Here is a 72089-nt window from a genome sequence, read left to right as displayed (position 1 = left end):
TGCCCTTTCCCAAGGGCATGTTGGTATGCCTCCAGGTGGAGCTTCCAACTTGATCGAGTGCGTCATCTGAGTCCTCAAACTTGGATAAAGATGTGGCTTTCACCCCCAAAAAATTGGGGCTTCTTCCTTGATGTGTGGAGTACCTTCTGTGTCGATATCACCTGGCTTATATGGAAAGAAAGATGCAAAGCAGCTTTTGAAAAAAAGATTCCAAACATTGCCCGCATAATGCAAATAACTAAATCATGTCAAACTTCAAAAAATCTAACTACCCATCATACCACTTACCTTCCTGTTCAATCACAACCACTTAAACAACAAACTACTAGCCCATTATGGCAACCATCGAAACCACCCTTCCTTAAAATAAATATAGATGCTTCTTTCATTCTCCAAACACTCGCATTCGGTATTGGCTTTATTCTGCGCAACTCTAACAGAAACGTCTTAGCAGCAGGTACTTGGATAAGACATGCCACCACCGCAGAGGAGGCTGAATGCCGAGGGGTTCTTCTGGCCACCCAATGGGCCTTAGAACGACAACTCACTCACCTTGAGTTAGAGATCGATGCTCAAGCAATTACAGTGGAATGGGCTACCCGATCATCTAATCTGTCTTGGCGATCAAAAGACATCATCAGGGATATCAGATCCCTTGCATATAATTTTGTATATTTTGATATTATCTTTTGTAGCCGTAACATAAATGGCATAGCAGACTTAATTTCCAAGAAAGCAGTAGCTCTAGGAGAATCATTCCTTTGGGAAGATCCCCTCCCTCAATGGCTAATGGATGCCGTGGAAAAAGATAGGACATCCATACCCATTCATTTGACTTTTATATATATATATATATATATATATATATATATATATATATATATATATATATAAAAAATGACTACCAAAAAAAAAAAAAAAAAAAAAAACTCCTCCAAACTTTCGGACTATTGGCTCGTCACTAGCTCCATATAATTACTTCATAATTCAAAACATCTGCATCAGTTGCAATTGGCAAGCTGCCTGTGATTAAAACTTGGACTTGATCCTGTCATAAGTTCATAACAACTAGTTTTTGAGCCCGTTCAACGAACGAGGACCGTTTTCATATATTTAATTTAATTTAATTTTTGAATTATTATGTACTAAAAAGTTTTAACTATAGAATATTGTAATGACCGTTTTCATATAATTAATTTAATTTATTTTTTATATTTTATAAATTTAATTTTTGAATTATTATGTACTAATTTTTTTTTAACAATAGAATATTATAATAATTCAAATTTTGATAAAAACACAAATTTCTAGAAATATTCAATCTACTACCTTGATAGTTAACCATTTGATAGTCTAAACTCCACTTGAATAATAGACTACTGACAGTCAATTTTAATTTAATTTAAGTAAATAAATTTTGAAAAGATAAAAAAAGAAAAAGAAAGCGAAGTTGAACAGGTTATGTTTTTTGAATTAAAATGCAAATTTGGGAAAAATAGAGAGTGGCATATAATCTTTTCGTAAAGTGATTGATTTCCACGTGTTGAAAAATTCACAACATTGTGTTGGATAAATTCATCGAGAACGTTTCTCAGACTCTATAGTTATCTTTTTGAATCTGATAAATTCAAAACAGTCTAATGAGTTCTCCATGGTATAACTGTTTACTCTACATGCCAATTGAGAACCAAAAAAATTGAATTTTCAGAAAGTAAAATAACAAAATTTCAAATAAATTTTACATCTTTGTCTAAATAGGGCTTTATATCCGCATATTAGTGGAAAAGAAAACATGAGGTGATGGTGAGAAATGGCGGTAGAGACGTTGACATAAATAGAGTTGATGGTGGACAACTTTCTTGGAGTTGAGGGGTAATTGGCAAGGGATATGTTTCTCAACCTGACTTCGTGAAGTACTCAAGTACCAATGCTATATCAGTTACAACAACATAATATCCAAAACTCTTTTTAACTAACTTAAAAGAAATGAACCACATCTTCCAAAATACGATAGTGATTTTCAATGGCATATGATCGAAGGTGTCACTTCCTGCTCAATTGCATTCTTTGCATTAACTTCCTTCTTCAAATCATCTTAAAAGCAATAAGTATTAATTTCTATATCCAAAAAAGAAAATCCAACTTACACAAACACGTGAAGCAATGTAGCAATTCAACGATATTAAATTGGTGATTAAGGGAACACATTGAACGGGAGTGTGATCTTACCATATCATTCAAGAACTTCGTATGACGATCATAAGCGTTGATTCCTCAAATATGAGCTTGGTATTGTCTACAAACATCAAAACTTAAATTAATTGTGACCTTGCAAGCCCTACCACAAAATTTCCACATTTATTATCAAATAATTAGTAATATATCCTAAGATCACCACTACTTGAAAAAGCAACCTGTGAGATCCTGTAGCAAACAAAGAACCCTATTCTGTGAACAAACACCACTCTGATGTTCTCCTTAAATTCTAGGCCACTGCCATCCGTATTGACTAAATGTTAAGCCATGATCAGCATCACTAATTCTAATGATGCATTAATGCACCCCTGCCACCACCATCCCCTCCTAATTCATTTTTCTCAATTCTCACTTAAGTTTATGGGCCTATGGCTACAATTTAATCTTTTTTTTTTTTTTTTTGCCTTTTACAACCAAATTTCCGTCATTTAGAGAAGAATCGAGTCTCAAAGATCTGAAGCCATCACTTGTCTCCCCTTAATTTTACTGGATTTTTTTTAATGAACTTTGATAACAAAACTGAGTTTATGCAGCAGGAAACCATCACTTGTTTCCCTTTAAATATTAGTAAACCATTCACCTGATTACAAAAGAGAAGATACTTACATGAAAGTGCATAACAAATATTTGTAGAAAGCAACTTAAACATACATTTGAACATACATTATATAATAAGACTATCAAGTATTTACCAAAAGAGAAATGATATGGAAATTATGCTAGTTCTAAGCACTAATCACACTGTTCATACATTTTAAGATGCCAATGTAGATCTTTAGTACAAAATACACTCATTAAAATGTTATTGATTGTCCCCAAATTAATAAGACACAGGCATTGAAGCTAATGCAGACAAAAATAAACCCAAAACTCGGATAACTAACGAAGAATTTTGGTTATGCCCTTTTACATTTTGTAAAAACAAATTGACGTCAACTTTAGAGTTCCTATGGAACTCCCACATGTAGCAATTTTATTGGTGGTGCGCACAAAACATGACAGTAAAATATAAAGTGAATCCACCAAGATAAACATCGAAAAAGAAAAGTTTATATCATATGCAGTTCATATGCATGTTGCATTGATAGGTTAAATCACAACATTAGGAACTACATGAAGCTCTGCAGGCTCACTAACAATTACATCTAATAAACCTATGACATTAATAACTTCTCTATGAACTCTATTGTAAGTCGTCATAGTTATTCAATTCCAAGAACTTGACAGTAAATACACCATCATATAAGTTAGTGTGGCTAAGTTAGTGCATGAAACTTCTCTAAATATTTCATCCGAACACTCGTATGTTATTTTGAGAAAAACAAACAATCAAATACAAACAAATTAGAAAGACAATAGAACGGTTTACTTGAAATAGTACTCGTAAAAGGAGTGTTTATGAACCAAGATTTGTAACACTACGGTTGTTAGGTGTCCTTTCGGATCTTTTAGACATTCTTCTATCTTTTAGCCTTTATCCAACATATTACCAAAATGCCTTTCATGAATGCTAAAGACCTGGTGAACAATTGAGTAGTTTTACTCTTCGATGTCACATCAAATTCGATAAAAGTAGCATCAAAACTCATTGGTCTAACAGAAGTATCAAAACCCTGTGACCTACATGTAATTCAGACTCGTTTGATCATTTTCTACTATTCATGTTGGTAAGAGTTTACAACGTATACACCTAGACAATCCTTACTCGAAAAGGACAGCCAAATCTATTAGTGTTTCAACTTATAATGGTGAGCTTTGTATGCTTTGTTTTTTACCCTTAAATTGGACCATACTGGTGAAGCTAATCAAATCCTAATTATCAAAATCTTTATATCTCTTTGTGTAAAATAGCATAAGCCTCTTATTTTAACCCTTGCCAACTTATCACTGTTGAAAACGCTATGTCAGATGTTGCATTCAATACGACAATGTAACTTTAGGCTACCAATTGAGAGTGATGTTCTACTGAGATAAAATGCAAAAATAGCAACTTAGTTACGTAAAGTAGGGAATACCAAAGTATGTATTCTCAATCGTCAGTGCTCAAGACACCGTACCATAAATTAATTGGTCATTACACCAATACTTGGGAAAAAAAGTAAATGAACAGACTCATCTCATGCATACAATATATATGCAGAAAAGTATGCCACCAAAACAAAAAGTTAAAGCAAAAAAACTTTAAAATTATTAGTGGTATGAATAACGAAATAACTTACTTCCAACACGAATGCCACTGTCTTCTAATTGGAAACTCTTTGGTTCTACCCACACACGCTAGTATTATGGTGGTTTTGACGTGTGGAAGTCAATGCCAAGGGCTGTACCAAATAATACATATTTTATAATTAGGCAAACATAACTATCACAATAACAACCACATAAACTTTATGTGTCAGTCAAAAGAAAACTTGAAAAATCGAAGGTCACAATTCCGCAAACTTGAATAGTGTAGTGAGTGAAATTTGGTGTGTAAGGGTAAAAAGTATGATCAATGAATTTTTATTTATAGTTAAAATATTACAAACAGGTCTGCAACTTTGCCTAATGTTATTTGAATATGGTTTAACATTGTTTGAACAAAGTGTTAGTGTATTTTGTATGTATGAATAGTGTATCCAGCCAATAAAAATCCCAAAGTCTTCTAATTAGGTATGCATTTTACAAAAGCCCAGACTTTGGCCCATAGTCGTGTTTGGTCAGAGTATTATTTATTAATAACCTTTTGTTCATGTATAAATTTGCACTGGAGTTTTTAGTGATAACGAACAGCGTATCCAGTCAAAAAAATGTGCAAAGAACGTCAAAAGCCTAAAGTCTTTTAATTATGTATGTATTTTATTAAAACCCAAACTTTGGCCCATAGTCGTGTCCTTGGTCAGAGTATTATGTATTAAAAATTTTGTGTTCATGTACAAATTTGCACAGTAGTTTATAGTAAAAACGAATAGTGTATCCAACCTAAAAAATGTATGAACAATTTGAAAATACCAAAGTCTTCAAATTATGGGGCCTATAGTCCATTAATCTGTTGTTCTTTTTAAATTGTTTGGGCCTCATTGTTTATTTTTCAAAAAAACCCAAGTAAAGCCCATTAGATAACCCATTAGTCGTCTGATGCAAATTTTGTTAGGAGTCTATCTTCCGGTTTCGTTTATCTTATATTATTCTCTTAACCAAAGAAGGTTTTGTTAGTCACCATCTCGATCTCTTTCAGGTACTGTTCTTGAATGGAGCTAGTGTTTTCTTTAAATTTTTTTTGGTAAAGGTTGTTTTTTTATTGTATTGTTTTATTTCTCAAAAAACTATTTGTAAGTTGTTACTACATGCCAATATTTGTATATTTGGAGGTATGCTGTGTGTGTGTGTAAGAATATTTATGTATGAACATCATAAAACATTTTCACGAATCCTAAACTAAATGTATGTGTTTATGTTGATACATGATATATTGAATGTACTATTTTTTTTTTCAGGTTTTCTTGCAATTTTAGTAAAATGGAAGTGTAAGTTGAGTTATTTTTGTTTTATGTTTAAATGTTTATTTTTGCTATGATTACTAATTTCTATATATATATTTTTTTTAATGTTTTGTAGAGATTGTTCTTGTAAATTTCGTAATTTTTTTTGTTCTCCAAAAGACAAATGGAACGCAAAATCGTATGCTCGCTATAATTATGAGTGCATTACTGTTTTTGGTTTTTTTGAATATCTCATTAAAAAAATCAAGCAGAAGAGGTGTTGTATACACCGTGGTGAATCTAATGTTTACGCGAATAGTGAAACTCATCAGTCGGTTCTAAGGATGAGGAACATATTAGATGAGTAAGTTTTATTTATTTATTTTACTTGTAATTTATTTACTTATAATGTTATTAATTTGATGTTTTTTATTCTTATTCTTATTATTTTTTCTATTTTGTGAAGTGTTGGTGTTCGTTCGTATGCTATAAAGATGTTTTGGGTAAATAATGAAGCGGATAATTTATGCGCGTATTATAGGGAAAACTTTGAAGGATTAAGTTTCTTGTCCCATTGTTCTTGCAGCTCACTGCTGTGAACAACACTTTTATTCATCCTCCAATGCAGGTGCTAAGCGTTCAAATACAGAAGGCAACAGGTCACCATATTCCACTCCAACATTATATTATACAATAAAAATGAATAAAGAATGATAGTCATGGTGCAAAGTGTATCACGATATGGAGATCCTTGACGGGACATCATCATCGTCATCACCAAACTGATACTGATCATAAACTTGGAGCAATAGTTCCCTACATGGTACAATAGCCCCAAGTTTGATACATGCCAAGAATGCTCCTGAAAGCTTTCGGTGAAGACTGTAAACCTCATCTGGTGGAGGGGTCAATCTGTGCTTTAGCATTGTTGCTCTAAGGTTAGAAATACTTTTAGTGATATTGGTGGAGCGGAAGTCAAATCCACCTGTGTTTGCAAATGGCAAACCCACAACAAAACCAGCTTGAACATGAGTATCTAACATTAGTTCCGACTCCATCCCTGTGAAAAATCCAAGCCTCTGAGACATCTCAACGACTGCATCTCTGTCACAATTTGCACATGCAAGAACACGCTCCACACGGTTGAAAATCTTCAGGCAATTATGATGAAGATAAACAAAATTTCATATGGGAAAAAAACATAATATAATCTGATTCTGCCGATAGAATATGTTGCTGTCACCATAATCCTACTAGTGATCATTTAATATGTTTACATCCAATTATAATGTGTTTAAGGGATGGAAAAACATGCCGTGAAATCTTTTTATGAAAATAACATTCTCTTCTGCTATATTTAGTGTCTGGAACATAGTTTACCAGAAGGCAAACAAAACCTCGAGTTAAATCATGCAGACAGTTTAAGTGGTTCTATGTGTTCTACAATAATATAAAGGAACTTTTGCAGAACGAACATTAAAAATAGACATCCTAGGCTAAATGATGTTTTCATGTAAAGGCACTGAAGTATATTATTAGCATATCATGTCACCCCTAAATTGGTCAAACCTAAAGGTGAATCAACAGATTCAGGAAGATCCTCACATGTCTTCTGCCATAAGTCTTATTTCCGAGGCAATCAATTGCCATTACCCGCAGTGTCCATGCCTTAATTGACTTATCACCACTCCCTGTATAGAGATGTTCAGTTCCAGAGACAGCCAATGCATGAATCCTATTATTGCGCCAATATTTTTGCTCATACCACTTTTTTAGTGGCTCCTGTCCAAGAACTACGCCAATACTCCATACACGAATGCGACTTCCATTATCACCGCTTATGCACAAAGGTTCGTTGGCATTCACAAAGACCACACTCATGACTCTATGCTCATGGCCTATGAAGGATTGTAAATGAGAAAAGTTGAAGTAGTAAAATTCATCCTGTATGGAACTTAAGTGTAAAAGTCACTTATTTATCCCATTGTCGTGAGTTATAAGCTACAATATTTATTTTTTTACATTAGAGATTAACTCCATATTTAGCAATAAGATCATGTCTAAAGAAGAAGCTAATACTAAAATGAAAAATGCCCCCGCTTATAAGCTCCCTGCAAAAATGATGGGTAGCTGGCACAAAAAGTCTTAAGGGCAGCACACGACTATCCTTGCACTCGTCATAAGGGGAGGGCCAACAGTAGCTGTTTGACGGAGTGAAGCAATGAGCCAAGGCTTGCTCTTAAAGGTAACCGGTGGCTAAGGATCCTCAAGTTGTGAAAAATCCTTGATCATTAGATTCAGTAGAGCTAACAATATTGCTAGATTGATTAACAATGGTGATTTCTTATCTCACCAAAAATTTGACTTTCTTTATTGCCGATCAAGAATATCAATGAGTTACCTAATGTTAATATTTCCTTCCCGCTATCTAAGGAATGTATAATAGACTTTCTGATCCATATGGATTCAGCAATGTGGAAATCATAGGAATATAACCTACCATCATCGCCGCCATCGCCATTGCCGCCTAACCCATCAACATCACCACCAATCATAACCAGTCATCATGGCAAGGGAGAATCAAGTACACCGCTTTTTGATTCTAAATTATGTATTTTTACCGTGAATCAAACTGCACTTTATTGAGCCAATATATTCCATATGGATTTAGCAATGTGGAAATCATAGGAATATAACCTACCATCATCGCCGCCATCGCCATTGCCGCCTAACCCATAAACATCACCACCAATCACAACCAGTCATCATGGCAAGGGAGAATCAAGTACACCGCTTTTAGATTCTGAATTATGTATTTTTACCGTGAATCAAACTGCACTTTATTGAGCCAATATATTCTCATTTAGATACCGCGCTACTACCACACTATAGCTGTACAAAATTTATTCCAGAAACTGAAGCAGTGTGGGTTGCGTATCCCTCAGAATCTTTTGGAGGTTTAGAAAGAGATTTTTACCTATTGAAGCTATAGTTATCAGCAGCCTTGCAAGTCCCATTTGAATTTGCAGGAGGAGAACTTGAATCCTTTGTCGTCCAAACTATTCACCTCGAGCCAGATTTCTACTAAAGCTTTGCTAGTGTAAGGGTGAAATTCAAGACCTTTTAAAAATTGCGATCCTTGCACTTGTAAGTCCACCTTTTACTTCACCTACATTAAGTCTATAATACCTAGCACCTCTTACAAAATTTACTCTAGGAACTGAAGCAGTCTTGGTTGCGTATCCCTCAAAATCTCTTGGAGGTTTGGAGTCAGAGCTCCAATGATTTTTTGTCAATTTGAACTTTTATCTGTTTCTAGTAGCTATAGAAAAAGATATTTACCTATTGAAGCTAGAGTTTTCAGCAGCCTGGTAAGTCCCATTTCAATTTGCAGGAGGAGAAGTTGAATCCTTTGTTGTCAAAACTTTTCAGCTCGAGCCAGATTCCTACAGAAGCTTTGCTAGCGTAAGGGTGAAATTCGAGACATTTTAAAAATTGCAAAGTTTATAACTTTGTATGTTCACCTGAGTCTACCATTCTTTTATTGCGGCAGAAGATCTTGGTGGTCTTGTGAGTGGTTGATAAACTGCGATTGCTGTTTTCTTTAGGAAGTCCCATAGCTGTGAGGCTTAAGAGACAAAGAAAATGGTGGATACTTTTCTAGGTGGAAGTTGACGACCCTAATGAATCGACTATCAAGGGGGATGTTAGCTACATCAGCCCTCAAATTGTTTCCCCTGAAGCAAGCAGGTAATGTCACATCAGGAAGAGCCTCTCTCTAGGTTTCTCTTGAGATTTCACATTACCATTATTTACACAAAGAGGTTTAATATTTATTGGAGATCTTACCTTTATAAGGAAAATGTAATCGAGAATGCACGAACCTCTAACATGATCACTTACCTGGTTTAAGAGGCATTAAAAAAAAAGAGCAAATTATAGATAAATGCCTTAAGCCCGCACAGTTAGTTCAGTCAGAAACCATGATTTGAGTAAAATAGCCCAAACACATCTAATATGTATAACGTGTTAGGATGACGAACCTTTATGCCGTTATAATTTCTATGCTCAGAAACATAAATAACTTCTAACCCTCCGTGCAATCTTGCAGCTAGCATGTCTGAAGGCCTGTAGGATTTCACCCATTGTCGGTCGATTCTTTCCCTCATAAGCAAGACATTTCTCTGCTATTTCTCCAAATTTTTTCAACGAATCAAGTGAGTACCCTTCAAGATGTTGATCCACAATAGTTTCTAGTTCTCCTTGTCGTTGCCATCGGACTACCCATTATGCAAGGTTTATCTGATGTTTCGGTAGGCTTGGATTGATAGCAGGTCGAGCACACATAACTTCAAACAACACCACACCAAATGAATATACATCAAACTTCTTGGTCAATTGTTGCCTAGGTAAGTATTCTGGATCAAGATATCCGAAGGTTCCCTTTATTGCAGCACTCACATGAGTATGATCAAGTGCAGGACCATCCTTTGACAACCCGAGATCTGCCATCTTTGCAACACAACTCTCATCTAATAGAATATTTGTCATCTTAACATCATATCCCTGTGAATTATACCCTGCCTCTCTACCCCTGTATGAAGGTAATAGAGACCCCGAGCAACAGTTATACATGCATCTAATCTTTGCCTCCACGACAAAGGAGGAAGATCACTACCAAACAGGAAAATATTTTAGTTACTCATTATTTTATAATAATAAGGACATCATTCTTATACCTTCACAGATAAAATCTAGGATGCTATGCAAATAAACACAATTACACAAATAGTTAGTGAAGATGATGACATTTAAAAAACAAAATCAACAGTATCTTTTGTAGGGAACTCCGAGGATTTAATTTCAGTTAAATCTCAAGTAATTAAACTCTTGTGTGCGAATTTGTTTTATCAAACTCTAACCAAACAATCAGCCACTCTACCTCAATAACCCAACCATGTGTAGGAAAATTTGATGCAACTTTCAAGTCCAGTGCACTCTAGACTTAGATATTTCATTGGGGGGCAGTGTTTTGTGAGTAGTCCATCAACACCTAAACCTGTTGGGCTCCCACGATGACCCAAGCTTATTATGAGAACTTCATTTCAGGGTCTAAGACCAGGGTTGGGTCAGGTTATAGATTTCAACTCAACCTCACTGCTGTAAAATTAGGTACACGTTAAAGGTTTTAGTCTCATATAAAGCAACTAAAACTATGAAAAGTTTGAGCCAAGAACCACTTATGTAAAGTTGCAGCCAAGAAAGGTCTAAACACTGGTAGTTACCCGATTAGCATAGAGCGAACTATTCTTTCACCTTTTACTAAAGAATACCATGTACTCGTCGTATAAAGCAGAATACTCCTATTTTTTAAGGGATTTCCTTTCGGAATCCCACCAACTCAACCTAAAATGTTGCTAATGGAGAAGTGTTTATATGCAACTTTCAGTGCTTTGATGCTGCTAGTGTGTGAGATCAATGGAATTATTTTTGCAATTGTTTTATGAAAACTCATAAACTGCAGATAATGTGATAAACATGTGTGGGTACACAAACATTGTTTTAAAACTATTTTTTAAGAAAATTTGAGTTTGTGGTTTATCGTTTAAGAGAAATAGAATATATGGTATAACTTGTTACAGATTACCAAAATCTCAAATTTTTTGGTCTATTAGTTCATTAAGCTATAACCAACATAACTAACTATTTAGTAGGTTTAGTAGCATTTCTCAAAAGAATTAAACAGTTGATGATACCAAATTTGAAATGGAGACTATCTATAACTATGTATTTTTTTTTTTTACAAATGTAGGATCTTCAGAAACTTACATTGAGTATTTGATTGCTTTTTAACAAAGATCTTGAGGGCGGAAGTCATTGACTGCAACTTCTTTGTTCTCATTCTTCTTATCTTTGTTAAAGCAATGAGTTAAGGAAATAAAGATTATATGTGCTTACAAATAAATACTTCACTGCAATATATATTAGCTGTGTGAAATCAACTTACAGGACTGATACCTCAAAGTTAAGAGTTACGAAATTCCCTTAATTTGAACAACCAAGAGAACTGTAAAGAAAAAAAAGAATGAAAGTGGATACAGTCCTCAATGAAGCGACGGATCTTGGCAAGGCAATGAGGAGCAAGCTCCTTGATATCCTAATAATGACGAAACTCATTAATTTCATACTGCGTCAAACTGCTGTATCAGTAAAAATAACATTTTCCAGATGGTCTTCCCAGCTGATTTGATTAATTTCACTTTCTTGGGATACTTCCAGCTAAGAGATAAAGAAGAAACTTTGTTAAGAAGACCAAACTCAACAACCATTCTCAGGTATAAAATGGTTTAAAATGCAAAATATAGAGCTGTATTAAGAAAAACACCTCAATAGCCCAAACTTTTTTAATGGTCAGTCATAACTATCTCTGGTTCTTCTAATGGCCTTCTTTTGCGAAAGCGGCTTCTTGCTTTGCAACCTTTTTTGCTCACCAATTGCATAAAACTCATAAGCTACAAAACATAGGAACCTCCAAACGTCTTTTGGGGAGCTTGGTCCAGTTTTAAGCCATATCAAGGTAGTCTCAAGTATTCATCTCAGTAATGATATCATTTCTTTGTGTGTAGAAGACCTTGTGACCATCAATATAAGCTTGTGTGCTAACAAATAGGAGATAACTATATAAGTATGCAACTGTCAAGAGAACTTTTTATCTAACAAAAGAAAGTGAAACTACACTTCTAATTCTAGTATATAATTAACAACCGCCATGAGAAATAACCGTTTCTTTAATCTGGATAAAAGATATTAATCATGCTTACAACGCATAATGCATAACTCAAATACATCTTCCATTTGACCTCTACTTATATATGAATCATTCTACGATTTGTTATTGTAATCGGGATTCACACAAATGAATAAGTATATACTTTCAAGAAAGCTAAAAAGGAAATACTATATTTAACTTAGAATGAGATTTAGTAAGAATAAAGTCTAAGGGGAATCACAACATAATTCATCTGGAATAAAGAGTTGAGGAATGGTGCAAAATGATAGTTCAATTTTTCATTAGAAAATTACCGTAAGAAAGATTATATATTGCAATGACCAAAATAATTAAAGCAATTAATGGAAAAGAGTCATGTAACAACCAAAGAAACTATAACCTCTAAACTTAGTCAAGTTTAAGTTTTCATAGAAAGAGAACAAATGTCTCTTTGACAGAGTATTATTATCCTAAAAGCATAGTAAAACGGGTTCAAACATTCATTGTGTAATTGAAGGGACTGTTAATATAAGGGCTGAAAAAGAAAGGTATCAGTTGGTCATATAGACAGTGACCACATGAGTCAACCACTTTAACATCTTATTTAATACCTTCCAACGATAGTACCTCGTGGTCCTAACCGATATTGATACTCATTAACGCAAGTCAACCATTTCAACAGAACAATTAAAGTTCCATTTAAAAGGATGTGGGTCTTGCTTTCTAGATATGAGACTCAGTGTGTTAATGATGACCAAATCTTGCGCTTGTGTGTTTTAATTTTTAGACTCAGGTGTTGATTTATCTCAAACCCCAATTTCTTATACCTTATCAATTGATGTAGTATCTTAAAATCAAATGAGAATTAAAAATTGTATATTTTTATTAGTAACATACTACAGTTATAATTCTCCGTTTATAGGCCTATGGCTACAGTTTAATCATTTGTTTCCTTCTATAACCAAATTTGTGCCATTTAGAGGATAATCGAGTCTTTAATATTATGCATTGTAAACCATCGCTTGTTTCCCCTTAAATATTCAAAAGAGAAGATACTTTACAGGAAAATGCATAACAGATATTGGTAGAAAGCAACATTGATGTATCATATAACATGGTGTATATAATAAGATTATCTAGTATTTACCAAAGGAGAATAGATTCGAGCTCTAATTAGCCACCTAAGAAAACCTTGTTTTCTAGACTTGTGGGGAAAACCAAGAAGCAATCAATTGCTCCAGACCCAAAGAGAATTATTATATTGGCCTAGAGATTTACCCGTTATTTAATCCAACATTATATCCACAAATTCCGCCTCCATATTTTTACATAAATTAACCATATTACAATCTCAATATAGCAATAGCAAGGGACGGGAACCAACATTCAATAGACCACTTTTACTTTCTAATGAGAACCATATGAAAAAATGAATGATAACAATCAAAAGACAAACTTGTTTCCTAGATTACATCCCGTTTATAAATTCAATTAATAATCTTACCTCTAACTGGAAGCAAAGCTCCAAGGCAGTGTTTTGACAGACCGTAGCCATTCATAGCCTTAGAGTCGATTCAATAATCCCAGAGTCGATTCGATAGTCGATTACAGTTGGAACTATAAGCTAGAAGAGGGTAGAGAGAAGATTTTGATTTGCTGCGGCTAGAATTCTCAGGGGTGAATCTCAATTTGAGCCAACAAAATCAAACTCATTAAATTTACATAGAAGATCGGTCTTATTTATGGCATTATCACTCCTTGTAACCTTCTAATATATAAAAGTCGACCTTGTAACCTTCTAATATATAAAATTCGACTCTATGCTTCTGCTATGCTTACTTTCAATTTGAAATGGGCTACTCTCTGCTTACTTTCAATTTTGTTATGTTATATTGGCTTTTGGTGTTTTTTCATTTCTTACACTTGTCTATATATCTATTCCAGCTAATATACCTGGTCGTGTAACTTGTGTATGTAAAACTACAAACAAAACAAATGAGCAATCAAAGGAGATGGAATTTATTAATAAACATTATTAGGATGTTAATAACAAAATTCACTGCATAAACTAAAAACATGAATATTACTAATCACATTGTTTTCCTAACACTTGATCTTCCAATCGGTTGTGAATATTTACTCGGGAATGCTTAGGTCGTCAATTTCCATATTTGGCCCGCCTATAAGCAAGTATTCGTTTATTCCCTTTAAATAAGCATTATCTTTTTTCAATGCTTTAATCTGCATATGAAGTTCTTCTACTTGAATATTTGCTTCATAGAGCTCTTCACGTCTAGTCATGAGTTCGTTATAGTTCACATCTAGTACTTCAAACTTGTATATTTGTTGTAGATAGTGTATGGCATTTCCTGCAGCAACATTTTCTGAGTCGACTTTCTTGGTTTGGTATGTTCCAAATGATGTTTGTATGATAGGATAATCTGGATCTTTATGGTATTCTCTTAGTATAAGCACATTGATTGCGACATCCGCTGCGTACTGATAGTTCTCAAATATTGAACTGTAAACTGGTTCTTCATAAATCTTTTCTTTTTTGAGAATTTCTGTAAGTGCACTCTTCAGTGAAACATTGTGTTTTGTTTCATACCCCACGATCTTCTTGTTGTATGTTTGATTATTCATGACCTGCATTTTTTAATTATAGTAGTTTAATAAAAAACATATATTGAGCACGTATGTGTTTGGTATATATATATTTCATAGGGTGAAGAGTCCATTTTGTTTTGTAATTTGACTGTAATTAGAAGTCTTTTTAATTACATATGAAAAGTATGATTATCAGATAATGATACTATCCTAAAATATATAGTTATCTGAATCTTATCAGATAATTAGAAGTCTTTGTATTTTACATTACTTTTTCCACGCTGATTATTTTGGGTCCTATTGTTTGGGCTTTCTCATATTTTAAGCCTTTATGTGTTGTTTAAACCCATACATTGATATTGAATTTATTTCAAAAAAGTATTTTGCTTTGCATAATGATTAATTGAATTCAAATATATGAAGTAGGGAGTATAATTATTGGTCCTTTTGTGCTGACATTCTGTCATTCTAGAATCCATTGCTAGGTTCCAATTGTTTTCAACAATATTTAAAATAGTCATACCTTTGACGGATTAATAGTTGCAAGCAAATCAAGACAGTCATTTGATTTTACATATAATGAACCATAGAGTGAGGTGCTCAATACAATTCCTTAATGACTGTGAAGTGGAATGATCAATGAAGGTGGTATACAAAATAGTCATATCTAATCCACACCTCATTAATCCACATCTCCTACAATATCCCAACAACTCAAAATCAAATTGGAATTAAATTACAATCAAGTTAGAACACTAAATTAGTATCTATTGATCAAAACTTGAAGGTTTACAGAGACGATATCACACTTAGGCAAGTGAAGATATTTCATTGTAGGCGGGTACTGGAGGTTCTCATTGCGTCTCGTTCCATTAATCCCTCGACTGGAACCTCTCCATGTACAAATCACTGTGTCTTGACATCCTCGGCATCTTGCTCATCATCCATATAGACAAAAGCAAATCCTATAACAGCAACAGAAGGAAATAAAATTTGGTAGATACCACACAACTACCAAAGAGAAATAATAAAAAATTCAATATCTCTATGTAAGGATCCCATTATCAGAAGATATTTGCTGCAGACTGTATCAATAAATGAGTCACAACTGACCCACACGGCAAAATCTACAATCTAAGTGACCATAAAAATCAGGAACATGGTCAACAGACCTTGTTTGATGAACTTAATTATGTCAAGGAACAACAGTCCAAAAGTGGGTGTCTCATGAGGAAATCAATGTTGTCATGCTTAAACTTTGTTATACACTAATTTTATTACTGAGTAAAGCTTCATTAAAAACATTTAAAACTGAAAACATAAGAAGAAACTTTTCATTTATGCCTAAAGTAGATACAGAGAAGTTGAAGGTAGTGGATATTTCAAACAGATCACTGGGGAAGTAAAAGAGCTTACCCCCAACAATCTAAGGAAAAGATTCATCAAAGAGATTATCATACCTTGTTATCCTATTTATCTTCTTCATGATCAAAACTCAACATCTGGCAAACCAAGATCTCCATGGACCTTTCCTCTTCAGGAAAATATGACTTTTTCCCCACTAACTCGGCTACTTTCTTTGCAGGTCCAGAATCTCGTACCACTCAAACCGGTACCAAAAAGAACTCGATCAACTTTCTTCACAGTTTTATTAGATCTAGTTGTCATAAATATTTTTTTGGACACTTGTATCTTCGACTAGGCTAGACACGATACTATCCAGGTGAAAGCAAAGGAGTTGACATCAGGCAAGAGAATAGCAATATATAAACAACTTACATCGTTAGTTGCAACTTAAAATATAAACCACCACAAATTCAAGGTCAATTTGAAAAAAGATTAAGCTTAACACACTTACATCAGCTTGCTTTCGAAGATAATCAACCCTGCTTTAAGAACAACAGATCGAGAGTTGCAAGGACTACTCCACATCAGAAAGTGCATACTGACTCTTAAGAGAGGATATACATACTTGATTCAAATTAAGGGCATAACCACTCTTTGATAACGATACTTTTAGTGCCCAGTCCAAATTCAATGGTGGTTCACAATATGTTAATTTAATTTAACAACAACCATAAAGTTGTAGCACACTTTGTGATCGACACTCAATAGACATTGTATGGCATCTAAAGTAGGGAAGGATAACCTATAAACATTGTATAGTGTACCTTTGCTCACCATATATGGTAGGAGCACCCTTTGCAAGCCTAAAAATCACAAAAAAATTCATGTTGCAATGAACTATCTACTAAACCTGCTAACTATTAAAGGAAAAGAAAATTAATACAGTTTAAAATGTCTCACCTTGAAAACAAAGCAACTGAGAGATCAAAGGTGGAGAATACTTAATTCACAAAAATACTATTACGGTAGTTATAATGGATGTGCTTATTTACAATATTAAAAGGTTAAAAGTTTCTTAAAAAGTCTCTTGCTCAACCTTTCGGTCATTTATTTCAGTCATAATTATCAACAAATTTGAACATGCAATTAAATCTTGAATTGTGCAATTCACATCGTATATAGAAGAAAAGGAAATGGAATTGTGCATTCATTGCCATCAACACAGAACTAAATTCATTAAACTGAAATTTCAGTTGCCATTAAATCTAACTCAATAAGTTCAATATAGATCGATCTATACCACACATATAAATACCTAACACCATGGTTTCCAGAGCATGCAATAACAACAACATACGGTTAGTTAACTAAATCAATAAGTTAAAAAAAAATTGGCCAAGAGTTTGTTGGGTGGGAAATGCATGTGGATTATATTTATGACGATGTCCAGAACTATTCCTTGATGCGTAAAAGCAAAATTCTCTTTTGGAAATTATACATAATACATGAACTAATAGGCTGCAACCATGTATTCATATGTTTATTGTATTGTACTCTAGAAGCTAATTCACTCAAAGTGAATGCAATGGAAGTTATATATCTACATACACAAAATTTTGCAAAATATTCCAATGTTTGTTAATTATAATCCTAATGCCCAAGTAGAACTTCTACTACATGAGATGTTCCAAAGCAGTCGTATCTATTCTATTTCTTCTAACATGTCTCTCAGAAAACACAGGGAAAAACAAACGCAGGGAAAAGAAGTGATACATCAGCACTTTGCAAAAAAATAACGATATAATGATGTGATAGCCAATGCCATTACAATTAGCTCATGTAGCTAATGATTTTGTCACATCCAGTTGTAACTTCATACCATTTTTGGAGGCCACATTTAATCAGAAAACGGCAGCTATGTGTATATTCCATTATTCCTTACTTTTATGAAACTCGCTCATGGTCTATCCAAAATACTCACTTCTAATAATCCAAAACCAAATTTGCTTAATAATTCCTAAGAAAAAAAGAATCATAGAAATCAACATTTAGCACTTTTAAAAAATTATATTACCTTGACAAATTCCTATACAGTTTGATGAGATAACCCCTTTGGACATGTACATCATCGCCTTTCCATTATCATAGTTTTTATTTGATTTGCTATGATCAAAAGAACCTGCAACAACACCAAAAACATTATTTTCATCTATAGCCAATGTAGAAAATTTGTTCGATTAGTTTTTCTTTTCATGTACATTTGAATGTTTATCCATTTGTAAAGAATCTATTGCAAAACTTCCCGATTGCAGTGAATAGGACCACTTGATGGGAATGATGGAGATATTGAAATGGTTTTAAGTGAAGTAACACACGCTTGTAAAGTCGCAGATGGTTTTGTACAGGAGTTTCGATCCTGGAATACAAATTCATCAATCACAACGTATGCAATAAACAACAAAAAATTTCATGCAATTCGTAATTTGAAAAACTATACCTGGCAAAATTCTAAAGTCATTGAGTTCATCTTGTCTATAGTATTATCTTTGAGATATTTTAGCATTATGGAAATAATCTATCCATTCAGTGGTATAAAAAAGCCCTATCAATCCACCCTTTGATATTAGATGCTTCCTACCTACTATTGGACCAAGTAAACTTTAGTCCAATACAACCCAAATCAGCAAGTCTAAGGCCATTGATAAGATCTTGGACCCCTTCAATAGATTTTAAATTCAAAACATCACCACCACATTTTTCATCGGCACTAAGAAGTAAGAATTGCATTAAAATCCGTCCATAACACCCAATGATCGACAACAGTATTTCCTACAATTCTAAGTTGATCCTAAACAATTTTTCTCCTAGATGCAACTGGATTACTGTTCTAGCCCCCACAAATGTGGCCCAATACAAGCCCAATTCAATATAAAGTCCACGCTCAGAGCCCATGCTCAGAGCTTTGCTACAAAAAAGCCCACGCTCAGAGCCCATGCTCAGAGCTTATTTACAAAAAGCCAATGCTCAGAGCCCATGCTCAGAGCTTTGCTACAAAAAAGCCCACACTCAGAGCTTATCTACAAAAAGCCCATGCTCAAAGCCTACATACCTACACGTAAAATCAATATCAATTGCACACATGTTTTGCGAGTCAAACAACTTCTACCAACTACATCCCACGACAGTTCTCCCGCCAGTTCTCCAACTTCATCCCACGAGCTGACAGTTGTCCCGCCAGTTCTCCAACTTCATCTCCCGCCAGTTCTCCAACTTCATCCCACGAGCTGACAGCTCTCCCGCCAGTTCTCCAACTTCATCCCACGAGTTGACAGTTGTCCCGCCAGTTCTCCAACTTCATCCCACGAGCTGACAGCTCTCCCGCCAGTTCTCTAACTTCATCCCACAAGCTGACAGTTGTCCCGCCAACTCTCCAACTTCATCCCATGATTGGACAGTTCTCCCGCCAGTTCTCCAACTTCATCCCACGATTGGAATATTGGAGAACGAGGAAGTAACTATCACCAATCCTACCTATAAAATCCAACTTTTGTCATTTTTCCAGAACTACGCAATCGAGACTTGATCCCAAGACAATACAATATTTGGGTATGTAGGCAACTTCAAACCGAAGTCCAGTCTCAACTCTCAACAATAACCATCCCCTCCGCAATCTCTTCCGAAAATATCACTTCCGACCTAACTGGTGTGTTTTGGCAAATCTTGCTGAAACAATTACAATACACACATGAAATGAACCAATCATCATTATTTATGAAGTTATGAAACTTACTTGTAATAACATTATCAGATGTTCCGAAACCAGAAATTCCAGATCAATGTTGTCTTTGAACAACAACACCAAGCCTCCAGAGCGTCCAACTGGGTCAACCACCATCATATTTGGATATTTCAACATACTCTTTATTCTTTCCATCTTCATTTGCATATATAAACAACTCCTACTTAACAAAGAAAATTTGCATTACTTTTTTACGAACAGATATCTTGTCGTCAAAGCTTGATGTCATCAGTAATGTGGCCACTGAGATTCATGTAGGAAAGATCAAGCTTCTCGACTACACCATTTGAGTTGCACCAAACTCCTGTCCAATTGCAATGGACTAAATGATTATCCACTTTATAGGCTGCCAACTTCCAATCTCCAAGGTGATCCATCGAGTCATTAGAGTAGTTGCTTTAGTAAAACAGATTAAGCTGCGGTCGTTACCATGGTCACCTTAAGTTTCAATTGACTTGTAATACGCCAATTACACGTTTCCCCCAAGCATACGAAAGCGAAACAATTCATACTTGAATCTCACCTGGCCATTATATTTCAATATTTACATGAGAAACATAGATTAAATCCTGAATAGCTATAATTAAAATTTACTTAACATGCCTATAATTAAATCCCCATAAATAAGCTTAATCTCTTAAAAATGTCGTTGAGTATAAAAAATATATTTAAGTAAATGTGCTAAACTTTGTGTAGGATTGTAGTAACATGCTTCTCTATGCTGAAGGACTTTTGAAAGCAATTTGATAGAAAATGCAATATAATATTGAAGTTTACAAAGAGCTACATTCTTAAACAAATTTGGAAGGCGAGAGTTAAGGACAATCCATTTCTTAATTATATGGAAGAAGGGTAAATAGTAAATACTCACCAATTGTAGGGGTTTTTTCTACCCAGAAATTGTTCTTTGTAAATCCACGCATGGGTAGAATCATGTATTATGGCAATCTGGTGACACGGTACCTTATTCTTGCTATGGAAGGCCTCATAACTTCTGTAAGAGATTCGCCATTGAATTTCTCTGCTATTGAAATGTAAGTGTATTGACTTGCTTATTTGGCAAACCGATCTCTGTTTCCATTTTTTGTTTTTCTGTATTGGTATATAATTTCCTTGTGCATTGGTTTAGATATTGATATTTATATTCAATTTGCTTTAGTTGGATGGAGATATGGAGAAAAGTGAATGTTTGTTGTGGATCTTAACTAATGAATTTGGTCGAATTGAAATGTAAGTGTATTGATCAACTCATTTCCACCCTTTTATTTTGTAATAGTTTTTTATGGCTATTTATTCTTTGCTTTGACTTCCTGTTGTGAAAAATAATCAGGTTATATAATAAAATTGTTGATACTTAAGCAAGATCAAATAAATATTCACTAACAATATTAAAATAACTAAACTAATTCTAAAGACTATTCCCATTACCTCTTCATAATTGCCTTGAGATATTCCATCTCTTCTTTTGAGAATATATCTTCCTGCACATTTGATAATCCGATGTAGTCTTCTTTTAGAATTGAATTTTTCTTCATTGTGTAGTAGTGCAATCGATTATGTTCTAATTTAATAGATATATCAATTTTTTTCTATGCAAGTGTGATTGCATAATGTTGTAGTGGAGATTCACTCTTGATGAATGTTTCCGTTACAATTTCCATCGTCATCTCGACTCTCCATGTAGTTGACCTGTAAAAATTTTTTGTTTAATTTTTCCACACATAAAATGAATCAGAAGACAGTGGTACGGTATTGAATCAACATATATTGTCTAAATATATAAGATCTCAAAATAGGCATAACCAAAGAACAAAAATGGAATTAAACAAAACACATTGCCAAGTAGGTGTAAACCAATAAAATAAAATATGAAAAATAAACAAAACAACTTTGAGAAAGAAACAAATTTTGCTTGCAATAATAAATTAATCATAAATGTTGTATGAATTAGCAATTATTTTCGTCAATGCATAAATCTATAACATATTGCTTTCTCTTCCTCGAGTCTTTTATCCCTTGACGGAGCTTTATCATTTCTTCTTCTTGTAGTTTTTTTTTCGCCCATAATGATAGTATTAGTTTACGTAGTTCTGAGAATTAATTTTGTTGTTCTTCAATCTCTTGGCATTTTTCATTCAGCTCCTTGTAGTTGAAGTCTTAAATTTCAAAAAGGTTTTTGTCTTTTAGGTAATTGATTGCACTCCATGTTGAGTTTTCAGACTTTTCTTTTGTAGTTGATGGAATTCCAGATATGATTTATGTTTTGGAGTCATCAAATATGGTAACTTGAGATATATGTAGATTGTCTTCAAATTTTGAGGTGTAAGTTGCTTCTTTTATGTGAAGTGAATCAAGTATTTCCTCAAGCATTTTTTTTTTGTGGCGTAGAGTATTTATATTCGTAATCCATATCCTACAATATTTAATAATAATAAATGTCAAAAAAATATATATCAAAGGTAAACTTATGATATTTAATATATTCCACAGAGTTGTACAATATGATGTTGATGGTTCTTTAAATTTATGCACTCTACTAATTATGATTACACCATTGTTTTTTATGTTAGCTAATGATAATTTACATTAATGTATTCGTCGTGAAAATTAAGATTTATTTTAGTTGAACTTGTTACAGGTTGGACAAAATATAATTTTGCAGAATAAAGTTAGCCTAAGCAGAACAAATACATAATAAGGTAATTATTTCAACTAATTTTTGTAATTTAATATGATATGTTACTTTATAAATTTTGTAAATAAGAGGAAAATGTTGTACCTGTATGATTGTTTTCTGGAATTATAGAATAACCTGCAATATACAAAAGAAGAATTTAGAAACTGTAAAAATATTTTGATAAATCGTAGAATTTATATATATAGTAGTTTCGTTTTCTAATAATACCTTTGTTTGGAGGAGAGAAGCTTTGGAGATTAGTGGAGTACGGTGTTTGTTTGTTATTTATAGTTGTTTTTTTGGATAAAGCTTCGTAGGTATTGAGAGAGTTATAGTAGTAAATTAGTAATAGAGTTCTAAGACTTCTAAGACTCTCAGTCTTGTGTTAGTTTTAGACTTTTAATTGTATAAGACTTCTAATTGTCTAAGAACTGAAGATAAGAGGATTAGGATAGCTTTCAAAGGCTAGAGATTGACAAATGTGAAATGTGTTAGATAAGGAGTTGTTTAGAAGGTCTACGCTACGAATGACGTGGTTGTTCTTACAAAGTAGGCATTTTTTGACTCAGCTGTGAGGGAATGGTTTGGTGTTGCGAAGAATAAGGGCTTCAGAAGGGATGACTTGGACCTTCATATTCTTATTTGGCTGACTAAACTGACTTTAGTGAAAATTAAAGAACAACCCAAGCAACCCAAGCAACTGGGTGTTAAAAAATAGGATCGAGTCATATTAATCTTTCACCTAGGAAAAAAATGGAAAAAATCACGATTCAAGGTGTTAATAGTTGAATCGTCTAAAGAGATACATGTCTGAAGTGATTAATGCTACACATTTATCCAGAATGTGTCCAGTCACACCTTTTTCTTATCTCCGTTCAAGCTAACGTTACTCTCATAGATCACCTATTAATAATTTGATGGTTTATAAGCATGTCGTAACAATTGATTCAAGCAATTACTGAGTTGTCACTTTCCACTTTAGTCTAGATCACATCATTTTTACGTTGTTGTTTGCATTATCAAAAACTTTTGGCCTACAATACATACATACAGCAACAAATAGATGAGCAACTCCAGGGTTGAAAATGTGGTGAGAATAAATGTTTATAACACACATACATGAAAGTTACTAGGGGTAGGTAGTGAGCGCCTGATTTGGTTACTTCGACTCGGTTAGTTAAAACACGAACTACATATCACATTCTCAGAGCTCTAGTTTACATATCACATTCTCGGACACATACAAACACATATTGTATGTAATATATTATAATTTTTTATATTTTTCCGTGTAATACACTTTATATCCGTGTCGGAAATGGACACACGTGTTAGTGTTAATGTAACTTAGGAAATTAGGAACATTTGTTGTCACATTAAATTGCCCATGCCTACAACCAATTTCAAGAAGAAAGTGGAAAAAGAGTGAGTGGGGAAAGAGCCTTACCCTGAGCTATACATGATCACCACTAACAATTCAAGTTGATAAGAAGAAATTTTGTGTCAAAATGCTTATCAACCATGAAGAGATATGGAGAAAATGAAGACATCTTTTTAATATGTTGATATCAATACAAACTTCTTGAATATGTTGATCAGATTTGAGGTAGAATGTATCCTCCATTTAGAAATGACAAACAGAGTGAAAAATTATTATAAAAAGCGTGAAAGAGCTTAGAATATGGTGTACCTAAACGACTGGATTGATGGGAGCTCTCATTGGAGAAAGCAACGAACAAAGAGATTGGCAAGGTAGAGAGAATTAGGTAACTACTAATGCAAAAGCAACCATGCAAATATAGGTAGAAGTTAGTTTATAGAATCCATTTCAATAAGCACCTATTAAAGTTAATAAAAATACTTCATAAATGATATGAACTTTTAAAATATTGATCATACATAGGTGGGGGTGACAACAGGTGTAGCTATCCATACAGTTACATGGATGATTAGAACTCCTATAATTCCAGAATTGGAGATAAAAGTCCTAGAAGTTGATAGTAAAAAAGCTCTTAAATTAACTTCTCCAACTTTAGTGGCTTCCATGAGCGCCTATTACGGTTATTAGCAAGGTCAAATTTCTCCAGCTCATTCCTAGCATGTTCTTAGGAAATATAAACCACACAGAATTAATAGAGGAAAGAAAAACAAACAATAAATTGTTGAAATTGAGGTTTCTAGCGTTCCAAATATTGAAATGTCGTTACAGTTTCATTCATATTAGCTTGTAGATTATCTTGTATATGTGTCTTTTGTTAAATATCAGATGTTGTGTTGCTCACAGAGAAAGGAAATAAATCCATGTCAGTTGTGGATAGGGGAGTCTGAGTCATTACTTTTAGGGTTTTTTTGAGTTATCCCCCCAAACTTATGTCGCGTTTTGTGTTTACCCAAAATTTGAATCATCACAATTAGACCCCCAATCTGTCTCAGACCTCTAAAAACACTGTTTATTTTTTCCATAATGTCCAAACTACCCTTTCAATTTTCTTACAAGAAAGGAGAATGGATTAGTGTCAAGCCAGCGCCTTCTTCCTACGTTGTCATGGTCGGTGACGCCTGCATAGTGGGGTTGCATGCAATTATATCTTTGAATCAATCCAGTTTAATTGCATATTATATCTTTGAATCAATCAATTAATGTTAAAATCAAAATGAAGAGAAGCACTAACTTTACCTAACTAAGAGCCATCACTAATCACCCAGTCCAAACTCTAAAGATCAAAATCAATTCAGAAGCTGCTTTTTCATATTCCAAAACATAGCATATCATAATCCCAACACACTAGTTCTTTGATACTAACGATTTATTACAGTATAAAAGTGTACGATCATGACTTTAAAGACAAAAACACTCATAAAACCAAAACAATTTCCAAGTAATTATCTTGCATGTACAACACACCATGCTAGAAAAATAGTATGAACATAAAATAAAAGAAAAGTGACTTACTGAGTTCGATCAGCTTTTTTTTTTTCTCTGAAAGTGTAGACGATGATCAAGAGAGTATAATAGTGAAGTAAGGCAAGAGTGTTGTTGATAAAAATGAAAAACGCTAGTTTTACTAATAAATAAAGCTCGCGCAAAGTCTCTAACCGCTAGTAAAACTAGAATTTAACTTTATGCTATGTTTACTTATCAAAGATTCTACTCTCAATCCTATTGAGATATAGTAGAGTAGATGATTCGTTCCACTCCTAGTTCTTTAGCATGTGGCGTTTCATAACCTAATTAGTATTTTTTTAAGTCTAATGAGAGTGAGAGATTTACGATTTATACTACGGATTCAATTTATACTAACAAGATACGATAATTCAACTACATAAATACTATGTTGATTAAATGATAAGGAATTAGGGGGATTGATTCTACCTTAACTCGACTTAATTTACTAACGACGAATTTAATTAAGTAATCGAATGAGCTGCTTCCATGAACAATTGGTTCTTCCTAATCCCTAATTACACATGGCATTTCTACCAATTCATAACTAGCATGTGAACGATCAAACCCATTCTCATGGTGAACTAATTGTTTCTAGAGTGGAAAGGAAATTACGACTACTCTACGCTAATCGAATTCAAGTTTCATCAAGGTGTTTCAACCCCCGCTAATGGAAGTTTAGCCGAGAATCATAACACTATCATTTTCAATTGAAATTAAACAAGTCATGATAAAAAGATTAAAACTTTGCTTATTTAAACTCAAATGGAAACTACTCATGCAAGAATCTATTCAATCTAATAAAGACAAATAATTGAATCTAAGAATTGAACTAAATAAGTAAATGGAAAATGAAACTAGATTACCAAGAATACTATTTTATTAATCTAATGAATAATAAAACAATGATTCAAATACTAAATTAATAATCTACTTTGTTCTAAAGTAATTAATTAAACATGAAACTAGATCTAAAACAAGATATGAAAAACTAATTAATTAACAAATTGAAATTCTAAAACTAAGTTCAAAAACTAATTAATGGAAGCTAACTAATCAAATTTCTAATCTAGGTCTAACTATCTACCCTTAACAAAGAGCTAAGCTTTTGTTTTTATATGCTTCAGATCCAAAAATCGTGTATGGGCTTGGTGCCATGTTTTGGGCCGGAAAATCGGGCCCAAAACCCAATTCTTTCAGTCCGAAAAGGGCTCTTCAGCTGGATTTGGATTTAACAGACTTTTCGTCCACTTATGCTCATCTGATTGGGTCAAGGCTTGGACCATTGGAAAGCTCTTCCCGAGATGGTCGTTTTGACATAAGGTAGACCCAATTCCGAGGTTTGAGTCCAAAGATATGGCCTTCGGAAGTTCTGCTAACTATGTGTGATGTTTCTGCCCACATTGACTTTGACTTTTCAGCTTTCACCGGGCTTTAGAAAGGCTTTTTCTCCTCAAATCTTGGCCTTTACTCATAGAACTTCTTAGCAACCAACCCTTGCTCCTTTATCTCATAAAAGTGGCACAGTTCTGCACATAATTGACTTTACTGCCTGAAATACATAAAAACACGTAATCAGTATTAACTCTTATTTATTACTCACATAATTGGTCTAAAAGTATGATTGTTAAGGGGTTAAAACTACAGTTTTGGGCTCTTATCAGTTGTGATCACTTATATGGAGCATAAACCTAACTTCCTTGTTAAGCAAGCTGAATAAAGACTGTTCATTTTCAATTTGAATCATCGCAATTTTCTTGAAAGGGTAGTTTGGCTATTATAGAAAAAATGAACAATGTTTTTAGAGGTCTGAGACACAGATTAGGGGTCTAATTGTGATGATTCAAATTTTGGGGGTTAAACACGCGACATAAGTTTGGGGGGATAACTCAAAATCACTCTTACTTTTACCATTTGTATTCTTTAAGTATAGTTTCCCTATACTGAAATCACATTATATTTTTTGTCCACAAAAATTCTTGCAAAATTTGAACATGAAAAATATCAGGTAAACTTTATACGGGAATGAACTGGAAATTGAATGTTTAAAGTGAATGAAAAAGTTTGGAAAAGCTTACCTCAGCAAGTCTGGAGTTTTCATTGGCCAGAAGCACTGGAGAACTTCCTTGAACTCATGCTTGGCCTTGTCTATGTTGTTGCCAAATACTTGTCTGTAGGGTTAGTTGCACTTACCTCATTGAGTGAGTTGCCATATTGTGCACATGAAAGGAAAATGCAACTTGTACCCATTCCCCTGCTTATTGGGATCATCGTCGCTAGGATTTTCAAGGATGCAACCCTAGAACTGTATCCATAACTCAAGGTTTGTGAACATACTTTTTATCATTGGGAATATATATATATCTGTATTTGGTTGGTAGCTGCTAAGGTAAATCTCTTACCATTTGGTGATCGAACCTAGGATATTGATAAGTGCTCAAAAAGTGCTATTTAACCCTCGATCATGCCTCTTGTTTACCCATTTTAGTGGACTAATAGTGTTTAAAAGTTGTGTTTTAAGATTCTACAGGTGAAAAAGAGAGTTTTGTAGAATATTAGAGAAAAAAAGGGTAAAACGGAGCAATTCGGAGCATTAAAGATCACATGGGAGGCCCGTGGACAATCATGGAGAAGGCCAAGGAATTGAGGCTATTAAAGATGCGACTTGGAACTATTTTAAAGCCTATTTGGAATCCCAAGGCCAAAGATTCGTTGCTTGGACCAAAGCCCGCAAAAGAGGATAGAAGGATGGAGCAAAATAGGGAAAATAGACTTCTAAGTCTGAGACTCATGGATCGTGAGTCTGGACTCAATGCTCGCATCTGGGACACATAGATCGTGAGTCTAGACTCATTGCTTGAGTCTGAGACACATGGATAATGAGTCCAGACGCATGAATCGACACTGTAGCCAATTTCTTCTCAGTTTTGGACATGAAGTTGGACTCTGAAAGAAGTCTATTTGTATTAGGAAACAAATGACGGTTTGGAATGCTTCTAGAGCTCATTGTAACCCCTATAAATAGAGAACCTAAGTGCCTCATGTAATTTGCCAATTCACTTATATTCTTGTCTCCAGAACTTGAGGCAGAGAGAGATTAATAATAAAAGATCGGTTTTAACTAGCTGAGTCTTAATAAATTAGTCTTTCTAGTCTTATGTTCTTCAACTCTTCTTCTTCTCGTTCTTCGTGTTCTTCCTTCTTTATGGAAGGATAATCTTCTCCTTCAAGGGAGAAGATGAAGCCGGTGCTTAAGGTTTAATGATTCTTCTGGTTCATGGTGTTCTTCAATCAGGTTAGTTCTTTATGTTTTTAGTTATTAGTTCCATTGCCCAGACCAGGGGATGGAAGTATAGATTAAGGTTTTTATTTATTGCAATCGAATATCATGCTAGTTTAGGGTTTTATTTATTACAATTGAATATTTGCTAGTGACATGCTTTTATTTATTGCAATCGAATATCATGCTAGAACAGGGTTTTATTTATTGTAATTGAATATTATACTATTATTCTCTACTTTTCTTCTAGTTGTGTAGTGTTTTAGAGTAAGGGAAGTATTCCTTGTGTTTGCCTTAGATGGTGATTCATTGAATAGCTGCTCAAGCTCACATAAAAGGAAAGAAGATACTAGTAACATGAACATAGGAACAACCTTAAGTAGAGTTATTTGTTAAACGATGTTTCGTCTAAGAGGGCATCGACACTCGCTCGATTGCCTAATTGTAGTCTACTTGTGAGAATAACCATGAAGGAAAAGGTTATTGAATCAAAAGTATTGGTGGATTCTAATCTCTTGAATTCCCTTTTTTTTATAAATTCTCAATAGTTTAGTTTAGTTTAGCATTAGAATCTAAAATATATAATCATAGTTTTTAATCCCTCAAACCACCTTTCCAGTCCTGTTCTTCATATAAACATACACTTAAAAGTGGAACAATACCCTACTCATCCTTTACTTATTGAGGGATAATTAGGTTTTGATATGCTTCTATTTGTTCAACGATCATCATCTATCTACATCATCCATATACCATCTATAAATACAAAAAAGAAGGCAGTGTCAAATGGTGCCCTGCCTGGGATATAATTATTTGTAGCCCAAGGCAGTGTCAAATGGTGCCGCTGCCGTTTTAAGTTGTTTATGTTTAAGGTTTTCTTTCAAGATTAGAACTTTGGATATTGAGGTAATTTTAGCCGCATCATCCAACCTTTTGAGAAAGAGAGAAGCTTGAAGGACATCTCGAAGACAAGATCTACCATCCAGGTTAGTCGAATCTTCATTCTTTTTATTGCTTTCTTAGTATAGTTGCATCATAGTTTAGTTTTATTGCTTTATAGTATAATTGCATTTAGGATCTTTTCAACAATTGAAGTTGTAAGCCAACACAGCGAAAAATCAAACTCTAGTGTTTCTTGTCTGAATCTTGACAAACGGACTATCGTTTGTGGGCACTGGTATTTAAGCAATCCAAGTGATTCACCATAACCCTAGAAGAGACAGCTTTAGACAACAGGCGAGATACTAGCTGCAAAGCCCAACCTAGTTGAAGAAAAGTAGTTTTACATTCTAGTATAATTTAGAATAGTTGCATATTAGTTTAATTGCATTCAAGCATAGTAGGATAGTTTTTTTTTTTCGCATAGAATTTTCTAGTGTATGCCCCGTCGTCCATATCATCGTCTAGTAAGAACACAACAGTGGACAAGGTTTAACAACCGACTCACAAGAATACTAACGAGATTGATACAATGGCCGCAAGCAATGATGGAGGTGTTTTGGACACCAATAATCCTGAAGCTATCTCACCCATGCAAGCACAACAGAGGAAGAAGCTGAGCGATTTCTATTCGCCAATCATTGGAGACCCACCCAGCAGTATTATTTTTCCAGAGACAGAATCTAACCAGTTTGAGCTTAGAGCATCAGTAATCTCTATGCTTCTAAAGTTCAATGGTTCAGACAATGTTCAGCCATATGTTCACATGAACAAATTTCTATCAGTCCTCAGAACTTTCAAGAACCAGAATATCAAAGATGAGAGTATCAAGTTGATTCTTTTTCCGCTCTCACTAGAAGGTAAAACATCTGAATGGTTAACTGCACAGCCAATCAATTCAATAGACAACTGGGAGAAGTTGAGAACAAAATTTATGAACAAGTTCTACCCACCCCAGAAGACAGATGCCATGCAGCAAGCTATCAGCAATTTCAAAGGAAAAGTGACTGAAGAATATCATCAAAGCTGGGAGAAATTCAATAATCTGCTAGTCTCATGTCCACATCATGGTTATGATAAGAGCATACTTGCTCATTTTTTCTATCGAGGACTCTCGATGATGAACAAGCAGATGATACAGTCAATGCACAAAGGCAAGTTTACATCAATGGGTGGAGAGGAAGCTTACAACTTTCTCGAGAATTTAGCTGAAGAAACACAACAATGGACTACTAGCAACGAGGATGTCGCTAGAATGGAGGGGGAGCCAAAGCAATTTGGTTACCAAGCACATGAACAATCAGATCAAGAACTAAAGTCTGCATTGGCCAACCTGGCCACCAGGATTGAAACTCTGAGTAAGAAATTTAATCAGTTCTCTATGAGTCCCCCCAAGTTCAACAAGTCTCAAGCTAAATCTCTCCCAGTCATGCAAGCTAGCCAATACTGCGAAGTCTATTCGGACACTTCTCATGCAACTCTAGAATGTCCTGGTTACTATCAACATGTATCAGTTGGAGAGTACAATATAAACTCATTTCAGAGGCCCAACCAAGGTGGTAATAACTTTCAAGGTAATTATATTGGAGACGAATCTTTGGACCCCCGTGTTCTCAAGATCAAAGTTATATTCCACACACAAGTCAAGTTTCACAGTTGGTCCCTCAACAACAATTATACTCTCAACAAAATTCCAATACAAGTGGAGAGTTAGTGCCTGATCCTAGGAGAAATTATGCCGCGACTCCGCCAACCTCGAGAATGCAATTACCTTGCTATCACGAAAAATCAGAAGTTTGAAAGTGTTCTAGAGCTTCTTGCACGTCTCAACTCAATCTCCGGCAATCTCGGGCAAGTCAATGTTCTAGAATGGAGTATCTAGAGGCTAAGGTCGATTAACTCACTCACCGCTTTTATTCCGTAAAGACACAAGCCACTCAACCTAGCTTATTGGAACCAATATCGAAGAGTGAAGATGTATGCCACATTGGGACAACTTCTAGTAATCGATCACCTCCATGATCATGTTAACTCAGTTACTACTCTCAGATCAAGATTGAAGATAGACAACAAGGTTGACTTACCTTCTCATGATGACATTGCTACAGAGCAATCAGTTAAGATTTCAAATGAAGTTCGAAAGGAAGTGGGGGAAATCCTTTCAACTCCCATTTGTCAAGACAACCAAGACAAGATATGCAAGAATGCCAAAGAGAAAGAAGAGCAGACACATGCTGATGTGTTTGTACCAAAGGCACCTTTTCCTATGTTTCTTGCTCAAAGAAAAAAGGACAAACAACATCTATTATCCATCAGCAAGCTCCAGTCAAGCTCAAAGATCCAGGAAGTCCTACAATATCATGCAAGATAGGAGAAAAAATTACGGGTAATGCTCTTTTAGACCTTGGTGCTAGTGTTAATCTCTTGCCATATCATGTGTACCAAGCGTTGGGCTTGGAAAACCTAGAGCCTACACAAGTCAAATTGAAGTTGGCTGACTGTTCTACCAAGATTCCCAGAGGCATAGTTGAGGATGTTCTTGTTCAAGTAGCAGATTTCTACTATCTAGTGAATTTCATTGTGATAGACACCCAGGAGGCCTTTGATAAAATACCAATTATTTTAGGCCGACCTTTCCTCGCTACCGCAAAAGCTTTGATAAATTGTTACAACGGTGAAATGAAGATCAACTTTGGTAAGATGTCCATGGACATAAATATCTTTCACCTATTGCATAAGGATTGTGATGACGCCGAAGGTGAAGAGGTGTACTTCCTTGATAGCATGATACAAGAATTCATCCCATTCGAAGATACAATTGAGAGTGCTCAATCTACAGAAAACTGTGATGAACCTGAGAAACCCACCACAGAGGCGTTGCTAGCCATGTTATTGGAATCTCTGCAGAAAATTCAGAATTTAAGTGAGCATAATGGAAAATTGGTAGAGAGAGTATCATACCTTGAGAAGATGAACTCTACATTTCAGGATGAACAACTGACTTCTGCCCATAAAAATTAGTTATTAGAGAATCAGCTTAAAGAAGTTTTGGAAAAACAACAGAATCTAGAAACTGAAATGAGTCTTCTAAAGCAGAAAGTGAACCATATTGATAAGAAGAATTGCACTGCTGAAGCTTCTTCTACACCATTATTGTCTGAACGAGAGAAGTATGTGAACCAGTCTACCGCCCACCTTGAGCACAGTCAGCCAGACATCCATTATCATTACTGTGGTGGTAAAGGGCACATCAAATACTATTGTCCTGTTAGAAAGAGAGATTTTCGTCAAACTTCTACACAGGGGAACCACAAGGCCTATCACACAATTATCAGACTTGAAATAGTTCAAGGTAGAGAAGCAACTTCACTAACAATCTTTCCAGCATATCAAGGAGTATTTTTGATGACCCACAAGGTGAGACCTCCTAGCCCCTCCAAAACATCCGATTCGATTTGGGTGAGAAAATTTGATCTCCTCACTCCAAATTGATAATGCATGATATAAAGTCTTGAGAATCTGACTTTAAAATACTCACATTACGTCTTGGGGATCTGACGTAAAAATACCTAAAAATTCGGCATCAATGGTAACATCTTCCCTTTTTCTCATTCATTTCATTTACTTAATTTCTATACATTGAGGACAATGCATATGTTAAGTTGGGGGAGGGTGTACTTGAGAAATGAATTTCAAAAATTAGTTTTCAAAACAAAGGGTGTACTTGAGAAATGAATTTCGAAAATTAGTTTTCAAAAACAAAAATATTTTTGTTTCTATATCAGTAGCATAAATTTTAATGATGAGTCTGGGATATAGATTCTATACTGCTTAGTGTTGAGTTTGATAGATAGTTGATATTATTGATTTCATTACCGCTTAGACTATTTATTATGCTTGGACATAGTTCTTGTTGATAGAATTCTTTATCAAGGCACCACCATAGTACTTGGTCAGTTTTGTGTACTTTTGCTAGAAGAGAGATTTAATCCCTAGTAAACTGGAAGTAGATATTTTAGACTTAGCCCATGAGACTTGAGCTTTATACCCATTTTTTGGAGAGTTCTTACGAAAAATCCGAGTCTTAGTGACTCCTCATCTTTCAGTTCTTTATGTCGTTGTAATATAGTCTCATTATTCGTTAATTTGGTTAATCACGAAGTGACATCAACTGGGGAGATAGCCATTAGGTCTTGTAGTCTATTCGAAACAGAGTATCATACTGATAAGTCAAGTAATGAACCCATTCAGCCTTTATCCCACCTAGTAGGACCATCATGTTAAACCCTTTTACGCCTTACAATAAGTCATTTTCTTTCATAAAACCATTTACCCGTCACCCAACTCCAGACAAGGAATATAGCCAAAATCTTTATCAGCCATACCCATATGTTTCTGAGAATACAAAGGGCACAAGGAGGAAGAAAGACCACAAAAGGAAGATTACAAGGAAATATCAGAGAGATACAATGAAGTCCATCATTCTGTTCAAAATGAAAGAAACTAGTGGAAAACAAGCATATTCAGTACTAATCAAGGATATACCACTGAGCTTTAAAAAAAAAAAAAAAAAAAAAGTTGAATAGAATGGATGGAAAAGCTAAGACAAAGGAAGAATTTTCTCTGCAATACAGAATTTGAAGAAATCATCCAAGGAAAGAAGCAAAACCCTTAGTGTTTTTCAGAAACAACCTTAGAATCCTTTTTACCTTTCCTTCATAAACCAATACCCAAGCCAAGTTACAACCCATGACTTATCACTACAGTATGGTACGAAGTCTAGAATAGGTGAGAGGATGCTAAAGTGAAGGACCCGACACTTCATATGTGATTGACATTCTTTCCATGAGACTACTTTTATTCATAAGTCTGTTTTTCAAGGTAGTATGTGGGATGTTCGTATGCATTATTCTTTTCCCCACATACATGAGGTAAAATAGTAGACCATCTTCTGAGAGATTCTTTGTTGAGAATATGACTAGTGAGGATTGAAAGTCGAGATTTATCTGTCTAAAGGTAAACTAGGGATTCCGTTTCTTGGATAGGAGAGTATGGAAAATTGACTAAGTACACACATAAGCCTTGATTGAGAATTTTGTCAATTTTTACTATCTCCCATCATAATCTATGAGTCTTTGCAGCAATGTAGTTAGCAATGGAGACTGTCTATTGGAGTAAGTACTAAGTGGGTAAGGAATTGCTCTCTCTGAAAAATACTATCATTCTTGAACATGCTATTGATTGATTTTGTGGGTATATCACCTGAAAACCCTCATGAGACTATAACTCGTCCTTTTTGGGGAACTTAAAGGTTTAAAGCCTTGTTGCATATGGTAAATGCAATAGCGATGCCTGCGAAAATGAGTTAGGATTTTATTTTTGTTATTAGGATGTGATTTTGATCACTTATCTATTTTTTTTATCTTATTTGCTAAGAGACTAGCAAAAGGCTAGTTGGGAGTTGTGATAAGTGCTCAAAAAGTGCTATTTAACCCTCGATCATGCCTCTTGTTTAGCCATCTTAGTGGACTAATATTGTTTATAAGTTGTGTTTTAAGATTCTACAGGTGAAAAAGAGAGTTTTTTGTAGAATATTAGAAAAAGGGTAAAACGGAGCAATTCGGAGCATTAAGGATCACATGGGAGGCCCGTGGACAATCATGGAGAAGGCCAAGGAATTGAAGTTATTAAAGATGCGACTTGGACCTATTTTAAAGCCTATTTGGAAGCCCAAGGCCAAAGGATTCATTGCTTGGACCAAAGCCCGCAAAAGAGGATAGAAGGATGGAGCAAAAGAGGGAAAATAGACTTTTGAGTCTGAGACTCATGGATCATGAGTCTGGACTCAATGCTCGCATCTGGGACACATAGATCGTGAGTCCAGACTCATTGCTTGAGTCTGAGACGCATGGATAATGAGTCCAGACGCATGAATCGACACTATAGCCAATTTTTTCTCAGTTTTGGACATGAAGTTGGACTCTGAAAGAAGTCTATTTGTATTAGAAAACAAATGACGGTTTGGAATGCTTCTAGAGCTCATTGTAACCCCTATAAATAGAGGACCTAAGTGCCTCATGTAATTTGCCAATTCACTTATATTCTTGTCTCCAGAACTTGAGGTAGAGAGAGATTAATAATAAAAGATCGGTTTTAACTAGCTGAGTCTTAATAAATTAGTATTTCTAGTCTTATGTTCTTCAACTCTTCTTCTTCTCGTTCTTCGTGTTCTTCCTTCTTTATGGAAGGATAATCTTCTCTTTCAAGGGAGAAGATGAAGCCGGTGCTTAAGGTTTAATGATTCTTCTGGTTCATGGTGTTCTTCAATCAGGTTAGTTCTTTATGTTTTTAGTTATTAGTTCCATTGCCCAGACCAGGGGATGGAAGTATAGATTAAGGTTTTTATTTATTGCAATCGAATATCATGCTAGTTTAGGGTTTTATTTATTACAATTGAATATTTGCTAGTGACATGCTTTTATTTATTGCAATCGAATATCATGCTAGAACAGGGTTTTATTTATTGTAATTGAATATTATACTATTATTCTCTACTTTTCTTCTAGTTGTGTAGTATTTTAGAGTAAGGGAAGTATTCCTTGTGTTTGCCTTAGATGGTGATTCATTGAATAGCTGCTCAAGCTGACATAAAAGGAAAGAAAATACTAGTAACATGAACATAGGAACAACCTTAAGTAGAGTTATTTGTTAAACGATGTTTCGTCCAAGAGGGCATCGGCACTCGCTCGATTGCCTAATTATAGTCTACTTGTGAGAATAACCATGAAGCAAAAGGTTATTGAATCAAAAGTATTGGTGGATTCTAATCTCTTGAATTCCCTTTCTTATAAATTCTCAATAGTTTAGTTTAGTTTAGTTAGTTTAGTTTAGTTTAGCATTAGAATCTAAAATATATAATCATAGTTTTTAATCCCTCAAACCATCTTTCCAGTCCTATCTTTCATATAAACATACACTTAAAAGTGGAACGATACCCTACTCATCCTTTACTTATTGAGGGATAATTAGGTTTTGATACGCCTATTTGTTCAACGATCATCATCTATCTACATCATCCACACCCCATCTACATACACAAAAAGAGGCAGTGTCAGATATCCAATATTAAATCATTTCAATAAATTTGAGGCTTCGTTACGTGTAAATTATTCCTAAATCATTCACCATACTAAAATGAACTATTAAAAAAGTTGGTTTCGTTACCTTACTAGCTTACTGGTTTGGTTAGGAGGAAACTAACCTATTGTTCCACCACTACTTGTCAGTCAAAGCCTACAGCCACTTGTCCCCACTTTTAATTAAAAAACGTGTAGATGGAATTTGTGCATTTCATTTATTTATAATATTGCGATAAACTCATAGTTTACTTTGCATTATGTGTTGATCAGGAAGGAGAGTTCTCTTCACATCTGGTTTCTGTTGCATTTTTCCTCATATTGGTCAAACTCCTAGGTCCGTATTACCTGTATTGGGGGCAGATATTTTATCCCACATTTTGCAAATGGTGGATTGCTGAGGACCTTATGGTCTGCTATTATGTGGTATAAAAATCCCCATGGGGCACCAGAAACAACCTTGCCGTAGACTTCAACACCTGATCATCAGTGTTAGTGAACACTAATAACGCTGTCTGGGAGGCTCGGGAAGGCATTGCTCTGTCTCAGTTTGTGTATTCTGTTTTGCAACAAGGTGTAAGCTTCGTCAGAGTTGTAGTTTATGGAGGTATGGTTTTATTTAGCGAGTGTATAATTTGTTAATAAGCAAATTTTGGTTACGATCAATCTGAATGTTGTTGTGGTTACTAAATGTTTTAGTTCGTACTATTGCAATCCTCTAATGAAGTTTCTTTACAGAACAATAAAAGATTCTGGAATTTGAATGTGCCCCCTAGGATCACACTTACTGTGTGGAAGATTGCTAAAAATATTTTAGCTACTACTGACAATTTGATTAAGCTTAAACTGAATATTGACTATGCTTATCAAATGTGCAGAATGTATGAGGATAATATGACACACAATTTCTTTACTTGCACCTGGTTTACCCAAATATGGTTTGCCTCCCTCAATATTTAAGATTGATTCTGAACTGCTACAGTCCTTATTAGAATGAGAGACATACCCATGTATCTGACACTTTGATCCTCATTTAGGTTTAAACATGTTTTCACTTAAAAACTGTCTGCTGCTCAACAGCCATGGACTCTAATAAGATGTTGAATCATCACTGTGGACATCCTTACCATGATAATATTTTATATTATCATGTTCTGTGAGTTCTGAATGGTCTGTCTTAATAAACAGGGAATAGAAGTCTATATGAATTCAGGGCCTGATAAGGTGATTACTTTCGTTATTGAAATTATTTCTGAGAAAATGATATATATATTTGTCTTCTATAATTTTTGAAATTTGTTCATGTATTTAAATTTCGTTGTAGGCTAAGGAAGTGAAATTTGATGTACCTTTGTTGGACATTGACTTGAATAAACTGGTGCTATTGTGTCCATGGAGACATGAGCCAAAAATCTACCTGCAGGTTTTTTCTTGCTTCTCTCAGTGATATAGCAAATGAATAGATATCATGGAATAATATTGTTGTCTAGTGGCCATGATGACCTGAAATCCTTAACGTAATATGTACAGTCAAAATTACAGAAATGATTTCTCTCAATGACATGGACATAATTTTTTTTTTCAGGTTTGGGCAAGGTGTACCAAAAAAAATGTTTGTTGTTTTAATGCTGTATATCAAATTATTTATAGTTTTACATAAAACCCTTACCCATGATATTGTGAGAATCTTCTCAGTTATCTTTACTTCTTACTGAAAGTGCCAACTCTTCTCTCTCCCAGGTGGCTCGTTCTTCATTGGAATTTACAGTATTTCACAACTTTTTCTCTCTCTATCTCTTATTCCATTTATTTTTTTTATTTATAACAACTTAAGTTGGATTTCTTTAAGAGAATGGATTTCAGGTGGTTTTGGGTTAGTACAACGATTGGACTCTTTCTTATTTTTACATTTTTTTTTCTAATCTATAAGAACATGTTTATGCTATTGAGAAACACAATTCTCAGGCCCCAGGCAGTTGCAAAGCAGATGGTGGCTGTTAGCACAAATCTTACGGTATGTTCATGTCTCACATGTTTTAATGGTGCTGATTCTTATAAAGTGGTGCTCTATTCCTTTTTATTATTATTATTCATAATAATAATAATAATAATAATAATAATAATAATAATAATAATAATAATAATAATAATAAAAATAAAAATAAAAATCATTCCAGTTTGTTTCTCTTGGTTAGATTTATGGCGTAGCTGAGGAATTTCATTTTGTAGGAATTTAGGAATGGATTTTGAATTGTATTTTTTACGAAGCACTTGGTATCTCTGTATTGTGTTTCCACTTTAGAGCTCATTAGAAATCACTTTGTGATAAAGTGGTAGTTCTGTCATTGAATTTTCTTTATGGGGTTACTTTTTATTAATGATCATAAGTTTAATCTCGTTCTTTTATTTTCGTATTTGTAAATGCCTGCTAAATCTTGGACTGGTTTGTTGTAAACTTCCAAAGTTTATGAAAAAAACAAAAATCATTTTCGAGGAAGATGTTTTTGAGTGCCTTTTGTCTAGTCGTGTTGATAGTATAATTGTTTGAGTCGTGTAGATAGATCTATTTTATTTTGTTTTTTAGGATGATCACTTGATCATTTTCCGATATAGTACACTGGTGTTATCATTGAAACACCATGTTCCTCCATGATTAGCTACCAGGCTATTCACTCTCTATATGGCTTTCAGTCTCCATGTTATTCTCAATACTTACTTTTAGCCTCATCACTTGGAGCACTTCTAACTCCCTTATAATTTGTTTATTCAATTAGCTAAAATCAGTTCAGCACCCTTCCCCTCCTTGGGAAAAGGAAATGAGACTTGCATAAGATTTCGAGGTGTCAAAATGCTTGGAATTTTCTCAAGTTCTACTGGATGCTTTTAATTAACTGCAACTCTAGAAACTTCTCCTTTGGACACCGACTTAATATGTTTTATGTTTCGATATAATGACACAGTTTTGTTTGGTGAAAAATCTTCGTATAATTTAATTCCCTTGTTAGACTTCAAGAAGGAATTTCCATTCCAAAGGATTAGGTTCCAGTTTAATGGATGACCATAAAGACCGACTTTACTGTTAACAATGAAACGGTGTTATATAGATCATTGTTTACGGACGGTGGTACCCACATTATAGCAATTCGTTTGGGCCAATTAGATTGAAATGTCACATTGGTCCACTTTGAATAATATGTAAATTGTAGATAGGAGTGACTATATTAATGTTTTTTGGTTGTTCTTTATATGTTTTCGTTCTTCAAATTAGGTAATGATTTGTTGTGTTTTTTTTCCTGTATATTTAGTGGCACGCAGATCAAGACCCGCAAACATAATATAGCAGCTCCTCTGGACCCTACCGCATTTGCAGATGCAGTGGTCCAGATATATCTCGATAATGCTGGTGATTTGGTGAGTTCCTATTATTCTGATTTTAATTGATATAACTATTTTTAAGGTCTAGTCTCTAGTGCATGACATGAGCATATGCTTGCCATTATTGTCTTTGGGTGGTTTTAAAACACATTTTGTAATTCAGTAGTTATCGTATGTTTGACCAAGGGTATTCTATATACTGAGGAACTTCTGACCAAGAGCATCGAATCTGCAGACCTTAACTTTTCAAGATACGGTGACACCTTTTTCGAGGTAGGCATTTTCGTACACTTATAATGACCTCTCATGTCTTTGATTAAATAAATTATTCTCTAAATGTTTTGTGTTATCATTTTCTTGGAAATTGTATTCCTTAGTAGAAAATCATAAGGTCAGGCACTGATTATTTCTGGAAAACATAAAGTTTATAAATAGAAAAAGTAATTAAGAAAATCAGGTGTAAGAGCTCTCTATATGATCACTGTAGATATGTCACCTCTTTGAGATATCTACAAAAACAGTCAAGTCTCTTTTCTTGACCTTTTATATAGAAGCTCTTTGTAGTCTTGATTATGTAATCCTACCTACTTGCTAGGTCAAGTAAGAGGTACATTTACAGAGTAGAAAAGACTCTTAAGTATTTATTTGATATTATATTAGCACAGGGGACATGTTGTTCTCTTATCTTGCCATTTTATTCAAAGGCTGATGGTTTCTTATTGTTATTGTGGTATTAGGATCTAATGGTTTTGAAACTGCAGGTGGTTTTCATAGGAGGCCGAACTGACCGCACAACAAAATCTGATGAGGGGGCGACATACCTATTCTGTCATAGATTGTGAGCCAACACGTGAAGCTATTTTGCCTTATGTTCTTTACCTACGAAGATCTTGCAGGGAGGCCTTTCCTCATAAAGAATTTGAAAATGTTATGCGGCGATTCCTGCAAATCATTGGAGCTTTTGAAGAGAATGAAAGAAAGAAGCTTGCTATTTTCACAGCCCCTTACATTCTCCCGAAGTTGTCCGGACTTCCCCGGAGACAGTTATGCAACCGCTACTCAAGGATAATCTTGTGGGAAAGGGGCTAGTGCTTACATTCATAAAGACTTCTTCAAGGAGTACCCGATTGATAAAATGTTGATGATTTGATTACACTCAAAAGCGGGGTAAGATGGAGGACAATCTCCTTGATTTTTTCCTTCCCCAAAGCTCTCTCTCCGAAAGTTTTTCTCCGAGCATTTCACGTGAGTGTTCCTTTTTCGAAGATTAAAGCATATCTTTGTTTTCGTAGTGCATTTTAGAATACCATTTATATGCCTAAAATGACGAAATTAGGGAATAGCCAATGAGATGAAAATTAATAAGTTTATGGAGTAATTTATTCATGTGATGTCGTAGTGGTATTGGATTTACTGAGTTTTAATTGTGCTTTATGTTGCGTTATGTCTATTTCTATTCAGCAAGGAAGACCTGACTGGGTTGATCGAATACAATGAGAAGAAAATATTTGAGATCAAACTCAAGGAAATGAAATCTGCATTGACCACCCAGATAGCAGAGGAGACTGACATATCTGGAGTCATTGACACTGTGAAGCAACGTGTTAAGGATGCTAAGCTGCCCGGACGTTGAGGTTATGCGCATTCTATGGGATGTAATTATGGATGTTGTTCAGTGGTCAGGGAAAAATCAGCATCAAAATGCCAATGCTGCATTGCGCCAGGTTTGTGCTTTACCATTTCATTAGTTTTTTGTTGCACCATTTTATTGATTTCTAAATTTTAGTTGGTGTTTTACATATTTTTCTTGTCGTTCTTTTGCGGATTGCTGCATATAAAGTTAATATATAAATTAGCCATTTGGTGTTATCCTTGGCCACTCTGTAGTCTGGGCATAACACAACAATAGCTTCAATGGGACAAAACCTCATTTCCCTTCACAAATGTAGTTGAAATATAAATAAATTTTGTTGTCTGGACGTCTGGTGTCACAATAACAACGTCACGTGTTGGAGCGTGGTCATGCCTTTTGCATTTATATCTGTAAAACTTCAATATAATGTTACTATGGTCAGGCATGGTAGCTACACTTGGATGGAAACTATAAGTAAAGATTACTTTCAATTGGGGCTATAGTATCTTCTTTGGAGATGTTGGAGAGGTTTTATTTTTGTTTCCCGATTTTTGGGTTTGGTAGGTTCAGGAAATAACAAAATACTAATGTGTTGTTAAAATTATTTTTAAGTGTTTCATATATGTTTATGACTTGGGAGTAATAAATTTGTAAATAATATTAATATATTTGATTATCTGTACTACTTATTTCCCTCTATTTTTCCTGTGTACTTGGTAAAGCACTCATCAGACCACACATCCCGCAATTATTTTTTCATTTTGCTCCTGCTATGTTTCACTGAAAAAAAAAAAGAAAAAAAAAATCTTGAGGATCGTAACCGATTCAAGTATGTCCTTGAATATGATGATATTATGTCCCTCCTACCTGAAACACTTTAAACTTTTAAAGGTCATGGATGTAGGCAGAGGTCTTACTTGTTGTTTCTACAACATGATCATAAAGACCAGATACTGTGTTGAGTGATTTGAGTAAGCACTCAAACACTTCAAACTTATAAAGCTCATGGTCTGATGGATGTATGCAATGGCTCTACTACTCGTCTCTGCAATATGACCATAAGACCAGATACTGCATTGAGTCAGCATTTAGACAAAGGAGAATTTTTGGATCCCTAGTTGACTCAACTATATTTGGGTCCGTTATTTCAAAGTGTTTTGCTTATGAACTTGTATTTGGTTTCCATAATAACTGTTTGCAATTTCTTATATTTGCTTCTCTATCTGTTGCAGTGACCTTGCTATGAACCAGCTAACTAGTGAAATTCTGAGACTAATATATTGGAATGAAGTGTTACAATACCTGTAAGCATTTTTGCCACTCAAATTTGCCTTACTCAGAATGGGCATTATGTGTAATCTGACTTCTTAAGTTCTTGTTGTTTGTATAGGGGCCTGCATGGTAATTCATTGAAAACCATGAATGTTAGTTGTTTGCCATGAATGCAAGTTAAAGTTGACCCACTTGCCATATTTCTATGAGGACTGCTGGTCAGCTCTTGATGAGAAAACAATACATCGGATCCAAGTAGAAGAAAATGGAGAAATTCTAAAAAGGAAATCTATAATAGCTTTGAAAGCCAGAGGATGCAACATAGGCAATGTATTGATGGACAAGGTACTTCTAACTTACCCCCTTTTTTTTTTTTTTCCACTGTTAGAGTATTGTCATGGTGGTGGTCAAGGAGATGCTTCTAGTCTGAATTTTGTTGTTCTTTATCATTCCATTATCTGATTTGATTCATCATCTTTTATTGTTTTTTCAGTTATTCCAACTATTAGATCGCTGAAATCGTAATTGCATTCACATAATGAAGAAAAACCAAATTAACTCGTAAAGGACATGTAAAAATAGAATTATTAAGAAAATTCAAATGTCAACTTATTTTCTCCATTGTTCATTGAAGAAAGTCATACATATGAAAACAATCTATTTCTTACACTTGCACTATTTCTAGGTTGCACATACCACAATAATTTGTTGTAGGAACGAATGTTTGAGCTCAGCTGAGCTGTTATGTATTGTTTTCTGGTAGAAATCAAAAACTTCTGATAACTCATGGGTTCTCAGTTACATCAACATCCCATATAATTTGGGTGGTCCGGTTGACATCATTCCTTTAAATTTATCAGCTCATCTTCAAGATTAGAAATTATCAATTTTTTTGGAGCATATAAGCTTCCTTAAATGAAAGGGACATTGATTTAGACTTTCTATTAAGGTCCTTTTGGTGCATAAAAAATTCATTGGGGGTACTCTATGATTTTGAATCAAGGTTAAAACCTTATGAGCCTTGTTGTGTGAAATTGAGGTTATGGCCTTGTTGAGATCTAGGCCTCAGGAAACATTGCTGAGTACAAAACCGTGAGATTCTCCATATCCTGGCCTTGATGCTTTATTTTTTTATCTTTTTATGCACTTACTGTTTGATTTGTCTAATAGTGAGACATTTTTTTTACCTGTATGTAGATAGATCTATTTGTTTCTTCCAGCGATGCCATCTGGCCGAGGTTGGCCGACATTTCTCAAGAGTGTAAGGGTGGGAACATCAAAAGATGAGAGCCAACCTTGCCAAGGTATGTGTTTTGTGGGAGTTCTTGATCTTTCATGTTAATTGGTGGGATTTCTGCTTTCCCATTGTACGAGAACAACTCCACTTTATCGTGGAAAATTTGAACCAACAAAGTCGTGGCATTCACATTTTTATTATTAATTTGGAAGTGTATTTTTGTGCTTTTTTGTATAAGCCCGGTTCGATGGGATGGCTTTAATTTAAACCAAACTTTACTTGATTAGATATGTTCTCAAATTTTCGATTACTCAAGGCTCCTACTAACTTAACCCTCGAAGTCAAAACACTGTCTGAGGAGCCATGGGACCCTTGAGACATTCATCTCTGTCTATCTCCCACACATTCTTTATAGCTTGTTTTGTTAATTTCTCAACTCTCTTCTCTGGCAGAGTCCACCTACTTTCAATGGAGCAAGACATAGGCCTTCATGTAAATAGGCAGGGTAGATCTTGGTATTGATATATTTAAATAAGGTAGTATCAGGTTGTTGGTTCTTTTGTGAAGTGCTTTAGCTTAGGCAACTTTTTCCTCAAGACTACAATTAGCTTCCATCTCCAAATATAAGCCTTCTAGTACTGAATATATATGGTCCATATTTGTATGTTTTCTGTCTTCTACTAAAAATACATTGACTCGATTCTTAACCTCTATCCAGCTTTGGCCAGGAACCTTCCTAACACCTCTGCTTCGCATTAATCTCCTTACTCTGGCGACCTCACCCCGATTACTGTCGATGCAAGGATGTTGCCGAGTAACACATGAGATCTTGAATCGACGGATCAATTTCCATACACTATCTCTGGCTGACGCTTTGCAACCTCTACATCCCCACGGTTTCAACATCTTTGCAAGCGAGTTTTAAACACCACAATGTCGGGGATCAAATAACATTTGACTAATAAAGTTCTCGGCTTCCTTGGGCCAAAGACGGGCAAGCATGTCAACCACACAACAATAGTGTTCCCTTGTAGGTCTAATCCCATAGTCGGACTCCATGATTTTGTAGTAATTGCACCCTTCCTCTACCAATCCAACATGGCTGCAAGCAGAGAGAACCGAACCCCAACAAAGGTGACATTGTTTGGCTTGATACCTGCATTTCTCATTGTTTCAAAAGTTTGAGAGCTTCTCCCCCCATAGCGAACTGCGCGATACCCCACAATCAAAGTACTCCAAGAGACGGCGTCGGGATGAGTCATTGATTCAAAATATTTTGCAAGCATCCGCTAACGAAGTAATGCGCATCAAATCCGCTTTTAATCCATTGCGGTGTTATATGATCAATCTTATATTGAGAAGTATGCATTAGTTTTAGGAATCGCCAAAGCGTCATTGGGCTGGTTGTTGCCTTGACATCTTGTTAGAATTGCATTCCAAGAAATTGAATCAGATTGCTAGTCATCTCGTCAAAAATATTGAATGCATTAGAGATCCAAACGGTTTGTGTACATGGTAATGGTAAGAGTGTTATATCAGGGAATTAACGCCCGGACCCATCTTAAGAACATATGCATGAACCTGTTTGCCTTGATATAATGAAGCAAAAGTAGTGAAAGAACATAGCAAACAACAGATGGTGATCTCTTATGGCAAACTTTGATCTCTTCATCCTCGTATAGTATTTTAAGAATGGGGAGGGATAGAGGCACATTCTTATGCGCACATTATAGCCACATTGTAAATTAATTCAAGCAAAATCATGGACTTAAAAGTTGAATTAAGGGCTGATTTTTTGTAGATATGATCTCCTCACCATGGAGAACATGCTCACAAAAATTTAGCTCATTCAAAGAAGTCTAACATTAGAACATGCTCACAAAACTTTTAAAACGTTAGATGAAAATTTTAAAAATGAACACAAATGAGCACTAATTTTTACATGGTTAGACATATTCAAATATTATGATTTTTTGTGAGAATGATCTTCATGGTGGGGAGATCATCTCCACAAAAAACTAGGCCTTAATTCATTTGTATGCCAAAAATGTGGCGATAATAATGCATAATGAATGTGCCTCTATCCTTCCCCTTTAAGAATTTGGTTTAGTAGTTTTTAGGATTTTTATTTTATTAGGATTCGTTTTAAAAGAGATTAGGATAACGAAAAAAATAAAGAATAAAAGAAGGAGAAAGTAGCAAATCTAGGGAGGTCAAACTAATATATAGAGTTGCCTTTTTTTTAGGAGTGAATGAGAATGCACGGTTTGGAAAATAGAGCAATATGGTGAGGATAGAGGTAAGGTGCGAGCTTTTATAGAATTTGGTTTAGTAGTTTTTAGGACTTTTATTTTATTAGGATTCATTTTAAAAGAGATTAGGAGAACCAAATAAATAAAAAATAAAAGAAGGAGAAAGTAGCAAATCTAGGGAGGTCAAACTAATATATAGAGTTGCCTTTTTTTTAGGAGTGAATGAGAATGCACGGTTTGGAAAATAGAGCAATATGGTGAGGAGAGAGGTAAGGTGCGAGCTTTTATATATATATATATAGATAGAAAAAAATCCAGACATATTTCTTTACCATATCGTTTCGGATTTAATCACGCTTCTTTCTCAAGCAGGAAAAACTGTTTTAATTAAATCTGTCACTTCAGCCATTCCTACGTACCAAATGGCATGCTTTTTAATCCCAAAAACCATTACAAAAAAATGTGATTCTCTGCAAAGAGACTTCTGGTGGGGGAAAGGGAAAAATGAGGATACAAACAATCAAAACCATGGCCTATATTTTAAAAGTTGGAAATTTATTTGCAAATCTAAATGTAACGGGGGATTAGGCATTAGAAAATTCAAAAATGCAAACTTGGCGATGATCTCAAAGTTAGCTTGGCGACTAATAAAAGAGCCCAACTCTTTCTGGGCTCTTTTATTAGTCGCCAAGCTAACTTTGAGATCATCACCAAGTTTGCATTTTTGAATTTTCTATGACAAGTGCTTTCCTATCCCACAATTCACCTGAACATGCATGGAATATTGAGATCGATCTCTTCATTTTCAGGTACCTGTGCCTCTCCATGGGCAACCATATATAGGTATTTCAGTGAATTTGGATATTTGCACATTTTCATTATTTGTTTATGGAGCTCTAGCCATTACCTGGCTATTATTTGGACAAGATGGTTCCTAAGTTCTCCTCTCCTAAGAACACGCTCTTTGGATCCTATAGGTCTATCACACTTTTAGCGTATAGTAGATTCATTTGTCGCCATGTTTGGACCCCATCCAAATGGAACATCAATTATGGCTATCACATTTATGGTTACTTTTACCATATCATTAAATGCTTAGGCATTTTTTCTCTGCAAGAAAGCTTGCAAGTGTATCATTCTCCTTATCTCATATAGTCACATTCATTGTTTGGATCCTTAATGAGACAGAGGACATGATCCAAGTTGCTTCACGTCATTCCTTAGAGCAACCATTGCTTTTCTCCCCCTAACAACGGAAAGACTGTCTCATTAAATTGACAATTATGTAATACAGACTATTTAAGGGAGCTTCTTGCTCCCAACGTTAGATATGATACACAATGTCTTTCTCATTTATGGGTATAGTCTACTGAACATATATCCATAATACTTTTCTCCATTTATATATCCATACATTTTAACATAAAGCAAAATAAATTTGTAAAGATTGATACTAGCACAAGTATATTAAGAAAAATAAAACTTGAGATTCATAATAAGGAAATTCAAAATATTAACGACAATCAAGGCCTAGACTTTCCATGAAGAGAACACAATATTAACTGTAAACGTTTCATGAGTTGGTAATAAAAATATAATTAACTAAATAAATCATTCCAAGGATGAAAGTTTGCTCATCAAACTTGCCCATTGCTATTTAGATCCTCATACTGAACCTCAAGGAAATAGAAACAATCCAAATGAGTACCATCATTAAATGGGTCACTCTTCTGATTCTCTATTACATTTGTTTCCATTTTCCTAGAAGCTTTTATACTTTTCAACCTCTTTAATAGGGAGCTCGGCAGTATTTTGCCCGGTGTCCATCATTACCACCACATCGTAGCAAGCAAATATCAACTGCTCTCCTTTTGTTTGTTATAAGGATTTGAGTCCCCTTTATGTGGTGGAGCTGTCCACTTGTTCCAATTACCCTTCTATTGGTCATTAGTATTCCAATGATCCTTTTTTCTATTACCATTGCCATCTCCATAAGGATGATAACCTCGACCACCTCTCCCAGTATTTCTGCCTCTTCCACGCCCTCTCCCATGTCCTTTACCACGACTACCACTAGCTCGAAAGCTGGCATTTTATAACACCCCGTGTTTTATTCTTTTATTTTCCTAATAATAATAATAATAAAGATAATAATAATGAAAATAGATAAAATAGATATAAGATATCCAGCAGTTACGGATAAAAGCCCGTAGGTAAATAGATAAGTGTTGTCCTTGTTTTTGGGGAGTTTTCTCACGTAGAGTTTTTGGGGAAAAACATAGCGAGAGTTTTATACAGAAAAACGGGATTTTTACTGACAGCGGAAAAGGAAGATTTTTCCTGGTAGCTGGTTGATAGTCGGAGCGCGCTAAAGGTGAGTAGATATTTTTATGAAGTTTTATTTTATAAAATCTTTGTTACTGTCGATTTCTTTTCTGTTGAAATCGTCGTGTTGTTAAAACTTTAAACTCTGAAATTTGATATTGAACTGTCGAACTGTGCTACTGTGTGGTGGTGTGGCTATGTTTATTTGGAACTGTTAGTATAGTTTTGAAACTGTTCGAATTGGTGAAGCTCGAAAAAAAAACGTTAATGGCGTCGACAGTTGTGAGCCTGGAGGTTTTGTTTGAGTGTTGATTACACTCCAAAGGTTTGGTTGTGAGGGGATCGAAACCCAACCGTTTGGTGGTGGTTGGGGGTTGGCGGAAGTGCTGTTGGAAGCTCCCAAAACGCGTTAATGGCGGCTTGCCCAAAACATCCTCTGTAAAATGATTTGAACTGTTTTTGGTTGATTTTGTTAGTTGTTTGATAATGGGTTGAAGTGGGATAGTGTAGGGTGTGTGAGGGCAGTCGGATGGGGCTGTCGGAGGTTGTAGAAGCCATTAATGGCCGCGCGAAATCTAGATCTAGTTTTGAGGAAGTATATGAATTGAATGAATTGGGTTTTTCGGTTTTGTTAAAGTTGTAGGGGTTGTTAGGGGGATTAAAATCGGTTGGTTGAAATGGGTGGGCGATCAGAATTGGTGGCGAGCTGGTGGTGGTGGTAACTGGTGGAGAAGATGAACAGTGAATTTTGCTTGGGCTTGGGCTGAAACAGGCTAGTGGGCTTGAGTGTTTTTTTTTTATATTCACTCATGGGCTTAATTAGATTGGGCTTGGGAAAGGCCAAAGGTTTTGGGCCTTAATCTTTGGGACTTTGGAGGGATTGACTTTAGGACTGGTTGACTGCTGTTGACTCTTAGCAAGTTGACTTTGACTTTGACCAGAGTTGACTTTTGACCAGAGTTGACTTTGACCAGTTGATCCAGATTTGACTTTTACCTCGGATTATGATTCGGTCTATTAGGATAGGTCTAGGGCTACTAGCATGCTTGGCTTTAGGCTAAGACCTTTCTATATATACGTGTGTATGTGTATTAACTACTATATGATATTTCAGTTTTATACACAACGTTATGACACTTAGACATCCATATAATTAATAACGCGTAAACCAAAAATACATGAATCAAGATACTCCTTCGTTATCTGAAATAATATATGCAATAAAGTTCAATAATGCGTAAACAAATTTACCGCAACCTTTTAGATCTCTCCACGCATCAAGTTTTGGAATTGAGTTTTATGACTGTTGATGTCATATGTTAGGTGGGTATTTATTGAATGTGCCATAAATGGCCCGTTAGCATTATCTATGGGTATTCATTGAATGTGCCATGAATGACCAGATTGTTTGCACTGCCCTAGAGAGGAACTAAGGTATTCGCCTTGTGGGTTAGTTGTATTCTTTGATTTTGCGAGTGTTTGGGTTACTTTTGAATACCTAATATAATATCTACAGATGTTATATAGAAGTTCTAACTTTCTTTTCCAGGAGGGTAGGACTTAATAACATTTTGTGTAGGGACGGCGGTCTACCCCCTTATACAAAGAATGGATATCGGTAAGTTTTAATTCAATGATTTAGATATTAAAACGAGTTATTTGAATGAGTTAATAAAATGGAAGTTTTGCTTGGGAAGAAACTATGCCGGTTGAAATGACAGGACTACCTGTCTTCCAAGCTGAGAATGATTAAGTTATGGGAAAATATAAAGTGATTGTTTGAATAATTAAAGTATGATAATGGTTTTATGTGGTTAGTCTACTCATACCAGCAAATTTCATTTTGCTGACCCATGTTTGCTTTGTTTTGGCAACGTGGGTGTGTTCTTGGGAACATAGGTGGAAGGCAGTGGAACCGAGGCGTTTGATTTGAATTTGATCTGGAGCAGTCCGTTAGTTCTTTTATTAGGTCTGTTCTTTTGGAAGTATGTAATAACGTAGTTCCCTATTCATATGGAATGAGAATACAATGTTGAGGACCTATTATTCTTAGAATGTTATATTGATGATTTTGGATGGAAGATAGACTTTCATAAAGTAATAAAGAGAATTTTGGAGATTATTTTTATTGTTAAGATTCTTTATGATGTGGGTTTTAGGTTTTGACATGTATTGTATCCACCCCGTCATAGCCTGGGTTTTTAGACAATTGAACCGAGTGATGTTTGAGATATTTATATTTTAAATATTCATTTTTTTAATTGTTTAGAAATTCGGGCTGTGACACATTTGCTTATGGAATTGCCTTTGACCTAGTTGGTCTGGAGTTGTGGGTTTTGATTAAAAGGTTACTATTTTGCTCCGCAACAAGGAGACATGTTATAAGATCAAAATATTTGGAGAATCATCTCTCTCGATACTGCTGCTGCAGGAGCACATTCGAGGCATGAAAGGTAGAAAGAGTTTTTTCTAACATCTGCTCATCAGTTACATTTTCACCATACAATTTCAACCGAGAAACTAAATTAAACAAAGCAGAGTTGTATTCAGAAACTGTACGTCTTATAGTCTTGGAACCTCAGGTTGAGCCATTCACTTTGAGCATTTGGTAGTATGACCATCTTCTGGTGATCATACCTATCCTTCAGGGATTTCCAAAGACCTGCTGGGTCTTCCTCTGTTAGGTACTCATTTTTTAAGTCGTCATGAATATGATGACGTAGGAATATGAGAGTTGTGGCCTTTTCGTCTAGGCTCATTTTGTTTCCTTCTTTAATAGCATCACCAAGTTTTTTAGATTGTAATTGGATATTGGCATCCAGCTGCCATGATAAATAATTGTCGCCTCTAATTGAAAGAGCTTGAAAATCGAGTTTAGTAAGGTTTGACATCTTTCAAGTAACTTTAATCCAAAGCTAGAGACTATCGTGCTGATAATGTGTTAGAATTAAACAAACTTAGAAATAACACCACACTAACTTAACATTTATTGAATCATTGAGAGAATGAGATAGAGAGAATTCTTATTCATTGAGATCAAGGGGGGGGGGCTACCTTTATATACAACTAGATAACCTCCTTTCCAAGATAAACACCAAATAGAGGGCTATCAAGATAAACACCAGATACAGGATTATCAGGATAAACACAGATCAATGGTGGGCATCCATATAAGCCCACTGATTTCATCACACTAAGAACATTTTAGATACTTTTATATTTAAATAAATCTTTTAGATATTGGGCCACAAAATATGGAACCCCTAGATTTTGGGTATATTGGGCCTTAAGACTATGGATTTCTAATCAGCTTGGAGTGTTTTGGAGTTAGGCTTTACCCAACATCCCAACTCCCAACTGTTAGTCACTCATTCTTCGATCCAGACGATTACCTTACAACGCACTATGGTAGTGAACTTTGCTGAGAGGATATAGTTAACATTACATAAGAAGCATACTACGAGTGGAAAATGAACGCGAATTCGATGTTGTTACTGCCCGTCTCAAGGCATTGATAGGGAACTGAATGAGGATTCTGCAGCGTAAGGAAACTAAAAGCTCAGAAATAGCAAGTTTTTTGTTGCGGTATTGATGGTAGGAGATAAGAGAGCACAGGGATCACAAGTAAAACTTGAATTTATGTCATGCAATGCTATCTCATGTATATATAACACATAATTGGAATAAAAGAATAAGTTGTATTAATAAATAAATTATTAGATGGTAAGGGTACCGAAAGTCCACATACAAACTGAACAAGCATGATCATGATTATGTTATCTTACTGAATAATACAAAAAAGGGTTACAAAAGGTGGTCACACAAAAGTGAGTATCCTTAGCTATATATACATGCAAGCCCTATCTAGTAGAAAGACATAACTACCCTAGCATATCCTACTAGATTCAAGAGCCAAATTTCAGAAATTAACTCCTCCAAACACTTTAACCAGACCATAGGAAGAAAAAAGTGTATTAACTGGTTTATGGGTTTCCGTCTCTTAAGAGATAGCTACAACCTCGGGGGTCAAGCTCTGGGAAATCCAACCTAGCCTACACTACTCACCACCACTCACTAGCTGAGCAACGTATATCCCCTTCTAACTTCGGATCAGAAGTTGTCCCCTACAAACCTTACAATAACTTCCATTTCTCTTATCTAATCCTCTATTTACTTGTTTATTGTGCAGGTTCATCCACACAAGATCTCAAGAAATCAGTTGTACTAGCTTCGATCTACTACATAGACCTATCTGATAATTCATAGCTGCATAGACCTAACTGCTGTCACTGAAGATGGATCACAATATAGAAGAGCTTTCAGACTATTTTGCACAAGATTTTAGCATAAAAAAAAAACCAAAAAGAAACCATGATCTGGAAAGAAACACTACAAAAGAACCACCAACAATGGAACTTCAGCCTTGTTGGCAGAATTAATACAGACACTCCCCAAGACACAGAAGTGATTCTAACAGCAATCCGATCTCAACTAAAACGACACCGAGGCATGAATATCCTAGTTATAGAAGACAATCTCTGTCTTAAGCTTTCCTAGCTATACAGAGAGGCAAAGAATTCTGGTCTCACAACCAATCCATGTTCTTGGTCACCTATTCCTAATCAAAGAATTCCATGCTCAGCTAATTCCAAGGGAAGTTGCTCTTAATACTGTTCCACTATGGTTTCATTTCAAAAATCTGCACTTCGATCATTACGACCAACAAGCGGTGGCTGATATAGCATCGAATGCTGGTAATGTTATCGAAATCGATCCCAAAGACGGTTTCCCCTACAAAACAGTGGGTTACAAAATGCAAATCGAAATTGATGTTAGTGAACCCATCATACCGGGTACAAAAGCTGCAACCTTGCATGGTGAATATGTTTATGTCACATTGGTTCCTGAAAACTTGCCATACCCTTTTTGTTCAAAATGTAGAAGGATAGGGCACAGGGTTATTAATTGCAAAACCCAACCTTTCCAAATACCCAACACAACACTAGCAGTAATATCAAACCCCAGCACACCACCCACATCCAACCATAACACCAATCCAACACCAGTAAATACCCCCACTCATCAAGGGGACTTCAGGGATTTTGAAATGCTTAGGGTTGTTGTTTCCGGTAACCACCATCAAGTAGCTGCTCCGACTGCAACCCTTACAGAAATTGGGGAAAATGATGTAGACATGGACAAACATAACCCCCACAAGATACGAGTGCCCCAGATTCTCTTGTGGAACATGAGGTGAACGTGGACCAAATTAGCACCACAAAAAAGGTACATGCAACAGGTACTCCCAACCTCACATCACAAATATCGGCAACACTTGGTGTACAAGGATCCAACATCACTCTCCAAATCTGGTTGGGCTATTGGCTACTAATATGGAGGTGGACACACCACCTATAGCCCAAGATACACTTGCACACCAACTACAAACCCAAACCAATCCAAGTCCAATTCAAATCCCACACACTAACTCCCCAAATCCTAACCCAAATAACTCCAACTCATCCCCATCTCTCCCCGACCAATCTTCACCAAACACATACGCTCTTCAAGACACTCTTCAATCTGCTGAAACACCAAACCATGCAAACTCCTCTTCGTTTATAGCTGTCCTCAGCTTACCAGCGCAAATCTTCCCAAATATTGAAAACATTAACAATCCCTTCCCACTAAACCCACTGGCCATCACCAATCCAACAACCGCTATTCCACTATCATCATCTATACTGGGACCTAACCTAGTCCACCCCCAAAATAGCCCAACTACTGGTCCTCTAACCCAAGAAGCAATACGCACCCCAATCCATCATCCAATTAGCATTAGGCCGCAACCACCTCTTCACGTTAATCCAATCACCATTCATGAACGACCAGGGAAACGAATGTTACAACATGACTGAGCCATAATGGGGAAAAAGGCAAGATTCATCGAATCATCATCCAGCCACACCTCCATCAATCCAAGGCCCAAAATATCGATATCGATGAATATATCGGTGTACCCAAAAACCGATATATATCGGATATATCGGATATATCCATTTTTTTTGTGACCAGCCCAAACTATCTAAAATATCGAAAATATCGAAAATATCTGATATATCGGAAATATCGGATATATCGGAGGACATAATAGCAACATTTATTTATCAAGAAAACCATAAAAAAAAATATTGACAAATAATTAACCACAATGTCATAATCTAATGTACTCAAATTCTCAAATTACAAAATAAGATAAATAAGTTACATCAAGTCATCAATACATAAACGAGTGACGTGGCTGGTCAACTTCCATACCCGATTCTTGAATCCTAACTGCTTCACAATACCCTACCCAAGTGTATACAGAGTTATACCCACCGTTGAGAAATTGTCGAACATGCCACTCATATTTTTGTGTTGGAAATTCTAACGTGATTCCAATTCGAGGAGTGTTGGTGTAACTATACATTGGGCGCAATGCAACAAATCCAGGTGTAGTTCCAACAGGTTCATAACTTGGATAGAGTTGTCCATATGTTAGTTCAAGTTATGGTGCGCCATAAGGTTGTTGATCAGCCCCCATCCAATATCCATATGAAGAACCATAAGACGCACTACTTGCAGGGTGACTAATCATGCCACTAGAATAATCGTTATCTCTTGATTGGTTGTATCCCCAACCACTACCATATACACTCTCATTGTCATGGTCATGTGTCCCTGAACTCATACTCATTGCTTCAAAATTAGAAGAAATTGAATCAATATCAACATCATTTCGTATAATGTGTCCTCGTTGTCTTCTTTGACCAACACTTCCACGCCCTGGCTCATACATTCTTTGGGAATTGTCATTAAGAACTCCTCTACCACTATTGTTTCTGGGTGCAACCTCATATACTTGTGGGTCCAATGGAGTTTCCTCATCAGTTGAGTCATGCAATTGAACGTTAAAATTGCCTCCACCACCACCACCACCATTGTTGTCACCATCACCACCACCACTATCATCATCATCAGTATCAGGTTCTTCTGTCTCGTCATCACTAGAGATGCTCTTAGATAAATTATCTTGTGTTTGGAGAGGTGTGTCAAATTCGGGGCCCAAACTGAAACTAGGCGCATCGTCATCTTCTCTTATTACTCTGTCGACCATATCTTCAACATCTGGGTCAAGCCTACCTGATTCCGTATCCAACACAGGCGCTAAAAGATTTTTATCAATAACCCAGTCAACCAATGGATCAACTTGTTCACTATCCATAAATACTTGGGTGAGGTCAATAATTTGATCATTATCTGTATTTTGTGCACGTCTCTGCTTCAAACGCAAGTTGTAGTGGACCTTCACCAACATCATCAATTTTGGCGCGCCAATATGGTTCCTAAGTTTCGTGTGAATTAGGCCAAATGTGCTCCAATTGCGCTCACACCCAGATGATGAAGTTGTTTGAGAAAGGATTTTAATCACCAACTTCTTTAGCTCTTCTGTATCACCACCATACAACTCCCACCATTCAGATGCATTATTTAAACAAAAAAAAACACATATTAATTATCTATAGACAATGCATTTGAGTGATTGAGAGTATGAAAAAATTATTTCATTTACCAGGGTGTGAAATTGCTATTCCAGCAAGTACCGAATTCCCCAACATGATCCCGAAACGACATCATCTAATAGACCAAAGTGTTAGTGACCCAACATAAATGTAAAATTCAAATTCTAACTTGAGAATATCAATATTCTTATTTTTACCTAATGCAATGCTTTTGCTTGTTTGCTACCATCACTAAATAACACTTTTGCTACTTTTATAACTGCTTTTTTGTGGGGATCGGAGAATCCGAGCTTCAATGTGTATTGGTACTCTGGCTTCAGATACATTGCTAGTAGAAATAAACATAACTTTTAGGAATATTTGAAATAGAAATAATTTAATTAACTCAAACTAAATCAAGTAAACTCACCAGCTGTGTGTAGCACATGCAGTAATTGTTTTATCCATCTTTTGTCAATAATATCAAGGACCCAACCACATCCAGAGATTTCAGAGATCTTCTCCCTCATTATTTCAAAGGCTTGCTGTACATATGGCATTGTTGGCTTCTTGTCACCATCCAACAACCTTAGGCATCTGTACAAATGTTCAAGAATTTGTACAACATAGTTAACATCATTCCAGAAATGCTCTTGAGCGACTTGCTCCACAGCCATCATACCCTCTACAGACTTAGCCGATGGGGTGTCGAGATATCTTTGATCCACGAACATCTGCCTAAGCAATATCTTTTTCTGCTGGAGACTTTTGAGAGACAAGTAGTTTGTGGCGAATCTAGTTGCTGCAGATCTAACTATTTCGCCACCACATGTCTCCCTCATTAATGCTAAGACCCTGGATACATTGTAAATGAACTTTGTAATTGAATGAGCTTTGCTGATACACCCCGCCACCCGATGATACTTGGCAATATCTTTTAACATCAAGTCTATGCAATGACAAGCACACGGTGTCCAAAATAAATTATATCCTGGTGTCTTCATCAGCAATTTTCCAGCCTTTTTGTAGGCAGAACCTTGATCAGTTACTATCTGCACCACATTTTCTGCACCTATCTCATCAACAACCTCTTTCATTAACTTAAATACGGTTTTGTGATCTTTCGGCTCAATGCTGATATCGAAAGACTTCTTGAAAATTGTTTCCCCGTCACAATAGACCATAAAGTTAACGAGGGATATCTTTCTTGTCCCAGACCAACCATCACACATGATGGTGCATCCATAAGTTGGATACTTCTCTGCTACTTCCATTTCGAATTTGTCGATATCATCATTTTCCATCTTTAAATATTTTCCCAGTACCTCTTCAGTAGTTGGTCCTTTCACTCCAGTAGGACATTTCGTGATGAAATCAATAGTTGGTTGGTAGTACGTATGGATTGTTTGTCGTTAATGCATGTGGAGGTACTCCGCAAAATTGAACCATGAACCCGATCCGTCTACCCAACTTCGCCTCCATGTCTTCATTTTACCCATGTCTTTGACACTAGGTTGGTCGTTTCGGCTATCTAATAGTGTATGGATCAATTGTTTCTTGTCTCATGGTTTTGGACTTCCGCAAACCTATTAATCCCTTTCCTTTGTTGCTTGATCCAGAGCCACTTCCTGACACAAAAGTAGTACGATGCCAAAAATTTCTTGCATGTTCTCCTTCCCTTTCTAGCTGTCTTTCTTCCCATTGGTCAGCTACAGAGTTTCTTCATGCATGTTGCATGCCCTGAAACTCCTCACCCCTCCCTTTGTATGCTCTTGTTTCTTCTTCTGCATCAGAATCACTGGAATCATCGTCCAAATGAGCGCACATTGTCTCCTCGACTCGAGTTTCACGCTGCCTTCTTTTAAGTGTTTTATTTGTGCCATCCTGTAGTAGGTCTCGCATTGCAATTCTTACTTGTCCGGGCACTTCCTTACACCTTGCCACTTGGTTACCAACCCCAGATAAGTGTTGTTTTAGGCGACTGACCCCACCACTATGAAATTCTAGTTGGCAATAATTGCATTTAAACTTCCCCTTGTTGTTATCCAACGGTACGCCATGAGACCAACCAATATCCGGTTTCCTAACCATTTTTCTCTTAGACAAATATGTAACTACGAAACAATTTTTCCGAACACGTTGAAATGATGTACGTAGACAAATATAACCAATTAATCAAAATGAACGAGCTATGCATATAACAACATAAAAGTCCAACATTCTCAATTTATCATTCATTTTCTCAACGTAGGTTTATTCATTTTCTCAACGTAGATCAATTTAGTTCTTATGAATTTATGAGATTTCTTTTATTTTAACATAATAGCTACCTTAATTTATAGATAACATAATAGCTACATTGATTTTTGTAAGAAACTAATTAAATTTTCTTTGTGATCCTATCATATGCCCCATCAAAATGATCCCTTATGAGGTCTAGTAGACTAGTATTACCTTAAGCTGTTGAGTCAATACCCATACCACGACGGTTTATTGCAAAGAACATTGGAATATAGACTCCTCAACTTCGGCCACGAATACCAATACCAACAATCGATGAAAGAAATTGTTTTGATCTGCCGTAACTTTGGACATATACTACCACCTTAGGCAGGCACCACCATCAAACTGATAACAAAAAGGATTGGAAATAGAAAAGGTAGAGAAAGATTCAATATTTATCACTATTGAACCCAACCGCCCTCGATTCGGCATATATTTATCTAAACAATCGCCTAGACCTCTTCACTGTTTCACCGCCGATGTCATCTTTACTGCCAGATTAACCCTTGTAACCTCAATCGAATCTCAATCAAAACCACTACCAAACACTTGTCCAAAAGGTAGAAAGATAACCAAGACGAACAATACTCATAAAAAACATTGATCAAATCTATTCCGGTAAAAGCAATCAACACTAATCACTAGGTAGCTAGCTAACCACAACAAAAGGAAAGAAGAAGCTTTAATTCAAGGCCGAAAATTTTGGACGACAAATTGATATATCATTGAAATATTTCGTTTTTTAAGCAATCCGAAATCGAAAGATTCGATATTTCGCAGCCAAATATTTAAGGCTTTTTAGCCCAATATATATCGGTAAAACCGAAATATATCTTTATTTCGACGATATAATCGATATTTCCGGCTTATTCGACATATATCTTTTAACTTTGTTGACTTTGACCGATGTTTGACTGGTTTTTTATTATTTTTTCTGATATATCGATATTTCTGATATATTTCATTTTTTGAAGGGTCTGAAATATCGTCCGATTTCGAAATATTAGGCCTTGGAATCATGGTAATTTACATTTTTAGTTGTAAGGTGCATTTTGGTCACACATGTCCTACTATTTGGAAAAGCAATTTGGCCCATCCGCCCATGCCAATAGCAGGACCCTATGACCTTATCTAATGTCCAATCCGTTCTTTTCTCTTATGTCCCATATCAAGTCTACTTTTTGTTCTTTTAGTTTTTTTTTGTCAGAACTATAAACTAAATCAGTGTTTCTTCATCAGTTCATCCTCAAAATGCAACCGACATCTCTCATCAAGTAACACACTGATCATGAAGAACACGTTAGTACTATTATTCCAAGACATTTTCTGTTTCGTTTACTCACTTCATCATGGGCTCCTTTTATTTATTTGTTAACGAATTATAATGTGGTAGGTCTAATGTCTAGAAGAAAGAAAATAATCTTACTTAGATCAAGCATGAATAATGAAATTTGTAGATGTATCATATAAAAGTTATAAACAACTCACCCAACACTCCCAAGTTCAGATTGAGTAACATTAACAGCAGTACCAACATTAACAATTTGTGCATCACCATATAAATTATAAAGTAATCTCATTATCAAAGTTATTGAAAGCTCATTTGAGTACAGAAAATGAAAATGAGTACCTGGATATAGAAAATGCTGCTATATTTTTTCCCCGTGGGTTATTGAAACTTGAAAGCTCATTTGAGTACTAGACTTTGGTTTATGTTGATGATGAGTTGGTGTGAAGGTTGAGGAGAGATGTTTTTTTTTTTTTGTGAAGTTTTTTTTTGTAGATGTTTTTTTTTAGGAGAGTTGGTGTGAACTGTGAACTGTGAACTGTGAAGGTTAGTGTGAATCCGATGTTTTTTTTGCTGACAAAGGGAAAAGGAAATGGATTAAAAGTCTAAAAGAGATGCTAAAGCAAAAAACTTTTTTTTTTCACTTTATTCCAAACTCTATAACAGCGCCCACCCTTTGTTCCAAACTCTCTAATCTCACCGATATATTTCAGACATATCGGATATTTTGCCGATATATATCGGAAATCTTCATATTAAAAAATGGTCAAAAAGTCAAACGATATATATCGTAAATATCGGATATATCGATTATATCGGCAATATAAACTTTTATATCAAAAATTACGATATATATCGGGAAAAAAGGATACTATATTCGGTGGATATATGTCGGAAATATCGATGTCGGTGTACCAAAATACCGATATATATCAGCAATATATCGGATATATCGGCAATATTTTGGTCCATGCATCAATCAACCACCTCCACCAGAGTAGCCACTTAACAGTAACAATACCAATCCCCATACCTTCATGCAAGAGCACAACTTCACAAATGCAAGTCTAAACCAATTTCTCAATTCACCTTTTGTTGCCAATTATATCTCAGCTCAAAATATGTTGCAAACCACTAACATGAGCATTGTCACACCAAGTATTCAGCAGCATGACCGCTATGCTCCTACTGGATCACCCAACATCAATATCAATTCTGGGTTACTTGGAATGACCACTGGTACAGTAGCACTGGACTATGTCCTTTTGGGGGCAGATACAACAATCATTCCAAACAACTACACTATGGGAACAACTTCAAATATAACTGGCAGTACCTACTATCAGCCAACTGTTGGCCGAAATGCTCATGAGGTCAATGCACAAGAGGCACAAGGTATACAGACTACATCACATTCTCATGCAACAAATAACTACTACCAACATGGCTCTCGGGTTCTTAGGCACGATCACTATAACCAAAGCGATATCAGCAATGTTCTTCCTGGTCTAGAAGAAGTTAGTACGACTCTTTCTTCATAATTTCTTGTGCGGATGAACACTGCTATTCGACAAGGAAATACTAAGGTACATTCACAACCAACTTTTTCCAGATTTCGTACATATTCGTTATTTGCATTTACATAACTTTTCAAGCGGTTTGGCTGTACTAGAACAACCCCCAAGATCATTATGAAAATTCTCTCCTAGAATTGTAGAGGCAGCGGGGGTACCTCTGCGATTAACGAACTACTGGACCTTATATCAACCCACAACCCAAATATCATTTTTCTATCAGAAACGAAATGCCCCCAGGCACACATACTCTTACTCAAATCCAAAATAAACTACCCCAACTCAAACATAGTAGACCCAATAGGTACAGCAGGAAGCTTATGCATGTTTTGGAAAGATAATATACATCTCCAATCCATTTTTAAAGGTAAATACATGATTGCTATGATGGTCACTTCTGACCCATATGGACACCCCTGGATTCTCTCTTGTTTCTATGGAAGTCCATACCCGAACCTTAAACGTCATAGCTGGGAATTCCTTCACACACTTTCAGATGACTACGCCCTCCCTTGGGTCATCATAGGAGATCTAAACATGATTCTGGGTAAATCTGAAAAACGAGGGGGTGATCTTTACACCCCAAATGAGAGTGTCATAGCTAACAATCTCATCCAAGAAGCTGGTCTCATTGACATAGGATTCTCTGGTAACCCTTTCACTTGGTGGAATAAACAAGCAGGACTAGGTTCCGTCAAAAAATGTTTGGATCGCAGTCTTGCTAATGCTGAATGGCTGCTCATATTCCCTGAAGCAAATCTCATCCACATCCCTACCATCTCATCTGATCATATAGCCATCCTTCTAGACACTCTACCCCAAACTCATACACTTTCTCATCCCTTCCATTTTCAGGCAATGTGGATTCGTGATGACACCTACCCTAAGGTGATCACTTCTATGTGGCGCCAATCCCACTTCACCAACACTGCCTCTCACTTAGGCTACAACCTCAACAAAACAAAAAAAGCTCTAAAAATATGGAATAAAAATCATTTTGGTAATATTTTCACAATAAAAGAAACTCTCAAAAAAGATATTCATAATGCACAAAACTTGGACCCTACTCCTGTTTCGATCCTTAATTTCAAAAGCCTCCACTCACAACTAGATAAGAATTATAAACATGAAGAGATTCATTGGAAACAAAAATCTAGTGACCAACTTGTTAAAGAAGGTGACCATAACACTCGTTACTTTCATATGAAAATTGTTTATAGGCGGAAACGTAATAGGATTGACTGGCTAAAAGATGAAACAGGCACCTGGGTGTCGGGTAGAACTGATTTAGGACACCTTCTTGAGAAACACTTCTCAAATATTCTTGAAACCGTCCACCCTGAACAGCTTGACCTCTCATACTTGTTTCATCAGTCGGTTACTGATGAAGACAACTTGTCTTTGACCGACTGCCCTGATGACACTGAGATACGGGCTGTTGTTTTCAACATTGGGGCGATGAAAGCACCTGGTCCTGACGGCTTCCCAAGCTTTTTCCACCAACACTCTTGGGACATCGTAGAGTCTGACATTTGTAAATTAGTTAAGGATTTTTTCATCAACAATATCTCTCTTGCATCCATTAACTCCACCAACATTGTCCTCATTCCTAAAATTCAGCACCCAACAACCTCGTCTCACTTCCATCCCATAAGTCTATGTAATGTTTCCTACAAGATAATAACCAAGATCTTGGTTGCCAGACTAAAACCCATTCTTCAAAACATCATCTCCCCTCTACAAAGTGCTTTCCTCCCTCAACGTCAAATTACTGATAATATCATCATTGCTCACGAGCTCTTGCATACCATGAAGCATAAACAGGGTCGTAGTGGTCTCATGGCCATTAAATTGGACATGTCCAAAGCCTTTGATCGAATTGAATGGGATCCATTACTTAAGATTATGAATAACTTGGGGTTTAATAGCAAATGGATATCTCTTATTTCTAATTGCATCAAAACCACAAATTATTATATCCTTCTTAATGGCTCTCCATTCGACTTTTTCAAACCCTCCAGAGGACTAAGACAGGGTGACCCCTTGTCACCCCTACTCTTTATTCTCTGCATGGAGGTTCTGACCCGCCTCTTAAATGTCAAACAAGAACAAGGTAAGTTGCATGGCATCCATGCAGCTCGTCATAGCCCTGAAATATCTCACCTTACGTTTTGCAAATGGCGGTTTCCGCTCACTGGACTCACGGATAAAGAGGCAACTGAGTTAATTGACACCCTTGAGGAGTTTTCTAAAATCACAGGGCAAACAATAAACTATGAAAAATCGGGTGTCCACTTCAGTGCCAATCTCAACCATTCCCACAAAGATTCCATTCGACGTATCCTTGGTATGAACATCATCTCCTCTTCTGATAAGTATCATGGTTGCCCTCTTTTCTTGGGTAAGACAAAAGTGCAAATGTTTGATTCCCTTATTCCAAAGGTTGAATCAAGGATTGATGGATGGAAAAGTAAACTTCTTTCTCAAGCAGGCAAAACTGTTTTAATTAAATCTGTCACTTCAGCCATTCCTACATACCAAATGACATGCTTTTTAATCCCAAAAACCATTACAAAAAAATGTGATTCTCTGCAAAGAGACTTCTGGTGGGGGAAAGGGAAAAATGAGGATACAAACAATCAAAACCATGGCCTATATCTTAAAAGTTGGAAATTTATTTGCAAATCTAAATGTAACGGGGGATTAGGCATTAGAAAATTCAAAAATGCAAACTTGGCGATGATCTCAAAGTTAGCTTGGCGACTAATAAAAGAGCCCAACTCTTTCTAGGTTAAGGTTCTGAAAGCAAAGTATTTCCCTAATGTAGATACATTGCACTCTAATTCAAAGCAAGGATCTTCCTGGCTATGGAAAAGTGTCACTACTGGTCTACATCTTGTTAAAAAAAACTCCATCTGGAGAGTTGGTAATGGCTCCAATATCTCCATCTGGGATGACAACTAGATACCAGGTCTGCCTCCCACCAGAAGGGCAGATGCTACTAACATCCACCTCCCAACCTCCTGCGTTCAAGACCTCATTCATCCATCCAACACAACTTGGAATGGCCCCCTCATTCACACTCTCTTCGATGCGCTCACTACTCGCCAAATCATTACAATTCACCTAAGTCACAATGACTTAACTGATCAGCTACAATGGTCTCTCACCAAAAAGGGGGTCTTCACAACTCGCTCTATTTTTAAAAAACTCTTTGATTATGATCCTCCCATCCATGCTCACGACCCCATTAGGCCTAAGATTTAGCACGTGAAAAGCTCACCACGAGCTCTAAACTTCACATGGAAATACTATCATGATTTCGCACCAACAAGAGCAAAAATCGCAACTCACATAACAATCCCGACCACAACTTGTCTCATCTGTAACTACCACAACGAGACTCTTCATCATATGCTTCTTGAATGCCCTTTCCCAAGGGCATGTTGGTATGTCTCCAAGTGGAGCTTCCAACTTGATCGAGTGCGTCATCTGAGTCCTCAAACTTGGATAAAGATGTGGCTTTCACCCCCAAAAAATTGGGGCTTCTTCCTTGATGCGTGGAGTACCTTCTGTGTCGAGATCACCTGGCTTATATGGAAAGAAAGATGCAAAGCAGCTTTTGAAAAAAGATTCCAAACATTGCCCGCATAATGAAAATAACTAAATCATGTCAAACTTCAAAAAATCTAACTACCCATCATACCACTACCTTCCTATTCAATCACAACCACTTAAACAACAAACTACCAGCCCATTATGGCAACCACCGAAACCACCCTTCCTTAAAATAAATATAGATGCTTCTTTCATTCTCCAAACACTCGCATTCGGTATTGGCTTTATTCTGTGCAACTCTAACAGAAACGTCTTAGCAGCAGGTACTTGGACAAGACATGCCACCACCGCAGAGGAGGTTGAATGCCGAGGGGTTCTTCTGGCCACCCAATGGGCCTTAGAACGACAGCTCACTCACCTTGAGTTAGAGATCGATGCTCAAGCAATTACAGTGGAATGGGCTACCCGATCATCTAATCTGTCTTGGCGATCTAAAGACATCATCAGGGATATCATATCTCTTGCATCTAATTTTGTATATTTTGATATTATCTTTTGTAGCCGTAACATAAATGGCATAGCAGACTTAATTTCTAAGAAAACAGTAGCTCTAGGAGAATCATTCCTTTGGGAAGATCCCCTCCCTCAATGGCTAATGGATGCCGTGGAAAAAGATAGGACATCCATACCCATTTGTATAGGCTCAATCATCTGACTTTATATATATATATTGTTGATTAAAAAAAAAAAAAAAAAAAAACTCCTCCAAACTTTCAGACTATTGGCTCGCCAGCTAGCTCCATATAATTACTTCATAATTCAAAACATCTGCATCAGTTGCAATTGGCAAGCTGCCTGTGATTAAAACTTGGACCTGATCCTGTCATAAGTTCATAACAATAGGAAGAGTCCAATCCAGACAGATTTCTTTACCGTATCGTTTCGGATTTAATCATGCTTCGAGGCCTAGCCCAGCCCAGCCCATTGACAGCCCAATTCATTTCCAGATGAATCGAGTTCCAGCCATTGACAACTCTTGGAGGAGTGTTGGAAAGATGAAACGAGTTTGCAAGAGGGGCGAAACAGTGAATCATGACGTTCCAGATGAAATCATGGTATACATAATGTCTAAACTCCCGTTGAACTCCATAGTCAGATTCAAGTGTGCGTGCAAGCAATGGTGTGCTCTGATCCAAGATGAAGCATTCATACAATTCCATTTTAGTCTCCGACATCGACAAGTCAATCTGAGACATCATACGAGTTTTCAAGTAATAGGACGTATTGGTTTCTTTTATGTGATTTATTCGATTGAACAAGATGGAAGTAGTACCGTTATCGAAGGGAAGTTCTTCGATTCTAATAGTTTCATAGATCCATTCGTACCTGCATGCAACGGTTTGGTATGTTCCCTTGGAAGCCCGCAAGCTTTATACGTTTCAAATCCAGTCACGAACGACAGTGTAACTTTGCCAGAACCTAGATTCTTAAAGGCTTTCCCTCCAAGTAATATCAGACTAGGATTCGGATTTGATATTGTCTCGAAGAAATATAAAGTAGTTGGATGTGATGCATCAAGGCATTCAAAGATTGAGGTCCTTGCACTGGGTGAAGAATCGTGGAGACCTGTAGAAGGAAATATAGATACAACCCGTTTTAAGGACCAAATCATCCATTTGAATGGAATGTTGTATTGGTTCTCTACAGAAACGGCAAGGGGAGTTCCGCGACAGATAACTACATTTAACCTTACACATGAAAGATTTGGAGTAGAGATTTCAGTTCCAGATGATATAGGTTTTCTTAAAGGTCGACATTGGTTATGTGAGTTTGAAGGATGTCTGTGTGTGATTGATCATTATCAGAATATGATTGATATGTGGGTGCTAAAGACAACCTGCGACAACAACAAACAAGTGTGGGTCAATCGGCCTATTATTCTTCCTTCTGAATTGAAAATGGTCACTAATGTTATACCTATTGCAGATGGTCTGGTTTTGGTACGATGTAGACAGGAAAACAACTATTTATGTCACTATAATCAAGTGGGTCGAGTGTCAAATGTGATTAAAGTCAGAAATATTCCGGGATGCATGCTCATTGCTGGAAAATATGAAGATAGTCTTGTACCTGTAAGAAGCGTCTGTTGAGTCCTAAATCTTCTATCTAGCTTATCACTTTTTTTATGTGTTGTGTTTTAGGTTTTCTTTTTCGTATAGTATAAATTTAGTGTTTTGAGTTTTGTATGGAACATTCACTACAAGCCAATTAGAGATGCTTTCTTCTTCTCATATTGTTTATCTGATCCCCATGCCCACAGCCTTTGGGTGCAACCTCTGTCACTCTGTGCTCCACCAGGCGTATTACATTGCATTAAATTCAACCACACTCAAAATACCTTTTCTGCTGCTAAGTTCATCTTAATATATCTCAGGGTAAACAGAGCAAAACAACAAAATCGTCATGATGAAAAAGTTTCCACTTTGGCCAATAAAAAGATTACCCTCTTAATGGTTGACATTTGCATACATCCATTGTGCATCTTTTTTCGAGACTTTGAGAAAACCGAAATGCAGATTTGGAAAAATCACCCAGCCTTGGTGAAACAACAGTGGAAGGGAAGGTAAGTAAAGTGAGGTACTTCTATTGTAATGTAGTGCTTTCAATAGATTTAATGTACGTTAGGCTTGAAGACTTAGAATTTGATATTATGTCAAAAGTGCCTCTATTGACTAATGCTACTAGGGGAATAAAATGCATTCTCCCTAATAAGCAACTTATGTTCCCTCATTTTCTGCTTTCCAAGTTCCAAGTTCCAAGTTCCAACCATTAATATGTCTTGTACGAAGAACGACGAATATTGGAAAGATGGCACAAGTTTGCAGTAAGTGGAGAGTAAAAGTGAACCCTGACATTCCAGATGAATTCATGATATACATAAAGAGTGAACTCCCATTGAAGTCCTAGTTAGATTCAAGTGTGCGTGCAATCAATGGTGTACTCTGATCTAAGGTGAACTAACGTTTACAGGCTTTCACTTCCCTTATCTGCTTTACTCAATTGATCAAGCTGGAAGGAGGTATCCTAATCAAAGGAAAGTTCCGAGTCAGAATCTAGGTGTTGGTACTAGTTTTAAAGCTGAATGCCATGCAATTGTTCATGGCACTGAGGTAGCACTGGATAGTTAATAGATTCATATTTGGAAGGAGTCAGACTTCCAATATGCACTGTCCTAATACTAACTTTGCCAGCACTATGCGTTCGGGTGACTTTTGATCTAAATGCAATCTCAACCGTTTTCTGATGCAGTTACTGGACTATTTGCTTGTGGTCTTGGAGTTGCTACAAGTGATGAGGCTGCGTGTATAGCAAAGGTATGTGCCTTTTATTATCAATGTATATCGGGTTCTAATGTCTAAGTGCAAAGAGCAGGTCAAAGATTGTAAGAGTGGAACATTAGCCTAAAGTTTATGGTCAACTTTCATGTTGGACCAGAAAGGTCATCCGATCTTTTTAAATTGAAGCAAAATTTCCGTACACATTCATCCGTCTTGAACTTGGCACAAAGTGTTTTGACATTGTTGTGTCATTTTTTTCCCAAGTCTGTTGACAAGCTAGAGTCAGAGACAAGCCTTGTGCATGGAGAGTTACCAGTTCTTCTTCAATCCTGTGACCAAAATGTGCTTAAGAATATATTTCATTCCAATGTGGGTAACAGCAATGGTGTAATTACGTTCAGAGCCCAACAGGTTATTTTGGTGCGTGATGACTGTGCTAAAGAACAAGTTATTGAGCAAGTAGGAAAGAATGCACTTGTTTTAACGATAATCAAGTGCACGGGTTTGGAGTTTCAAGTAAGTAGGATAACTTCTGATCTGATTAGTTGACCATAAAATTAACCTGTTCATGTTACAATTCGTTTTTTTTTTTTTTTTGCAGGATGTTCTTTTGTACAATTTTTTTGAGAAAGCTCCTTTGGAACCTGGATGGGAGGTTGTCTATGAATTTATGGTTCATAAAAACCTTTTGGGCGCTCGTTCGCTTAAATATCCCCCCTTCAATAAGGATAGGCACAGTGCTCTTTGTAATGAACTTAAGGAATTATATGTGGCAATCACAAGAACTAGGCAAAGATTGTGGGTTTTCGAGAGTATTTCTCATCCATTGTTTGATTACTGGAAGAAACTTGGTGTTGTTAAACTGGGAGAGTTTGATTTCTCCTTTGGTTCTGGCATGCTAGTCTTTTGTAAGCTGGAAGAATGGAACTTATGTGGTTAAAAGGTACAGTGCTTGTTTTAGCCCTTTTCAAGCCTACTGATTTTGTTACTTACGCTGTTCTCTTTGAAAATGCAGTTATTCAACGAGGGTAATTATGAAACAGCTCTTTTCTGCTTCAAAAGATCTGGAGACGTCTACTGCTCGAAATGGGCACAGGCTGCATCTCTTCAAATGGAAGGAGAAAACAAGCGGCACAAAGATTTTGAAATGGCTGCCACCTGTCTTTCTAATGCTGCGGAGTTGTATGAAGAGATTGGGAAATTTGAATCTTCTGCAGCTTGCTTCTTGAAGTTTGGGAATTACGAAAAAGCATGTGCGTGGTTCTCAGATTAATTTAAGTCAATCTTTCTGGCATTGAATTTCAGTTATCAATCGTCTTTATGAGTAAATAATTGTTGATGTGGTCTCATTTCTTGTGCTATTACCTATCTGATTGTTCGCATATCTGCTTCTGATCACTTAAGCAATATCGCAATCACAGATGTTTTTAAATTTTGATTTAAAAATAAGAATGTTTACTGATTGTCCTAAAAACAAATTGTTTTCCTGATTCTTTTATTCTGAATCACCAAAAATATCGTTTACTTTTGTCATGTTAGCAACAGAAAGTATTTCTTTCATTTACATATCATAAATACTATAGTTGTTAGTGTTTTCTTAGCTCCTAAAAACAAATTGTTTCCTGGTTCTGTTATTGTGTACTTTTGTCATACTAACTGAAAGTATCTCTTATTTTCATATCTGAAAGACTATAGTTTGCTGTGTTTTCTTGTTGGATGACAAAAACTTGCACTAGTGGTGCAAGTAAGAGAGAAACATCTAGTAGTCGTTAAATTGTATCTTACAAGGCAGTTGTGGATCATCCCCTCTGTGAGAGGTCGATGGCTGTGCCTATTTGATGGAAACCAGAACTATTTTCTTTGAAATGAAACATCATTTGTTAGAAAGTATTCCTTCTATATATATAAAACTCCAATACAGAAATTCCTGACAGTCTCTTTCCTTCTTATTCTGGACAGCAAAGATATATTTGGAGAAATTTCGGGAACCCAGATTTGAGGATGCTGGTTATTGCTTTGATCTTGCAGGCTCTTGGTCCAATGCTGCCACAAATTATGCTTGTAGTAGCCATATTCAGGAATGCCTCACATAAGTACTGGCCCAAGAGATAAGGCCCATACCGCAGTATGTATTGGGCCCAGAGAATAGGCCCAGGACCATATTATGTCCCATGAGTAAAACCTAAGGGAGGGATATAAAAAGGAAAAGAAGGAGGAGGAAAAGGGGGGGGCAATGAAAGGGGGCTAACAAGAGAGGCATAAAGGGGGTGAGGAGAGAGGTGAACTACGGCGGCTTGATCCCGAAATAGGTACGTAGGCAACCTAATTGGTGCAGCCGATCCAAAATAGAGAGTGAATTTGAGTAAATTTAGAGAGTCGTGAGATTCGCAGTAATAGGGTGCAACAAATGGCGCCGTCTGTGGGGACGCAGGGATAAACATTCTCTCCCAACTCACTCTGCTGCTGTAAATGAATTAATGAACACCGCTGCCAGGGGAGAGTTGGAAGACTGGGAGGTGCTCTAAAGCCCAGAAACTAGTTTAGTTATTTTGGGGGTTTCTGAAAGCTTAATAATAAGGTCGGGACTACTTCATTGTGGATTCGAATTCTCCACTCATGGTGTCGGAATGAGGCGCTGAGGAGGTGGTTTCACCTAAAGTTATCGACTTTGAAGAGAAACAAGACTTGAGTTGTGAAAATAATCTGCCTAAGGATTCTGGGTTGCTTTCTAAACAGTTTAAAGGGAATAATAATGAGTTGGATTGCGAAAATGGTATGAAAGATGATGTGGGTATTATTGAAGCAAATGTTGAACGTCAGTTTGTACCCTACAATGGTTTCAAGGTCTTGTTGGATCTTGCCTCTGGTGATGCTTTGAATTTCGGTCGAGTTGGGAAGAGACTACCTAGAGTGATGACTGTGGCTGGAATTATCGTTGCACTTGAGATGAGAACCGCAATAGTGTCAACTCTGATATTCCTTCTTCAATATCTCATGAGCATATGATCAATGTGGGAAATCAGCTTCCACTACGTGCCCATCGGAGATCTGATAGTGATGGAGTATGGTATGTCAGCTGGGATGAGGATTCTGTAATCTCTGTTGTTGTCGGTGGTGGTGAATGGGTCAGATCTGGTGGTGAGTGGAGAGATGGGTAGAGACGATGGGGGAAATGGTGTTATCCGATTTGAAGGG

The 72089-nt window shown here is 36.0% G+C and overlaps 2 protein-coding genes, 2 long non-coding RNA genes, 1 other non-coding gene and 1 pseudogene across 11 annotated transcripts; 4 read left to right on the top strand and 2 right to left on the bottom strand.

The window, feature by feature from the left end:
* Positions 1–10996: 10996 nt before the first annotated feature.
* On the top strand, positions 10997–11112 carry LOC147505723 (U5 spliceosomal RNA). Its single transcript, XR_015194113.1, has one exon. It is a non-coding gene; the product is annotated as a U5 spliceosomal RNA (small nuclear RNA).
* A 4570-nt stretch (positions 11113–15682) lies between these two features.
* LOC147505722 (uncharacterized) lies at positions 15683–19035 on the bottom strand. 2 transcript variants are annotated; one of them, XR_015220664.1, is made up of 4 exons: positions 18938–19035; positions 18699–18856; positions 16554–18619; positions 15683–16058 (listed from the first exon to the last, which is right to left on the bottom strand). It is a non-coding gene; the product is annotated as an uncharacterized LOC147505722 (long non-coding RNA). The 2 variants fall into 2 exon arrangements; XR_015220663.1 differs by having other exon boundaries at positions 16554–18856.
* Positions 19036–38337: 19302 nt separating this feature from the next.
* On the top strand, positions 38338–39229 carry LOC147505721 (uncharacterized). Its single transcript, XR_015220662.1, has 5 exons — positions 38338–38439; positions 38540–38638; positions 38801–38827; positions 38956–39088; positions 39181–39229. It is a non-coding gene; the product is annotated as an uncharacterized LOC147505721 (long non-coding RNA).
* Positions 39230–39952: 723 nt separating this feature from the next.
* Positions 39953–43843, top strand: LOC147505720 (uncharacterized; annotated as a pseudogene). Its single transcript, XR_015220661.1, has 4 exons — positions 39953–40626; positions 40795–40863; positions 41352–41841; positions 42060–43843. The product of XR_015220661.1 is annotated as an uncharacterized LOC147505720 (transcript).
* A 13426-nt stretch (positions 43844–57269) lies between these two features.
* Positions 57270–58157, bottom strand: LOC147505719 (uncharacterized). The gene has a single exon (XM_086605611.1). The coding sequence runs from the start codon at positions 58155–58157 to the stop codon at positions 57270–57272; it is 888 nt and encodes a 295-aa protein (XP_086461737.1).
* An 8099-nt stretch (positions 58158–66256) lies between these two features.
* On the top strand, positions 66257–71101 carry LOC147505718 (uncharacterized). 5 transcript variants are annotated; one of them, XM_086558190.1, is made up of 7 exons: positions 66257–67688; positions 67991–68179; positions 68866–68930; positions 69159–69410; positions 69496–69837; positions 69910–70147; positions 70854–71084. In XM_086558190.1, exons 1-2 carry the CDS (start codon positions 66564–66566, stop codon positions 68021–68023), a joined length of 1158 nt encoding a protein of 385 aa, XP_086414316.1. In that variant the 5' UTR covers positions 66257–66563; the 3' UTR covers positions 68024–68179; positions 68866–68930; positions 69159–69410; positions 69496–69837; positions 69910–70147; positions 70854–71084. The 5 variants fall into 5 exon arrangements, with proteins under 5 accessions (XP_086414316.1, XP_086414315.1, XP_086414314.1 ...); XM_086558189.1 differs by having other exon boundaries at positions 67991–68930; positions 70854–71090; XM_086558188.1 differs by having other exon boundaries at positions 68866–69410; positions 70854–71085.
* Positions 71102–72089: the final 988 nt, after the last annotated feature.

This window comes from Coptis chinensis, chromosome 4, assembly GCF_015680905.1.
Source record: "Coptis chinensis isolate HL-2020 chromosome 4, ASM1568090v1, whole genome shotgun sequence".
NCBI classification, from domain to species: Eukaryota; Viridiplantae; Streptophyta; class Magnoliopsida; order Ranunculales; family Ranunculaceae; genus Coptis; species Coptis chinensis.
This window is presented reverse-complemented; position numbering and strand designations above follow the sequence as displayed.

Bases quoted from the DNA above. Each gene is read 5' to 3' on its own strand.
- LOC147505719 (XM_086605611.1), bottom strand. From the start codon at position 58,157: ATGGAAAATGATGATATCGACAAATTCGAAATGGAAGTAGCAGAGAAG.
- LOC147505718 (XM_086558187.1), top strand. From the start codon at position 66,564: ATGAATCGAGTTCCAGCCATTGACAACTCTTGGAGGAGTGTTGGAAAG. The intron at 67,689-67,990 runs GTAAGAAGCGTC...AATATATCTCAG, and splicing joins ATGAAGATAGTCTTGTACCT to GGTAAACAGAGCAAAACAAC.